The sequence below is a fragment of the Chiloscyllium plagiosum genome, unplaced genomic scaffold (genome assembly GCF_037043375.1).
Source record: "Chiloscyllium plagiosum isolate Xiang-an unplaced genomic scaffold, Cpla_swu_hap1 HiC_scaffold_8, whole genome shotgun sequence".
Taxonomy (NCBI): domain Eukaryota; kingdom Metazoa; phylum Chordata; class Chondrichthyes; order Orectolobiformes; family Hemiscylliidae; genus Chiloscyllium; species Chiloscyllium plagiosum.
In genome coordinates, this window is record NW_028270146.1 from 42,977,606 (window position 1) to 43,049,694 (window position 72,089).

The 72,089-nt window shown below is 41.2% G+C and overlaps 1 long non-coding RNA gene across 1 annotated transcript; it reads right to left on the reverse strand.

Annotated features, from left to right (window-relative positions):
* Nucleotides 1-18,298: 18,298 nt before the first annotated feature.
* Nucleotides 18,299-46,512, reverse strand: LOC148149382 (uncharacterized). Its single transcript, XR_015757755.1, has 4 exons — nucleotides 46,400-46,512; nucleotides 31,940-32,156; nucleotides 20,068-20,200; nucleotides 18,299-19,547 (listed from the first exon to the last, which is right to left on the reverse strand). It is a non-coding gene; the product is annotated as an uncharacterized LOC148149382 (long non-coding RNA).
* Between the last annotated feature and the right edge of the window lie 25,577 nt (nucleotides 46,513-72,089).

Consider the following 72,089-nt stretch of genomic DNA (forward strand, 5'->3'; position numbering starts at 1 on the left):
TCTCAGCCGAATCCCTCCAGCCCGGCACCGCCTTCCTGACCTGCAGTCTTCTTCTTGACCTCTCCGCCTCCACCCTACTCTGACCTATCACCCTCACCTTGACCTCTTTCCACCTATCACATTTCCAACGCCCCTCCTCCAAGTCCCTCCTCCCTACCTTTTATCTTCTCCTGCTGAACACTCTCTGCTCATTCCTGAAGAAGGGCATGTGCCCGAAACGTCGAATCTTCTGTTCCCTAGATGCTGCCTGACCTGCTGTGCTGTTCCAGCAATACAGTTTCAGCTGTGCTGATGGTTAATCCAGTCTCAATAGTACAAGCTCCTACATGGTGATGGTTCATTGGTGATGGTGTCAAAACACAGCTCATTTGTCACACCACTAGCTTTCATGTGTTATGCTGATGACACCCAGGTCTACCACACCCTCAACTCTTCTGACTTCTCCACACTTGCTAAATTATCATTTGGCTTATTTGACATCCAGTACAGGGTGAGCGTAAATTTCCTCCAATTTTATTTTAGGAGGACAAAAATCACTGTTTTTGGCCCAGTTCTACATTTAGTTCATCTCTCACCCCAACAACAATATTAGAGTAAATCAAACTTGTTTGTAATGTCCTGATCACAATTGACGATTTGAAGACAGTTTTCTGACCACAGATTCACAGTTTCACAAAGAATATTTTTATCCACCTCTGTAAGATTATTCAATTGGACCTTATCACTGTTGCCGAAACTTTCATTCGTGTCTTTGTTACCTCAAGATTTGACTATTGCAAAGCAGTGCCACACCCAACACAAACACAACAGCTCAACCCCTGACCTAACCACTGTAAACTCGTAGAGCCCTGGACCTCAGTTACTGGGCACTGACGGAATTCCTGTCCCAGTCCCTGTTGCACTGACCTGCATTGACTCCTGTTCAATCAGTATTTGGTTTTAAATTTCTCCGAATCGATAGCGAATGATGCTGGAATGAGGCAGCATCTGATGAACAATAGAGTTGACATTTCGGACAGGACCCTTCATCAGTCCTGCTCCTCAGATGCTGCCTAACCTGCTGTGCTTTTTCCAGCGTCACACTTTATCTAGTCTGAATCTCCAGCATCTGCAGTCCTCATTATCTCCCTTCTAAATTTCTCATCCTTGTTTCTAAATTCATCCATGACCTTGCTTCCTCACCATCTCTGTCATCTCAACCCTCTGAGATATCATTACTGAATTCTGAACTTCTCAGTATCTCAGACTTTAATCATTCCACAGTGGCTGTTCTTTTAGTTATGTCTCAGTTCAATTTCCTTCCTCAAAATATGCCTTAAGTTCTCTCGCCCTTTCACTAAGCATTTGGACAACTGAGTAAATGCCTCCTTGTGTATTTTGGTATCATACATGGTGTCATAAGGTTCCTTTGTGGCTAATTGTGACATGTTAAGTCTAAATTTACCTGGAAGGGTTTTCCCTAGCCCCCAGCTGAAGAGCTGGGGACAAACTAGCCTCCACTTGGCTGAATCATCCCGATCCCTAATCATGCCCGTTCAGCTATTAGTTAGTTCTGAGGAAAGCATTCAGCCCGTATAGGAGGAAGATCTATGCACAATATTTGCAAAGCCATCAGGGATGCCAAGAGACAATATCAAACTAAACTAGAGTCCCACACTAACCATACATACACATGTCAACTGTGCAAGGCTCTTAACAGACTTATGAACGGACCTTGCATATACTGGAGTTGATTTTTTTCTGCACCTTCTCTGTAGTTATAACACTATATTCTGCATTCTGTTCTATTACCTTGATGTACTTATGTAAGGCATGATTTGTCTGATTATCATGCAAAACAATATTGTTTCACTGTATCTCAGTACATGCGACAATAATAAATCAAATCAAATCAAATCACCTCTGAGACTTCACAACAATGATGATCAATGTAGCTGTTATGTTTGTCTCAGTTATTATGCAATATAACATTGTGATTTGCTCATGATATCATTACTGCATCATATTAAGTGACGTGAAGATAAAAAGATCTCAAGATCCATCTTAACTGGAGCCATTTGAAACATGACTCAGTGGTGGTAGCGTGCTACTCTTTGTAACTGATCAGTTTAATTTTAGCCTAGAGACTGAAATGTCTATGACTACACTATAGAGTCTATTGAATCTTACAACATCAATGTACCCACAGTTAGTTCTTACACTACATGCACTAACACAAGCATTGCTGCATCAAGTACAAATATCCTGCCAGTTGCAAAGCCCAAACTACAGTGGCGTTTGGAAAAAACATAAGCCATAACATTTTTTTTTGTTTTTCATTATGGACTAAAATAGAGAAGAACTATTTTTAAAACCAAGGATCGAGGAAGGAATTGCTACACATTTGAAAACAAGTTGCTAGAACTCATTATGAGTGGTGTTTACACTGTTGCTTTGTTCAATCAGTGGGGGAAGTGGCATTATGAAGATACAGCATTGTGGTGTGTGTGTGTGTATATGCAGAGTGTGATTTGGCCGGTAACAAAGAGCTAATTGTTTTGTCCAATTGTGACCAATCATAGATGCAAAAGGCAATTAGCCTGATAACAATTGTCTGTCTCTGATTGGTTTCTGGTCAGCAGACTAGCTTGTGTGTATGAATGATACAGAGGTAGAAAGTCACAAGACTGGACGAAACAAGCTGTCTCTATATCAGCGCAGTAAAACTTCCCAAAGTTATTTTCTTCTGTCAGCTGCTGTAAGCTGTTGCCTTTAACCAGTAAGAGACTTTATTATTAGTTTACCAATTAATGCCCTTTGCTTCCTGAAAGAACCTGGAGAAGATGATCAGACAAAGAAGATCTTTGGAAGTAAAAGGAACATTTCATCGTGTCTTGCAGGACTAGTGCTAATGAATCATGTTTCCATCCATAATACCATTTGTTTTTGTTTTTTAGGTTTAAAAGTGAAGTGGAGAGATGGAAAGTTTGTGATTCAACTAATTGGATTATATATTGTTAGCTCATAGTTCTGTTTATGTGTGGCTAGAAACTAATTATTTGTAATAAACAGTAGTTCTTGTTAAGTACAGGAACTTGGTCAGTGTTTTCTGTTAACCTGATATCACCAAGCAGGTGAACTGGGGACTTTCCATTCTCTGCTCATTCCTGAAGAAGGGCCTGTGCCCGAAACGTCGAATCTCCTGTTCCCTGGATGCTGCCTGACCTGCTGTGCTGTTCCAGCAATAAAGTTTCAACTTTGATTAGATCATTAACTTGGGAACTCTGGGAATAGTGGGTCTGGAGTATCAAGACATTTTCCCAATTGGTATTGAACTGTTACTTTAAGATCTTCAAAAAGTAACCAGACAGGCATGAGGGATGCCCCCCCACCCCCCCCAACCTTCAAAATTCTGCCAGATGACATGTAAAGCAGCATAGGCAAAATACTAGTGATGTTGGCACGAGACTTCCAACTAGTCATTCATTGGCAAATGGGTGAATGGGCTGTCTGATGTCTCTTTGTTGCTGGTAAGATGTGAGGAGATGGGTATTGTGCAGGCATGGCACTACTGTCATAGCTCCCTATTATACACCTTGCTAGCCAGCCCCTACCACAATGGGGAGGTTGGGAGAGTGCTGTAGATCTTGATCCTTTACTACATAAATCACAACATTATAAAAATATCAATTAGTGATGCTTCACTTGTTGGAGAAGCAATTCCACAGTTACATTGATGAATGGGAATTTTTGCTGCCTATATGCTCTTGCAAGTAGAAAGGATTATGTTTTAATACACAGCAACAGTCCCTTTAGGAGCTGCAGCAAGCAGAATCTCAAAACAGAGAGATCATGAACACCATCTTTCACTAAATATATAATTTAAAGTCCAATAGTTGTTGATCCCAACTGCACAAGTACAAATTAATATAAGCAGTCTTGCAGCCCAAATGTGGAACAAGAAAATTCATCCCTATAAGAAACTTCAGTACCATATGGAGGCTGCCGATGTATGATCAAACATATCACTTCAGTTGAATATATTCAAGCAGCTGAGGACGGGCAGGAAAAGCCAGCCTTGTCAAAGATGTCCAGAGTGTTTTTCTTAGATTTCCTGCCTAATCCGCATTCTGATTTTAAACTACTCACTTATGAGGACCGAATAAGTAAAATTAAGTGGGCTAACTGTCAGAAATTTAGTCAATCAAACGCAGTTAATTGGCATTGAACTGTTACTTCAAATCTTCCAGAGGTGGCCAGACATGCATGAGGGACGTCCCCTCAACCTTCAAAATTCTGTCAGATGACATGTAAAACAGATGAGTGGTTTGTTATCAGATCAAAAGGAAAGTCCCATGATCAATTCAGACCTAACTAAATGAAACAGGCTTGTGTAGCATCTGTTTAATAATGTCTGCTTGGCCTATTTAAGACTACTCCAGACTCAGAATCTCTATCATATTATTTAAAATGTAAATTCTTAATGAGCTTTCTGTACAATCACTATTTTGCTGTATAGACATGAGTAGAACACATGGGTCACATCACAAGACATGGAAAAATAAGTGGAAGCAGGCATAGGCCATCCGGCCCATCACGGGTGATCTGCTATCTCAACCCATACTCACCCCATTATCCCTTGAAGCATTAAGTATCTAGAAATCTCTTTTTCTTTCTGAAAGATATTTGTTGCCTTGACCTCCACAGCCTTATATGGTAGACAATTCTACAGGTTAATCACCCTCTGAATGGAGGAATTTCTCCCATCTCAGCTTTAATGGACTACTGTATATCCTGAGGGTGTGGACCCTTGCACTAAAGTGTCCCTCCCTTGCTAATTCTCCACGATGCCAGCATCAGAAACATCAAACTCTACATCCAATCTGACCATTCCTGACCATCTGACCAGAACTTTATATGTTTCAGTGAAATTTCCTCTCTGTTCTGAAATCAAGTGGATACAGGTCGGACCCTCGGATACATCCTCAGATGCTACCTGACCGGCTGTGCTTTTCTAGCACCACACCTTTTGACTCTGATCTCCATATCTGCAGTCCTCACTTTCTCCTAGTTGTATACATGTCCAGATGACCAAATCACTCTTCATATAACCAGCCTGCCATCTCTGGCATGTCTGGTGAACTTTTGTTATGCTCCCTTTATGACACATATATCATTTCATTATAAAGGAAACCAAAGCCTCACACAACACTCCAGGTGCGGTCTCAGCAAAGCCTCTACAACTGCAGTATGACACCTGGATCCTGTACTTAAATCCTCTTGCAATAAAGGCCAATATACCATTTGCTTCATAACTACTCACTGTACCTGCATGCTTGCTTTCAGTGATTGGTGTACAAGGACACTCAGGTCTCTTTGTGCACCAACATTTCCCAGTCAAATATGATTTAAAGCATACTCTGCCATTCTGTTTTTCCTATCAAAGTGGATAACATCATACATAATCATGTTACACAGCATCTGTCATGTACTTGTCCACTCACTCAACTTCTCTACATTACCTTGAAGCCTCTTTGCAACATCCTCATCATGCACAGTCTTCCCTAATTTTATGTCATCAGAAAATCTGGAAATATTATACCAGATTCCCTCATCCAACTTGTTGATGTATGTTGTGAATAGCTGGGTCCCAAACAATCCCTGCAGTACCTAACGAGTCACTGTCTTCCTCAGAAAAACAGACTTTCTGATTCCTAACTTGTTTCCGGTCGCTAACCAATTCTCAATCCATGCCAGTATATTACTTCCAATGCCATGTTCTTTAAAATTGATCACTAACCTGCAATCAAAAGATTTCTGAAAATCCAAATACACTAAATTGACTCATTCTCCTTTTTCTATTCTGTCTGCTTGAGCATCCTAGTTTAGTTTGTTAGCTATGGTTGGACCACTTTTCCTCGTGTGAATTTGCACCTGATAGGAATATACAACAGTTCCCGTGCTTCTTAAATATTCACCACTACCTGACCACCATCACACCTTTTAATGAACCTGCCAAATCTATATCATGTGGATTTTAAGAGACTACAGTTGGAGACACTTTATGTATACTTGGTCACACTACAAGTTGCTCTGACTTCCCACACATACAGGAGAATCATTCCACCTGGTCAAACTGTCCAACAGTGACTCACATTTAAATTAATCCCAAATGTTTATTTCCTTAATTTAAAAATATCAAGTACTGTATACATTTATTATTCCTTACCTGACTTCTCAAACTTTTGTTTAGATGAAGTAATGTTTAAGGACCAACAGCTGCCCAACAGCTAATCAATTCAGAACTTTTCTGTGATGCCTGTCTTGGATTGTGGTTTTCAAACTTTGCTCAGTTGCCAAGTGGTGTCCCATTTTGCTCAGTTATCCTTCTGCCCTGAGAAGGCCCTGAGCTCTAGGGTAAATTTATTGTCTCTCTCCAGTCAGGTTAGACCATAGTCTCATTCTTCTCAGTTGTAACTCTTCCTGTCTCTGCCAAGTCTCCAATTGCTGAAACTTTATTGCTGGAACAGCACAGCAGGTCAGGCAGCATCTAGGGAACAGAAGATTCGACGTTTCGGGCACATGCCCTTCTTCAGGAATGAGCAGAGAGTGTTCAGCAGGAGAAGATAAAAGGTAGGGAGGAGGGACTTGGAGGAGGGGCGTTGGAAATGTGATAGGTGGAAAGAGGTCAAGGTGAGGGTGATAGGTCGGAGTAGGGTGGAGGCGGAGAGGTCAAGACAAGTCTCCAATTACCTTGGTAACCATCCTTAGTTACATCTCTTGTTCATAATGCCAGTACATTTCAATTTAATTTTACACAGTTTTTGGCTCAATAAATGTATGTTTTGAATCATTGAAGTGGGTCTTTTATTGCATCATTTTTCACTGTTAATGCTGCAAATGTGATATTTGGTGTATGAAACACATAAAATGGTCTCTGTTTATCTTGATTCAGGGTTAATCTTGAATTCTCCTTTTAATCTAGTGATCTAATGTGCTGTGTCGCTGAGCCACGAAAGGACATTTAAGAAAAAGTATGGTAATGTATGAAATTACTGATCTGAGTGTGAGGGATAGACATCACAATCACTTGAGATTTAAAAAGCCAGTGGGTATGAAGGCAAGCGCAACAGAAAATGCAGTGCTTTCTGATCTTATTATCTTTGAGGATTGACTAAAACCCTTCCAGTACAATTTCACAATCCTCTAGGAGTCACTAGTAATCAGAATGGAAAGCTCAATGGTTGCAAAAACATTAAGCTTTTAATTCTGCTCATTTGAAATTTAAATGTTATACAATGCCCATTTACAGAGAATAAAAACACATTGAAGAAGATTCATGCTTTGCTCTACCAGAATTATTCAGATAATTTACTGAATGCTCAATGTTATGCACTTAACAGGCTTTGCAAACAACGCTGTGGAGTTACAATAAAAAAGGAGAATGTTGGCAAGCTGCTCTGGCAGCATCTGTTCCAACTGATGTATGCTTAATGACTGCTATGGATTAAACACAAAAGCATTATAACAAAGGTGTAGATCACATGTCTCTGACAAGTCACTGTAGGTAAGACACTTTTAATCAACATGTTCAGATATTTTATAATATGCTACTAGAGTAAGTGGGTCTTGAAGCCAGGCCTTCTGGACCAGAGGCAACAACAATACCACTGTGCCATAAGAGGACCAGTTGCTAAGTAAATGTACAGTTGCATTTTTTAAAACAGCCCCTTTTTCATTAAAACAATTGCATGCACTACTATTTGCAGTTACAATTTATATAAGTTACCCTATATATGTGATCACTAAAAGCATCATTAATTAAAGAAACGATGTGTTAACTCAAGAACATTTCACTACTGCCATACAAGTCTCCTAGTGAAGCATGTGCATGTATCCCTTCACTATTCATCTGGTATCTGCTCACCCCTAAAGTGGAGACCTTCATTTCTTCTTGGACATCACAGTAAGCACTTGCTGATTTGCCCTTTAAATAATGCTTGAATTAAGTTGCTTTGCATTGTCTCCAACTGCAGTTCAAGCACCAAGTGGGTGGAGGGTAGTTTTACCCATGAGGCAGGTTAAAGCAGAAGAGACACTGAGGGTGGGCAAGGCTTGGACTCTGTCTGTCCAGGAGTGTGCCACTGTCAGCAGGGAGGTGGGGGTTGGGGGAGGGGGGTTGCATTATCTCTCTCATGATGGAAGGATGAGTTTTACATTCCTGTCCTGCGACACTCAGGGCTGGAAAGGTTCACCAGGGAGCTGGCTGTCCAAACATGGTGTCCCATCCCAATGAGATCCCATGAGATCATGGGAACGTAGCATATTGTGAGCTGATCATCATCTCATGATGTCTGAGTGATGGACACAGCTGTGGAGAAAGGGAGATACATTCAATCCATAAATGTCCTGTTAACCCAGACCAATCATCACAAGGTCTGCAAGCTCTGGAATGCCAGCAGGAAGCTCCTGACTAACAGGGAAGGTTTGGAGAGAGGTGTGTTGGTGGCCAGGGGTGAAATTTTATAATATTATATCAGCTGTAAGGATCTGAAAGGGTTAATGCTGAGGACTGCATTAAGCACTGCCCAGTATAATTACAGTTATAAATCAGGCCAGACCCCCTCAAAATATTTCAAGAAGATAACCTAGACCCTACATTTTTCATATTTTAAAGACAGATGTGAAGTGGATATTCCAGATGTGATGTAAATGGTCAAACCACTCAGCTTTAAGCAAAACAGAATTTGTTTAAATGCTCCAGACATTTCGACACCTCTGCCTTTACGATGTCTCTGTAAAGAATTCCAATGACAAAATAATCATCTTATAGTGACAGCATTGCCCAATTAGGAAATTTACAGATTACACAAAAATTGGAGTGTTATTGATAATGAGAAGGACTGTCTCTAGCTATCGTCTAGTATTGATGTGCTCATAAATTGGGCAGAGCAATAACAAATGGAATTTAATACTGATAAATGTGAGGTGATGCTTGTGGGGAGGTCTAATAGGAAAGGATTTAATCATGAATAGTAAGTCCCCAGAGAGTAGGAGATTGTGAGGACTGCAGGTGCTGGAGACTCAGAGTTGATAAAATGTGGCGCTGGAAAGATCACAGCAGGTCAGCCAGCATTTGAGAAGCAAGAGAATCAACATTTCAGGTAGGACACTTCATCATGACTGGGGCGTGGAAAGGGGGCTGAGAAATAAATCGGAGGATGGGGATTGGGACTGGGACAAAGGTGAGTGGGATGGTGATAGATAGATGCAGGTAGGAGCTGGTTTTGATAGGTTGGTGGGAAGGATGGACCAGATAGGTGGGAAGGAAGATGGACAGTTGGGTCAGATCAAGAGTGCGGTACCAAGTTAGAGGGTTGTTGTCTCGGATGGGGTGGGGGGATTTGGAAACTAGTGAATTCAATATAGATGCTGTTGATGCTGTGTGGTTGTAGATTCCCAAAGCGGAAGATGAGGTGTTCTTCCTCCAGTTTAAGGGTGGCCTTGTTTAAGCAGAGGAGACCCAGAATGGACATGTCATCAGGGAGTGAGAGGATGAGTTGAAATGGATGGCCACTGGAAGTTGGAGTTAGTTGATGCCAGAGATATTCCCTTAGCTGTTCTGTGAGTTTAGCCTTGGTCTCTCTGATGCAGAGGAGACCACAACGAGTACCATGGATGCAATAAATGAAGTTCAAGGATATGCAAGTAAAGGGGGGGAAGGGTGGCCAGGTTTGGAGAGGGGATTGGTGGGCAACAGAATCTAACAAGGGGGTCGCATAGCGAACGGTCACTATGGAATGCAGATAGGTGTGGGGAGGGAAATATATTTTTGGTGATGGAGTCTGACTGTAGATAGTGAAAATGACAGAGGGTGAAGTGCTGGATTTGGAGATTGGTGAGCTGGAATGTGAGGACTGGGGGAAGTCTATCCTTGTTGTGGTTAGTGGATGTGAGTTCGAGGGCTGAGGTGCAGGAAATGGAGGAGACACGATTGAGGCCATTGTAGATCATAGGGGAGGGGGAATTACATTCCTTGAAGTAGGAGGACATCTGAGATGTCCTGGAGTGGAATCGTTCATCCTGAGAGCAGATATGGTGAAGGCGGAGGAATTGAGAACAAGGGATTGTGTTTTTCCAGGAGGCCAAGTGGGAGGAGGTACAGTCCCCAGGACCCTAGGGAATACTGAGGAACAAAGGGACCTTGGTGTACAAATCCATCGATCGGCACAGGTAGGCAGATGGTTTAGCCATTGGGAATGCAGGGTTACAGGGTAGGGGGCCGGGAGGTTTAGTGTGAATCCAATGAGCCAAATAGCCTGTTTCCACACTGTAGGGAAATATCAGCAAGATGAGGGGACTTAAAAACAATAAAAATTCAAACAAAGCTTTCTGTCTCAGGGACTGATCAAGACCATTTTTATTTATTTCACCATCTGAGTAGATCAGTCAGAAAATGGTATAACTGGAGTCCGAACCATGGGGAAATGGAAGAAGAAACAGAAGGCATACAGCTCTACAAAACCAGTTCATCTCTCTCTGTCTTTCCAACCACGACCAAACCAAGTTTCCTACCCCAAGGAACAGATACAACCCCAAGGACATTGACAAGAGACAGGGTGAACAGTTCATCCAGAGCCTGCAGAATACTCTAACCAACACCACGTGGAGCGTTGCTCCACATCTCCTGACCAGGACTTAGGTAACTTTGAGAGTTTAATAATCATGAGTAAGGGAATCTGGAAGGGTTTCATTCAATGAAGTCCATGGGAAAGAAATTTGTTTTGTTATTATTCGTATAAAGAATCTTCAGCATCGATTGTACCATATTGAGATTCATTGTACATATTAATCATACTCTTGTTATTCAAATTCTGAAACAATGTCCATTGAATTATTCACCATCCTTTTGAGTGATTTATAAAAGTAAACCCACATTTTTGACTCTAAATAAGGGAGTTCAGTTATGACCAGCAAGATGGCTGAATGACCCACACAGGATCAAAAGCTACAGATCTGATGAGTCACATAAGAGATTTGGTCTATGAATATGTCTTCAGGAGAATTTTGAATATCAAGGAAAGAACTTCCTCATAATGTACATGAAGATTAATGTGGCCTAGTCATAGATTGTGGACATAATCCATTCTGGCTGCCCTCAGCAGAAAGCAGCAGAATGGATAGAGAGCAAAAGGCACAAAAAGACCAGGAAAAGACTGTGGAATTGTTATGTCTGCGAAAGAAAATTTAGAGAAAGGCTCAATATAGAGTTGGAAGCCTTTGAGGAAGAGTCTGAGGTTAGAGGGATGACAGGGAGTAAACTACTGCAGGATCTCCACTCCACAAGGAAGGAGTATAGGCTTGTTGGGTACCTGAAGATCAAATGCAAGTTCAGAGACTTCAAGAGGATATCCAAAGGTTACAAACCATGGCTGGCACATCTTTAATGACATGAGGGTAGTTTGCAAGAGAGAGGGTGGTGGCTTACGAGTAGGAGATCCACCAGCTTACCAAAACCTTGTAAAATGCCAGAGGGGTGGTTAGTCTGACAGCTCTGGAGGCAGTCAAACTAGCCAGGAATGGGAATGGTCAGAATGAGCCTGTCAGTAGGTCTCAGGTATGCAATCCCAGGAAGAGCAACAGATGTTGGGAAATCCCATGTGTCCTCTGTGACAGCAAAGTGAATCATCAGTGAACAGGTTTGGTCCACCATCAGTGAACAGGGACCAAGGGCCATTGCAGAGCAACTATGGGGTGCTTTGCGCCAACTCTGAGCTGCAAATCGTTCTTGCAGGACCTCCATGTTAAGACAGAGTCCTCGATTCACTTCATTGAACAGATTGGGAGAATGGACAGGAGTAAGCGAGGTGGGTGGGGGTGAAATAGAATCTTTCTTCGACCAGCACGGATTTGCTTGCAACAACAAAAAAAAAACCTGCAGGAATTAAGAGAAGCTTCCATTCTTTTCTGATCTTTCCCTAACACCAGTCCCCAATCTCCCCCAGCTCGGTCACCCCAAATGAACAGGATGTTGCTGTTGTCCCTAGACAGGAAGCTTGTATCAAAGTCTCCCCACAGCCACCAAGGTCACGGTGGAGGGTTTGTGGCATCACAGATGCCCTGAAGGATAAGATCTTGGCAGCCGGGGGGCATAACCAGAGGAGACTATTCTTATAGGTTGAAAAAAAAGGCATTTGCTCAGAGGGTCTCCAAATGTATTTGCAGATCAGCTGTAGCCAATCTATGCAAAGGTATCGCAGGGGGTGGTTATCTGGGCATTGCTGATTGGTCCCAATGACTTAGGACACTTGTGGCAAACAGCTCACTCAGGATCAGGAGTAGGGCTGAGAACTGGTTTGACTCTGAAGATCTTGCAAATACAGAAGTAGGTGTAATATGGAAGCTGAGCCTAACTTTTAAAACTGAGGCTGGAGGGGAGATCAAACCGAAGGGAAAGCTCCATGAATTTCAGGCCAATAAGCCTCAGAAAGAATGGTATCAGGAAGGAGGTGATGCCAACAAGTATGGATGTAGGAAGTTGGGCTACTGGACTAAGAACTGCCTCAAAAGGGGAAACACCAATTCAGATTAGAGGTCCTGCATGAAGGAAACTGATGGTCCTGAATATGTTAAAAGAAGTTTTTTTTCAGAAACAGGAAAAATCTGGATGCTGCAATGTACAGTTCCCACAGCCCCCATATGCTCCCCAACTACCCTGACTCAAGAGCACTGGGAAGAGGTTTCAGAGCAGGTTAGCAGGAAATGGGGAAGTGTCTGAATTAGTATTTTGTTTAGGCCCCAACCCTCCATGGCATGCATGCTTTAATTTTGAAAATACAGACTGAAAGAATACAGAAAAAGGCACAGTACAGGAGCGGGGTGGTTTTTGAGGATAATAACCATGATGGTGGGTGGACTGGTGGTCAACTCCATGTAAAGTCAGGGAGATATCAGATGAAAGTCAGATTTGGGGTGACAGAGCTGGGGGAGATTGGGGACTGGTGTTAGGGAAAGATCAGAAAAGAATGGAAGCTTCTCTTAATTCCTGCAGGTTTTTTTTGTTGTTGCAAGCAAATCCGTGCTGGTCGAAGAAAGATTCTATTTCATCAATAAAGTTTTTGTTCATATTTGCTGGCTGTTCAATTGGAATCCTTGACAACTCCTTGGCAATATATCTGCTGTGGTTTGATACTTTCCCTAAATGTATTCCATTATAGCTATTACAGCATTCTATCCAATCAGTCTTAGATGAAATCTACGCAATCTTCTTGGCATTTATGTAATTTCCTTGGTGTTCAATAAAGTTGTCAAACATTGTGAATTTTAACAGTAGGACAGAATCAATTTTTTTTCTTACTTTTCCATGTAGCTGCTAGTGCTCCTTTCTCAACCACAGCATACCTTTTCTCCATTTTTGTCAATGTCCTTGATGCTTTGTAGACGAGTCTCTATTTTCCACCTTCCTGGATTTGGAATAGTACAGTTTCTAGTCCAGTCAAAGATGCATCTGCTGCAACTATTTATGGTAATTCTGGGTCACACTGACCTCAGATTTCTAGTGAGATAACTGTTGCCTTAATTTTCTGAAAGGACTTAGAACATAGAAAAATATAACACGGAATGGGCCCTTCGGCCCTCAATGTGGGGCTGACCTGTGAACTATCCTCAGCTCATCCCCCTACACTATCCCAAAATCATCCATGTGCTTATTCAAGGATTGTTTAAATCTCCCTAATGTGGCTGAGTTAATTACATTGACAGGTAGGGCATTCCATACCCTTTCTACTCTCTGGGTAAAGAACCTGTCTCTGACATCTGTCTTAAATCTAATCCTCTGATCATCTTGTATGTCTCTATCAAATCCCCCGTTAGCCTTCTTCTTTCCAATGAGAACAGACCCAAGTCTCACAGCCTTTCCTCATAAGACCTTCCCTCCAGACCAGGCAACAGCCTGGTAAATCTCCTCTGCACCTTTTCCAATGCTTCCACATCCTTCCTGCAATGGGGGCGACCAGAACTGTACACAATATTCCAAGCGTGGCCACACCAGCGTTTTGTATAGTTGCAGCATGGTATTGCGGCTCCGGAATTCAATCCCACTACCAATGAAACCTAACACACTGTATGCCTTCTTAACAGCACTATCCACCTGGGTGGCAACTTTTAGGGACTTCTGCTGACTTTTACTGCAATGCCATACATAATCCTGTCAGGTTGGTTGTCACAGTGATGGTAAGGCACTTTAAGTCCTAGAAAGAGCAATCGTCATGTCATCGTGGAAAACCTCAAACTCAAAGCAGACAAGCTTCTTGAAAGGTTTCAACTAGCCTCTAAGAGTGGATTGATCACCAGTCCCCTATTGCACTCCCACTAGAATGAGAAGTGAGCAAACTTAAAGCAGTGAACCTGTTTCAGACTTTGAACATTTTAACTTTCAGCCTAAGCCAATCCCACTTGTTTGGAAGAATTACATGAATCCTTCATGTCTCTGAGACTATTTTCCATTATTTATGCTATTTTGTCACAGATCAGCAATTGGCATGTTGAAAATATAATCTATGCAAACCACAATGGGGTTACGGCAAATCCAGGGGTCTGGCTCTAAATGGATAGCTCTTGCAAAGAGCCATGATGAGCCAAATGATCTATATTAATACTATACAATTCTATGAATCGAACTATGTTTTGTTTCTGTTCCAGGACATATTTCAATAATTGTAAATGAAAATTTAGGATATTAAGAAACGTTTAAAATGAAGCACAGGAAGAAGTAAAACAATGAATGGTATTTAGTGAGTTTTATGACTAAACAGCATTATCATGAATTACTTTTTCCAGTTCAATGTCTGCCATGTTTTCCATGAGTGCCACCATTTTGAATTTGCCTGTGGATGCACAAAACTCCATTGAACTCCATTTTGAAATCATGAAATACAGAACTAAAATAATTTGTATTCTTTGTGCAGTTGAGTATTCTGCACAGACTGAAACTACATTCAGAGAAACAGAGAATTTCTGAATATGTGGACATTCTTTATTATTCATTTTTCTATTTGTTTAGTTTTTGTCAGACAATGTAGTGTATTTTTTAATAAATATTTTAAAATCACCAACTTATCAAATCCTCAAGTGTTTAAATGTAGATTTCAGTCAGAGTTGCCTTAGGGTAAAGCATGGTTTCGGTGTAACATAGAACTGGAATACAACAAGACTTTTTAAAATGTATTCTGCCAATGATCCAATTATAAAATGATGATTTATGATTAAAGTAGTCTCCACCTGTCTTAGTTACAACCTCAGTGCTGTGGACCATGCAGCAGTTTTGGCAAAAGGTAACAACATGGAACTATGCAGCAATCACACAACCCTCATGTCCTTCTGCAACTCTGATCATGCAGTGGCCTTAATCTTGTTGATAGTGGGTGTTGAATGTTGGTCGTAGTGATCAGATCTTCTTGTGCCAGGTGACACAAAAACTGTTATTGTAGAGTAATGAGTGAAATGGTTTCTCTTTATGTCCTATTCCTTGTTTCACTGCAACAGGTTTTGGATACACTTGCCAATTCAATTACAGTTTAACTGCTTATGTGCTATGCCAGTAAACAACACACAAACAATCTTTCTTGAGCATTTTGAAAATAAAATGGCATTTATTGTACTTATTTATTGCTCTTGTTGATGTTAACAAATTTGACAAGCTGAAAATTATTTTCTACCTGCTATTGTAGTGGTGAGTCTTGGAATAGATTTTGAATTCTATTTTAGTTAAAAGTGTTTGCTGGAATCAAAGTGAACTTATTTCAGATTTTGAACTTTTTAGCTTTCAGCACAAGCCAATCCTACTTGTTTGAAGGAGGTGGGGGAAGGTCGCTGATAATGTGATACGTAGATGAAGGTGAGGGAGAAAGTTGGAGAGGAGGTGGAGTGGATAGATGGGAAAGGTGATGTACAGGTGAGAAGGGCGATGTCGAAATGGGGGCTTGGGACTGGGATAATGTGGGGAAGGGGAAACGAGGAAACTGCTGAAATCCACATTGAGACCCTGTGGTTGCAGGGTCCCAAGGTGGAATATGAGGCGTTCTTCCTCTAGGCATCAGGTGGTAAGGTTTTGGTGATGGAGGACCAATGTCCTTGATGGAGTGGGAGCGGGTGTTGAAGTGTTCAGCCACGGGGCAGTGGGGTTAGTTGGTGCGGGTGCCCCAGAGGTAGGCAAATAGGTGTCCTGTCTCCCTGATGTAGAGGATACAGTAGATGACATAGGTGGAGATACAGGTAAATTTCCATCGGATGTGGAAGGATTAAGATTAGATTCCCTACAGTGTGGAAACAGGCCCTTCGGTCCAACCAGTCCACACCGACCCTCCGAAGAGTAACCCACTCAGACCCATTTCCCTCTGAGCAATGCACCTAACACTATGGGCAATTTAGCATGGCCAATTCACCTAGCCTGCACATCTTTGGACTGTGGGAGGAAACCGAAGCACCCAGAGGAAACCCACGCAGACACGGGGAGAATGTGCAAACTCCACACAGACAGTCCACACAGACAGAGGCTAGAATCGAACCTGGGACCCTGATGCTGTGAGGCAGCAGTACTAACCACTGAGCCACCATGCCACCCATAAACTCAATTTTTTTTTTAGATCCTTGGGGAACTTGGACAAAGGTGAGGGGAGTGGTGTGAGCACAGGTTTGGCACTTCCTGCAGTGGCAGCGAAGGTGCCAGGAGTGGGGTGTGGGCTGATGGGGAGCGTGGACCTGATGAAGGAAGGAATGGTCTCTATGGAATGGTGATAAGGGTGGGCAAGAAAAGATATCTCTGGTGGTGGGGTCTGTTTGTAGGTGGCAGAAATGGCAGAGGATGATGCAATGTATGCGGAGATTGGTGGGGTGGAAGGTGAAGACCGGGGGGATTCCGTCCTTGTTGCATTGGGAGGGATGGGGTTCAAGGGCAGTGGTGTTGGAAGTGGAGGAGACACACTGGAGGGCATCATCGACCACATGGCTAGGGAAATTGTGATCTTGGAAGAAGGAGGCCATCTGGGATTTTCTAAGGTGGAGTCGGTCATCTGGAAACAGATGCTGCAGAGGCAGAGAAATTGGGAATAAGGGATGGCGTTTTTACAGGAGGTAGGGTGGGAGGAGATGTACTCTAGGTAGCTGTGGGAGTCGGTGGGCTTGTAATAGATGTTGGTGGTTAGTCGGTCACCAAAGGTGGTGATGGAAAGGAAGGGAGGTGTCTGAGATGGTCCGGGTGAATTTGAGGTTGGGGTGAAGGTGTTGGTGAAGTCGATAAACTGTTCAACCTCCTCATGGGAGCATGATGTAGCGCTGATACAGTCATCGATGTAGTGGAGGAACAGGTGTGGGGGTGGTGCCGGTGTAACTGTGGAAAATGGACTGTTCCATATACCCCACAAACAGGCAGGCATAGCGGGGTCCCATTCAGGTGCCCATGGCTACCCTTTTGGTTTGGAGGAAGTGGGAGGACTGGAAGGAGAGGTTGTTGAGGTTGAGGATCAATTCAGCCAGGTGGATGATGGTGCTGGTGGAAGGGTACTGGTTGGGATGGTGTGAGAGGACAAAATGGAGGGCTTGGAGGCCTTTGTCATGGTGGATGGATGTGTACATAGACTGGATGTCCATGGTGAAGATGAAGCGTTTGGGGGCCAAGGAAACAAAAATCTTGGAGGAGGTAAAGGGCGTGGGTGGTATCTCAAACATAGGTGGGGAGTTCCTGGACTAAGGGGGAGAGGACACTGTCAAGGTATGCAAACATGAGTTCAATGGGACAGGAGCAGGCCAAGACAATGGGTCAACCAGGGAAATCAGGTTTGTGAATCTTTGGTAGCAAGTAGAATTGGGCGGTGCAGGATTCACAGACAATGAGGTTGGAGGCTGTGTATGGGAGATCCCCAGAGGTTGTGGATAGTCTGGGAGCTGATGATTTGGTGATGGAAGGTGAGGTCCTGGGTGGGGTGCAGTAGGAGGAGGTGTCTGCAAGTTGGCGCCTTGCTTCAGCAGTGTAGAGATCAGTGCATCAAACTACCACAGAGACCCCCCCCCTTCTCTGCAGGTTTATTGTCCCATCTCCCATCTTCAGCCTCCATCCTCATTGACCTCATCTTCTTCCTCACCTTCCTCTACGTATTGCATTCTCAGCTCCTTCCCCCCAACCCAACCCCCTCTCCCATTTATCCCTCAGCCCCCTGATCCACAAGCCTCATTCCTAATGATGGGCTTATGCCTGAAACATTGAATCCTCTGCTTTTCGGACGCTGCCTGACCTGCTGTGCTTTTCCAGCACCACACTCTCGACTCTGATCTCCAGCATCTGTAGTCCTCATTTTCTCGTAACCAATCTCTCCAGGTTGTGGTGTCTTTATGAGACACTTGGAGTAAGCTCAATGTCTCTCTTCCTGCTCTTGTCTTGCCATGCATACCAAGAACTTACAGCTGGAATGATGGATCATGTGTCCTCACTAATATCCAGCAGATTTTGAACATGCTGGATCTGAATCGTCATAGCCATCAACAACCCAACTGTAGACGCATTATCGCGGCACTAATAATGTTGAACTCATTCATTCTTCAGTTGAGATTACGAAATCCCTCTGGAAAGCCTCCCTGCTATTCCTGTGCCTGTTTGTGCATTTTGACAGCGTGATGCTGCTGTCACTTCAACAAGGTTATTTTGTCCTTGGATTTTTCTAACAAAAGTTGAAAAGGCAAAGGTGCCAAGGGATCTAGGAAGAGCCTAGTTTAACGAGAGCGGGAAGTGACCAGTTTTTCCAGTTCAGGTTTCTTTCTAGTTTAGTTTAGCTATGGCTGTCACAAGATGCTGGAATCCAGGAAGGGTGCAAGCTTCAGCAAATGATTCCTGACTGAAATCTTTTCCCTCCTGCCTGTAAGAATCTGTGTTTCAATTTACCTTTTTGCTAAGGGGTGTGTGTATGGAATGTTACTGGATTGGAAGAGTTTCTCAGTTAAGTTGCTGTATCGGGTCAATTCATTTTTCCAAAAGTTAAGTGATTCTAAATTCCGCTTTCTTTTGTTTGTGTTTCAACCGTAGTGTTTAAATAAATTCTGTTTTACTTAAACCCGAATGGTTTGACCAGCTGCATCACACCTGGGATATCCACTTTACACCTGCCCTTAAAATACGAGACACGTAGGGTCCAGTCTACCTTCTTAAAATAATTTGAGTGGGTCTGGCCTGGTCCATAACAAAAGTCATTGATGACTGAAGGAATAAAACCATTCTCTACCTATGACTGAACAGGAGTCTGTTCTTCAGGAAGCCTCTGAGTTCCAAGTCCTGGGTTTTTTTCTTCTCCGATCAGCTGTGGAGATGCGTCGGTGGTGTGCTCACCAGTTTGTGCTCCCAAGTCTAACCTAGATGGAGAACATGGGGAGGTGAAAGTCCCTGAGCTGTCGGAGGGTGCAGGTGAAAGCTTTGCCACAGTATCCTGTGAGGCCTCCCTGGCTTCCTGCTCAGATGTAAAGATTGAAGCTAAGGGTTTCCGGTCCTGAGCTCTTTGTGGAGGTCATTCGGAATTTCAAGTCCTCTAGAAGGAAAGAAAGGGCATTATTTATAAAAGAATAATAAAAGCATGTGCAGATTGAGTCAGCATTGGGAGTAATGTTATTGGCTCATTGAGATTTTCCCATTCCCACACATGCAGTCATGTTCCCCTCCGTCTAATTCAAGTGTTCTCCTGAAATGCAGTGAGTCATCTGATTTCTGCCACTCCCCCTTAGATCTCTTGGTTTATTTATGGGTCAGGCTTTCCTGCAATGAGACAAAGGAAGGGATTGAGTAAGATAGAAATGGATGGATGAGCAGTTCGTGTTGATGCAGGAGCAGGGGAGGTGTTGAGGTAACCCCAGTGATTTTGGTAAGAAGCACAAAAAGCAGCAAGGGTGAGTGATTTGTGAGGTGAAAGTGAATGAAAATAATTGAGATGACATGATGAACAAAGAGTGAGAATTGTAGATATGAGATTTGGTGAGAGACATTTGCAATGGCAGAACAACAGTGTGTAATGGCCCTGGGAGTGTATGGTAACGATGGATTATGGCACTTACCTTACAGAGCTCACGAGATCGTGGACCTTTTCTCTTGCACTGCTGGATGTCTTTTGTGATTCAGACAGAGCCCTGACCCAGGAGCTATCAGTGTTAGGCTGATTCAATCTTGCACCTTGGCATCTGTGGCAATCTGCAAGCAACAAGACTGTTACTATCCAGTGTACAATTCAGTCCTCGACCGCAAAGTGGGATCTGAGCTTTCCTTCCTTTGTGCCATAGAAATCAAGCACAGTCAAGAGGGCCAGTTCCTGCCTTGCAACATCTGAAATGGTGTGTAATCAGGGTTTAAAATGATGCCAGAGATATGAACGCCTGAAAGCCTGACATTGACAAGATTCGACATGAAGGGCAACAACAGCCTGATTGGATAATTCATGAAGCGTAGTGTGGAAGATTGCATGAGAAATGTTGGACCATGATAGACTGGGTTCATAAATCTCACTAAGCAAACCACTTAAATTGCGAATGGAAACTACTATCCAATATTTCATTTTTGCTTCAATTCTAGGCCTTTTTAATCTGTTCAAAAGTGTTGATTTCTAACCACTTGTAAACCAAGTATGATTAGGTTTATATTCCTATAGAAGTCCTTCTGTGAATGGTCAAAACAGATGTGATAGACACACAAGTGAGACAATGAATCAGGGAAGGTTTTTGTTATGCATGGATGAAAATTCAAAGAATGTAACTGTTTTGTTGTGGGTTGCTTATCGAAAGGAAACAGGACCTTTTTTAAGGTTGTCATTTTCTTTATGATGGGTTTGAGACATAAATAGCTCAAATTTTTTATCAATGCCCCGCGTTGCATAAGAAAGTACTGTGAATCCAGGCTTTTGTGGCAAAATAATTTACTGTCTTTGTAAACATTGCATTGATCTTCAAGTGATCTGAATTATTCACAAGGAAAGCAAATATGTGGGAGGGCAGGGGAAGTAAAATTAAATTCAAACACATTTGTTTAACTGGAAGTTATTGATTGTATTCACTTCAGTGAAATCCGATCAGTGCAGTGACGTGCCATTGAAATTCTGAAGGGGAGGTGGAGGATTGCGTTAAAGGCATTGTCTCATTCGCCCTTGGAACAATTATTCAGAATCAACCTTCATGTAGAATATTAGTAAGTAGTAGAATCTTTCGACAATAGACTTAATGTAAAGTCTGGTAGTGATATAATTGGTTTTGTTCAGTAATTTATGCTGGCAATACAGAAATTTATTTCTAATTAATCCCCGTTTTCAGTAACCAGAAGATAAACATGCCAAATTCAGCAACATACAATTAGCTACCAAATGACATTCATTAAAATTTGCTCCATTTAAATGGGGCACAAAATAAATTTCAGGCCTATCAATATTCCTTTGCACAGACAATCAAATAAACCATATAAAAATTAAATGATTTTCAGAGCAGATGAACAGTAGGGAAAGGTTAAGTATATAACAGCACAGAGGTGGAACGATTGGAGAGGGTCAAGCTCCTAGGAGTGGTCATCCACAACAAGCTTTCTTGGACTCTTCATGTGGATGCACTGCTTACATAGGCCCAACAACATCTCTTCTTCTTCAGGCAGCTGAGGAAATTTAGCATGATGGCAAATACCCTTGCCAACTTTTACAGGTGCGCCATCGAAAGCATTCTCTCTGGCATGGCAACTGTACCATCCAAGATCGGAGACTGTTACAGAGAGTGGTGAATTCGGCCTGGACAATCAAAAAGGCCAACTTTCCATTTATCAAATCTATCTACCAGTCCCATTGAATGGACTCTCAGACTCTTAACATTCGCTTGTACCTGTGTTTTTGTTTTTGCCTCTGTTTACCGACTATTTACTATCTATGCTACCTAACTCTGTGATCTGCCTATATTGCTCGCAAGACAAAGCTTTTCACTGTGCCTCAGTACACATGACAATAAATTCAATTCAATTCAATTCATTGTCTTTTTGACTTTTTTCATGCTTTTACCATTCTTCTAAGCTCAGAAATAATGTGTCTGAGACCAGTATCACTGCAAAGCTCTGCATCTAAGCTGATGGATTTCATTTTCCTCGAATCAAGAAGACCCAGTGGAAATGTGAAAATGGTGACTGGGATCAAATTCCTGTATTTCTGATGTCATTCACAGGATCTCAGCCAACTGTGCATAATGAGCTTTTGCTAAACATTCACTGGAGTGTTGAAACTGTTGCACCCCTGGGAAAATATTGCTTTATTTTCAGCTCTCTAATTATCCTGTTCATTTCACAAATATTTATTTACACATGATGAAGAGGCTGTGTCCAACTAAGCAAAATACACATCGACTTCGAGAGGCAGATTTTAAACAGTTCTGCTTTCTCAATGGTTTTTACAGTCAGCCTGCTCTTCAATATCTTACTTCAGTTACATCAGCAGCCCATCCAAATCACCACCTTTGTGAGGAACACAGAGACAGCATTCTTGCAAATGGCAGCAGAGCTCTGGCAGAGACTGTGTGTTGGTCCTTTGATCTGTGAACTTTTCTTGCACTCTTCATAGTGAAAGTAGTTTCTACCCAATAGAACTGGGACCATTGCTTCCAAACAGAAGGTGCTGGAAAATAAAGCAATTGCATGGCTGATTGAGCTAATAGGTTAATTGTTGAAAAAAGTATCTGGGATTTATTATGATCACTTGTTTAGTCTGAAATTCCTGAGAAACTATAGGTGAAAGGAAATGAAGCTCAGAGACTCCACCACACCATCAGCTGTTATTGTACTTTAAGGGAGGTGTAACCTTACTCTGGGTCTAGCTACTGAGCATGTATGATTGGAACGATGTGACATAAGATCACACAGATCCAGAACTTCACCTTGTATAGTTCCAAGTAAGATGACCTCTCACGTTATCCATTTATATACAACAAAGCCTATTGCTGTTCACTCACAAGCGCACAGATCTCAAATTACTACATAGTGGCACTATGACCCAACCCATGGCACTGAAAGCAAGCAATAAGAGCCTGAAGTGAAGTCCAATAATGAAAAACCATGGGGTCAGCCCAGCGATCCAACTAAATACTTCTTAAATATTATGAGGGTTACTGCCTCTACCACCCTAACAGGCAATGAATTCTAGATTCCCATCACCCCTCTGAATAAAAAAAAATTCCTCCATACATTCCTTCCAAACTTCCTGCACCTTCCCTTAAATCAATGGTCCCTAGTCATTGGATTCCTTCATCAAATGGGAAAATGTTGCTTCCAGTCTCCCCTATCAATGCCCTTCAATTTTATCCATCTTAATCATGTCCACCTTCAGGCTCCTCTGCTCCAAAGAAAGCCACCCCAGTCAACTCAATCTCTCTTCATCATTAAAACGCTCCAGCCGAGGCAACATTCAGTGCAACCACATCCATCATATAATGTGGATTCCAGAACTGCACACAATACGTTAGCTGTGGCCCAACCAACATTTTATGCAGCTCCAGTGTCCTATTAAAATTGGTCTTCCCCCAGTTTAGAACTGTGATTATAGCTCCTTCCTTGCCCTCTTCCATAACAATCTTGAATCTAATGGGTTTATGATTGATATCTGCAAATATTCCTTCATTGATACTTCAACTACTTGCTTGGTTTCATTGCCAAAAATTAAATCACAGGACAGCCCCTTCTCTTGTCGGGCCTATTACCTACTGGCTTAAAAAAAGACTTCCGGGATGCATTTTAGAAATTCCATTCTCTGGAAATCTTCCACACTTTGACTATTCCAGTTACTATCATGGCCCTATTAGTTTTACGCTTCTCTGAAATTTGACTATGTACCTGCTCTTTTATTTCTTTCAGACTGTTAGTACAATCCCAGCAATGTGATTATCATTTTATTTGAGGAGTTTTCTAAGATGTCAACAATCCTTACTGCTGGAGTTGACTCCAAGATCAATACTGCAATATCCCCCCTCTTTTATCTTATTCTTTGTCACACCTGAAGACCCGATATCTTGGAATATGGAGCTACCAATCCTGCCCCTCTCTCTATCATATATCAGTGGCTGCAATGACAATATTGCTTTATGTTTTATTCTGAGCCCACAACTTTTTTGCCTTGTTCATTAAACTAAATTCCATTTAACTTTGCCAAACTCCCTTGTGCTTTTACTGACCTATAATTTCTATGCCTTCTTGACTCACTTGCTGTCTCTTTTAATTTTGGCTGTTCATCTCCTCCTGCTGAACCTTTGCTCAGGATTCAAATAGCCTGCCAGGTTAGTTTAAATTCTCCCCAAAAATATGAGTCAGGTGTACCCTAGACCTCTGTGGGAAGCCAGAGAAGTGATTGCTGGGCCTCTTGCTGAGATATTTGTATCATTGATAGTCACAGGTGAGGTGCTGGAAGATTGGAGGTTGGCTAACATGATGCCACTGTTTGAGAAGAGGGGTAAGGACAAGCCAGGGAACTATAGAGCAGTGAGCCGGACATCGGAGTTGTCGGAGGGAATCCTGAGGGACAGGATGTACATGGATTTGGCAAGGCAAGGACTTATAGTCAACATGGCTTTGTGCATGGGAAATCATGTCTCACAAACATGATTGAGTTTTTTGAAGAAGTAACAAAGAGGATTGATGAGGACAGAGCAGTAGATGTGATCTATATGGACTTCAGTAAGTCGTTCGACAAGGTTCCCCATGGGAGTCTGGTTAGCAAGGTTAGATCTCATGGATTACAGAAAGAAGTAGCGATTTGGATACAGAACTGGCTCAAAGGTAGAAGACAGAGGGTGGTGGTGGAGGGTTGTTTTCCAGATTAGAGGCCTGTGAACAGTGGAGTGCCACAAGGATCTGTGCTGGGTCCTCTACTTTTTGTCATTTACATAAATAATTTGGATGCGAGCATAAGAGGTACAGTTAGTAAGTTTGCAGATGACACCAAAATTGGAGGTGTAGTGGACAGCGAAGAGGGTTACCTCAGATTACAACAGGATCTTGACCAAATGGGCCAATGGGCTGAGAAGTGGCAGATAGAGTTTGATTCAGATAAATGCAAGGTGCTGCATTTTGAGAAAGCAAATCTTAGCAGGACTTATACACTTAATGGTGTGTTGCTGAACAAAGAGACCTTGGAGTGCAGGTTCATAGCTCCTTGAAAGTGGAGTCACAGGTAGATAGGATAGTGAAGAAGGCATTTGGTATGCTTTCTTTTATTGGTCAGAGTATCAAGTACATGAGTTGGGAAGTCATGTTGCGGCTGTACAGGACATTGGGTAGGCCTCTGTTGGAATATTGCATGCAATTCTGGTCTCCTTCCTATCAGAAAGATGTTGTGAAACTTGAAAGGGTTCAGAAAAGATTTACAAGGATGTTGCCAGGGTTGGAGAATTTGAGCGATAGGGAGAGGCTGAACAGGCTGGGGCTTTTTTCCCTGGAATGTCGGAGGCTGGGAGGTGACCTTTTCGAGGTTTATAAAATTATGAGGGGAATGGATAGGATAAATAGGCAAAGTCTTTTCCCTGGGGTTGGGGAGTCCAGAACTAGAGGGCATAGGTTTTGGGTGAGAGGGGAAAGATCTAAAAGAGACCTAAGGGGCAACGCTTTCACACAGAGGGTGGTACGTGTATGGAATGAGCTGCCAGAGGAAGTGGGTGGTATAATTGCAACATTTAAAAGGCATTTGGATGGGTATATGAATAGGAAGGGTTTGGAAGGATATGGGCCAGGTGTTGGCAGGCGAGACTAGATTGGGTTGGGATATCTGGTCAGCATGGACAGGATGGACCAAAGAGTCTGTTTCCATACTGTACATGTCTAGGACTCTATGAGTGAGCCTCACGTTATACATATTGGCCCCATTCTGGTTCAGGTGCAACCTCCCACAGACTTGCCTACCAATGGACTTCAAGGTGTATATAGCCACTGAGCCTCAGAGTGGGAAGTCCCACACAGAAGCTGAAGAACACATGGGTAAAGGTGCATGGTAGAATAAATGGTCAGCAAAAGGAAGAAATTCATCAGTCTCAGTAAGTAAATTATTAAAGAAACAAATGTACTTACATAGTTGGAGGATTAATGAGCATTCAGAAAATAAATTGACAGCAAGTTTATGAAGAAACAAAGCACGGTGTAGGCTACAAAGGAACTCCACTGGCAGAAGTCCATCACAGCCAAACCAAAGACAGAGTTTGGGGTAAGGCTGCAGAAGCAGCTGACAAACTTAAACACCGACCACAGCAAACTGGGAGAGTTCCACCTGTAGTGAATCTTGAAAAGGAACAAATATTATTTGTGAGATTGAGGAGGAGAGTTAAAGTGGGAAGGAAGTAGGTTACAGGCAAAATGTGCTGCCTGAAAATAAAAGAAGCATAATGATTCCTCTCCCAGATATCTGAGGATGGAATGGAACAAACCTTGAAAACGTAACTAAAACCAAAAATTCCAAAACATGACACTGCACTGAAGGTTGCTTGATGGGCTTGAACAAACACACTCACTCTGTCAGGATCCACAAAAATATTTCAACAGCTACCTTTAGCTTCTTTGGCTTCATCCCTGTTAATTGGTCAGGGCCTGCACCAGGTAGGACCTGAAATGTCCCAGCTAAGCATTGCAGTCAGAACTCTTGCCCCATCACGAGGTCCCACTTTCTAAATTATAAGGCGTTTATTTTAGAAAAGGCAGGTACTTCAGGATCCCAGCAGAGGCTCCCTCTCTAAATGTAGTGGGATATAATACCAGTGTTACCGGCCCATTGGATCACTCATCCTATTCTGAGGCTGTTACTTTCCTGTTAACAGCAGGCTATGATATTGAGCCATGACTGGGACTGAAGTTAATTGGTCTTAGTGGGCAGATGGTCTGTATGTCTATCCAAGATATTGCTGTTAACAGCAAGATTAATGCTTAATTTTGAAAGGATTTTACTTAGGCATCATTTGAACCATTTATTTGGCACTTGATGTGAAGGGGTGAGCACTGATGCATAGGTAGATAATTGGAGCAGGGTAACACTATTACACATCTACATCCTCACTCGAATTGTAAAATGCTGCTGGAATGTGTCCTTGACTTGGCAGCACTTACATAATATTTTCAAGTCTCTTCCTGAAGGCAGCTTTTCAGTCAGGCGTGGCTCACATATCAGTCAAATGGCATTTTAAGAAACTGAGTGAGAGCAATATAACAGTATTTTTTTGCCCAAGTGCCACTCATTTCTAAAACAAAAGCAATAAATATGGGTAACTCACTTCTCGACTTTATGTTGTCTCATTTAAAAAAAAGTCTGACTATGATTGTGAATTGACTGTTGCTGTGCAATTAGGAGGAAGTGAGGACTGCAGATGCTGGAGATCAGATTCGAGAATGTGGTGCTGGAAAAGCCCAGCAGGTCATTCAGCATCCGACGAGCAGGGAAATCGATGAAGTGCTTATGCCCAAAACATCGATTCTCCTGCTCCTCCAATGCTGCATGAGCTGCTGTGCTTTTCCAGCACCACCCTTTTGACTCTTATGTGCAATTAACAGGTCAGATTCTGCAAGTAACAGGTCAGATTCTGCCATTAGCTGTCTGTATAAAAAAATGATCAAAACATTAAGGTGAATTTACTGTCACACAATGATAAAATGGACAGTTTTGAATTTGCACAGGGCCATACGTTCCATTGGTGTTGGGGCTACAAAGCTCTCCAACTCTGTAGGAGCCTACGTTCCAAGCTATTATGGACAATCTTGAGTATATGCAGCCCACATAAGCCATTGAAACTTGATCTAGGAGAATGAGTCACTTGCAGAAGTGCTGGCAGAAATTCTGTCCTGCTGCAACAACATGGATACTGAGGAGATTCAACCTTATATTCACTACAAACATCAATTATTGATTTTTGAAATTAATTTAGATTCTGCAGTAATGTGGGAATATCAGTATCAGGAAATGAAATGCTTCCACCTTGGCAGTTAGCTTCAGCATCACATTTTCTTATGTTTTTATGTAGAATAGGTGCAGAGCAATTACCTCACTGCAACACTTTAACGTGCTGTAATTAAAATCTTGGGAACATTTACTTTTGGACTAATGATGCAATTTTACACATTTGTAAAATTTCTTAGACTGAGAATGTTGAATTCATGCAAACTCTTGGGATAAGGTATTTTCTTATGAGTGACATTAACAAAATGTACACCAACGTGACCAGTTCATATGAGTGTTTATGACATAATTGAATCATTGCATAATTTGCTTGCCCTGATATCTGATCATGTTAATGTAATACATCTAATACTTCAACTGTTTGAGAAAATATTTTGGCATGTTTTTCTTTGATACATATTCAGAAGACTGAGTTATGTACATCAGAGGTTCTTTATTGTTTGAGAGCATACATCTTAAATATGATATTTTGTCATCTTAATCGGAATGTGTGCTTTGCTTTTTTTAACCCTATTTTTAAATGTCTTTACAAATCAAGTTTAGAAACTGGTTTATGCAACATTCAGTGCAGTGTCATGTTTTGGACTGTTTAGTTTTAGTTAAGTTTTCAAAGTATGTTCCTAAGATATCTGGGAGAGGAATCATTATGCTTCTTTTATTTTCAGGCAGCACATTTTGCCTGTAACCTACTTCCTTCCCACTTTAACTCTCCTCCTCAATCTCACAAATAATATTTGTTCCTTTTCAAGATTCACTACAGGTGGAACTCTCCCAGTTTGCTGTGGTCTGTGTTTAAGTTTGTCAGCTGCTTCTGCAGCCTTACCCCAAACTCTGTCTTTGCTTTGGCTGTGATGGACTTCTGCCAGTGGAGTTCCTTTGTAGCCTGCACCATACTTTGTTTCTTCATAAACTTGCTGTCAATTTATTTTCTGAATGCTCATTAATCCTCCAACAATGTAAGTACATTTGTTTCTTTAATAATTTACTTACTGAGACTGATGAATTTCTTCCTTTTGCTGACCATATATTCTACCATGCACCTTTACCCATGTGTTCTTCAGCTTCTGTGTGGGACTTCCCACTCTGAGGCTCTGTGGCTGTATACACCTTGAAGTCCATTCGTAGGCAAGTCTGTGGGAGGTTGCACCTGAACCAGAATGGGGCCAATATGTATAACTTGAGGCTCACTCATAGACATGTACAGTATGGAAACAGATTCTTTGGTCCATCCTGTCCATGCCAACCAGATATCCCAACCCAACCTAGTCTCGTCTGCCAACACCTGGCCCACATCCCTCCAAATCCTTCCTATTCATATACCCATCCAAATGCCTTTTAAATGTTGCAATTATACCACCCACTTCCTCTGGCAGCTCATTCCATACACGTACCACCCTCTGTGTGAAAACGTTGCCCTTTAGGTCTCTTTTAGATCTTTCCCCTCTCACCCAAAACCTATGCCCTCTAGTTCTGGACTCCCCGACCCCAGGGAAAAGACTTTGTCTATTTATCTTATCCATGCCCCTCATAATTTTATAAACTTCTATAAGGTCACCCCCCAGCATCCGACATTCCAGGGAAAATGGCCCCAGCCTGTTCAGCTTCTCCCTATAGCTCAAATCCTCCAACCCTGGCAACATCCTTGTAAATCTTTTCTGAACCCTTTCAAGTTTCACAACACCTTTCTGATAGGAAGGAGACCAGAATTGCAAGCAATATTCCAACAGAGGCCTAACCAATGTCCTGTACAGCTGCAATATGACCTCCCTACTCCTGTACTCGATACTCTGACCAATAAAAAAAAAAGCATACCAAACACCTACTTCACTATCCTATCTACCAGTGACTCCACTTTCAAGGAGCTATGAACCTGCACTCTAAGGTCTCTTTGTTCAGCAACACTCCTTAGGACCTTACCATTAAGTGTATAAGTCCTGCTAAGATTTGCTTTCCCAAAATGCAGCACCTTGCATTTATCTGAATCAAACTCCATCTGCCACTTCTCAGCCCATTGGCCCATCTGGTCAAGATCCTCTTGTAATCTGAGGTAACCTTCTTCGCTGTCCACGACACCTCCAATTTTGGTGTCATCTGCAAACTTACTAACTGTACCTCTTATGCTCACATCCAGATCATTTATGTAAATGACAAAAAGTAGAGGGCTCAGCACCGATCCTTGTGGCACTCCACTGGTCACAGGCCTCCAGTGTGAAAAACAACCCTCCACCACCACCCTCTGTCGTCTACATTTGAGCCAGTTCTGTATCCAAATGGTAGTTCTCCCTGTATTCCATGAGATCTAACCTTGCTAATCAGTCTCCCATGGGGAACCTTCTCGAACGACTTACTGAAGTCCATATAGATCACATCTACCGCTCTGCCCTCATCAATCTTCTTTGTTGGATGGAAGCAATGCAACATGAACACTAACCCCTTCAGGACCATAACCTTAAACAATATAAATGATACCGAAATAAGAAACAAAGTCAATTTGTCTAAAATGGAAATGCAGGAAATACTCAGGAGGTCAGGCAGCATTCATGGAGAGACAAACAGAGTTATTGGGGGATTTGGGGAATAAGCTTATTTGGGCTTATTTGCAGAAGAGGGGCATGTTAAATAAAATGAGTGGCTAGTTCACTTCACTCTCAACCAGCTACAAGCTGTTGGCTATAAAACAGGGGATGATAATATGAAATCCACACAGCTTTAAGCCTTTTAATAAGATCTTTAAATGGCCAATTAATGGCTAGATAAGGGTTTCATTCCGTCTCCACTGAAAAAAAATGTGTGGTTAGGGAATGTGGAATAGAATCCTTTTGTAACTTGAGGTAAAAGGTGGAGGGGATACCTCCTTTGAAGAGGTTCTCTGTGTCCATCAGGGCATGTGCAAACCCTCTCCAAAGCTATCACAACCATGTGCTTCCCTGCTCTACCCACCAAACATCTGCTTCCACCACCTTCACTGGATTGCTTTCCTACAGGGTTGGGGAGGATAGGAGGTGATCAAACATAAAAGGTAAATTCATCCCAACTTTTCAAGTCAATATCCTCTCATGAGAACATTGATAAATGATCTTTCAAGTGAAACTCTCTCACCCAACATAGGTGTATGTATATGCCGCTTTTAGGCATCTATCCCAGAATCCTGGACACTAGCACCACCTTTGATCACAGCACGGTGGCTCAGTGGTCAACACTGCTGCCTCACAGCGCCAGGGTCCCAGGTTCAATTCCAGCCTTGAGGGCGACTGTCTGTGTGGAGTTTGCACATTCTCCCTGTGTCTGCATGGGATTTCTCCCACATTTAAAGATGTGCAGGTCAGGTGAATTGGCCATGCTAAATTTTCCATAGTGTTAGGTGCATTAGTCAGAGGGTGGTGTGTTATACTTCAGAGGGTTAGTGTAGGCTTGTTGGGCGGAAGGGCCTGTTTCCACACTGTAGGGAATCTAATCACACCAACTCTGCACTCAGTCAAACATTGGCAGTCTGGAGTTACCTTTCACTGTGCAGGTAATAGAGCAGCATCCATAATCCAATGCTTCTCATGGCTGTTACAACATGGAGATAGCAAGCCAAATCAAATCAACCTCTCAATGCAGTGAATTTACAAAACAGTGAAACAGTGAAACTAAAACATTCAATGATCCTTGAAAATGGCCCAATCATTCCTAACCAGATCTTAGACACCGAGTTTATAACAAACAAAAATAAACAATTTATCGCTAATAATGTAAATTTAGCACAGCACAGATAACAATAAGATAATCTAATTCAAAATCAGAAATTGCTGAAAAATCTCAGTAGGTCTGGAAGCATCCATGGAGAGAAAGACAGTTAATGTTTTGGGTTCAGTGACCGTTCTTCAGATAACCTAATTAATATCTACTTTCTAACGTGAAATCTCCTTTAATCATAACCTTCACACTCACACAGACAGACAAACACAGTTAAGGAATAATTTTTTTAAAAAACTAAAAGAATCAAAACTTACCAGTTGAATAGATAGTTCCAATGATTGTTACTAGGTCTTCATGTAATCCTTGGACAATGAGTTACTCACAGGCCAGTAGAACTGCATATTTTGATTGAATTCTGAAGTCACTCATTAATGTAAACAGTTTCAGCGGACATCTAGAAGTATTTACTTATTTTTGCAAGTTAGGATTTTTTTTCTCAGAACCTTCAACAATTCAATAATGGGAGAGAATCTAGAGAAGGCAAACAAAAACAGCACGTCACCAGAAAATGATAAAAATCATACTGCCTCCTGCCAACCCAGTCAGAACCATTTCTCTATTGATTGTCCCTCTTTTCAATCACCATTCTCTATGATTGGCTGGCTAGCACCATCATTGGGGGAGGGGCATTGGGAATGCAATAGGTGGAAGGAGGTTAAGGTGAGGGTGATAGGCCGGAGAGGGGGTGGGGGCGGAGAGGTCGGGAAGAAGATTGCAGGTCAAGAAGGCGGTGCTGAGTCCGAGGGTTGGGACTGAGATAAGGTGGGGGGAGGGGAAATGAGGAAGCTGGAGAAATCTGCATTCATCCGTTGTGGTTGGAGTGTTCCTAGGTGGAAGATGAGGCGCTCTTCCTCCAAGTGTTGTGTTGCCATGGTCTGGCGATGGAGGAGGCCAAGGACCTGCATGTCCTTGGCGGAGTGGGAGGGGGAGTTAAAGTGTTCAGCCACGGGGCGGTTGGGTTGGTTGATGCGGGTGTCCCAGAGGTGTTCTCTGAAACGTTCCGCAAGTAGGCAGCCTGTCTCCCAAATGTAGAGGAGGCCACATCGAGTGCAGCGGATGCATTAAATGATGTGTGTGGAGGTGCAGGTGAATTTGTGATGGATATGGAAGGATCCCTTGGGGCCTTGGAGGGAAGTGAGGGGTGGAGGTTTGGGGCGCAAGTTTTGCATTTCTTGCGGTTGTAGGGGAAGGTGCCAGGAGTGGAGGTTGGGTTGGTGGGGGGTGTGGACCTGACGAGGGAGATCCTGAGGGAGTGGTCTTTCCAGAACACCGAAATGGGAAGGGAGGGAAATATATCCTTGGTGGTGGGGTCTGTTTGGAGGTGGCGGAAATGACGAGGGATGATACGATGTATCTGGAGGTTGGTGGGGGAGTAGGTGGGGACCAGTGGGGTTCTGTTCGGGTGGCGATTGGAGGGGCGGGGTTCCAGGGCAGAGGAGCGAGAAGTGGAGGAGATGCAGTGGAGAGCATCATCAACCACATCTGAGGAGAAATTGCGATCTTTGAAGAAGGAGGCCATCTGGGTTGTTCGGTCTTGGAATTGGTCCTCCTGGGAGCAGATGCGGCGGAGGCAAAGGAATTGGGAATATGGGATGGCATTTTTACAGGGGGCAGGGTGGGAGGAGGTGTAATCTAGGTAGCTGTGGGAGTCGGTCGGTTTATAGTAAATGTCTGTGTTGAGTTAGACACCAGAGATAGAAATGGAGAAGTCTAGGTAGGGGAGGGAGGAGTCTGAGATGGTCCAGGCAAATTTGAGATCGGGGTGGAAGGTGTTAGTAAAGTGGATGAACTGTTCAACCTCCTCGTGGGAGCACGGGTTAGTGCCGATACAAACCAACCCAACCGCCCCGTGGCTGAACACTTTAACTCCCCCTCCCACTCTGCCAAGGACATGCAAGTCCTTGGCCTCCTCCGTCGCCGACCATGGCAACATCACACCTGGAGGAAGAGCGCCTCATCTTCCGCCTAGGAACACTCCAACCACAAGGGATGAATGCAGATTTCTCCAGCTTCCTCATTTCCCCTCCCCCCACCTTATCTCAGTCCCAACCCTCGGACTCAGCACCGCCTTCTTGACCTGCAATCTTCTTCCCGACCTCTCCGCCCCCACCCCCTCTCCTATCACTCTCACCTTAACCTCCTTCCACCTATCGCATTCCCAATGCCCCTCCCCCAAGTCCCTCCTCCCTACCTTTTATCTTAGCCTGCTTGGCACACCTTCCTCATTGCTGAAGAAGGGCTTATGCCTGAAACATCGATTCTCCTGTTCCTTGGATGCTGCCTGACCTGCTGCGCTTTTCCAGCAACACATTTTCAGCTCTATTCTCCAGCATCTGCAGCCCTCACCTTCTCCTAGCACCATCATTCCCTTGGTTGATGAATTCAACATCCAAGCAGCTGCCAACCTTGAGCATAGTAACAGTTTGGTAATGATTTACCAACACTGTCCTTAGGTCAGTATTTAAGTTGAATTATCTTTCAAAGTCAGTTCCCAAGAGAAAACATCTATCTTTGTTATATTCTCTTTTAAAACATGTTAGTGTTCAGAGTTCAAAGTTCAATTCTTAATTTCAACCCACAATTCAAAACTTAAAAGTAAAAGAAAAATAGTGATGGTCTCTACATAATACAGAGATGGCATGGCTGGCATTTGCTTGCATATGCAGCTACACATTTCACAACCTCTCACTAATTACATACCAGACCACACAGCTTATATGTCCTTAGCCACATCCCAGGTTACAACCTCTCTAAGTCATTACCACAACATAAGCCATACTTGTAATTACAGTTCAGTGAGGATTTCCAGAAGTATGCTACAATTAATACCAATAAGTGTTTGTATGAATGTACAAGACTGCCATTTGGAGTATCACTAGCCTGTGCAATTTTTCAGCAGACTATGGAGAACATTTTACAAGACCTACTCCGAATCTCCATTTATCTGGATGATGTGCTAATAACAGGGAAGACCAATAAGAAGCATTTAGAGAACTTGGACATAGTGCTTAGGTGTTTCTCTGGGGCAGGCAAACACTTTAGAAGGGAAAAATGAGTGTTCCAGACACCCTAAGTGACCTACTTGAACTACAGAGTCAACAAAACCAGGTTACATCTATTGAAAGGTAAAATGAGGGCAATCAAAGGTGCCACATCCCCCACCATAGGTCTTTCCATGGTTGGTGAGCTATTACAGAAGGTTTATACATAACCTGGCCACCGTCAAGGCACCTTTGCACTCTTAAAAATGGGTCAGGTTGAAAATGGTCACATAGCCAAGCTATAGCTTTCAGGGAAGTGAAGAAACAGCTATCATTCTCTTAGGTGTTGGCACACTATGATACCAAGTGAGATCTGGTATTGGATGCTATGTCTCCCCATAGGCATTGGGGTAGGAAGCTCATATGTGGCCCAATGGAGAGGAACACCCCATAACATATGCATCCAGGACTTTGACAAATGCAGCGTGTAGAGAAGGAAGATTTGGTGGTCGTATCTGGAATCTAAAAGTTCCACCAATATCTTTAAGGACGTAAATTTGTAGCAATAACAGACCACAAACGGCTGCTAGGACTTAAAGAGGACAAGGTAGTGCTGTCCAGGACTTCAGGCTGAATTCAGCCCTGGGCTCGAATACTAAATGTGTATAATTACAAGTTGGAACACTGTCCGGGAGGCCAAGTTGCAAATGCAGATGCACTGAGCTGCTTCTCGCTGGCAGATACACCACCAGTGGTACCACTACTGAAAGAGTCTGTAATGGTTTTTAAAAAAATTTCTGGACACATTTCCAGTCACAGCTGACAATATCAGACTTTGGATGCAGAAAGATCCAATCCTGGCCAAAGTGAACCAGCTAGTGGGGATGGGGGAAACTGAAGTGCCATCACAACCAGAAATGAAACCTTTTTGGACCTGGACTGACCAGGTCACAGTACAGGACAGCACATTATCATGGGGAGCAAGAACGATTGACCAGAGCAAAGATACTGGCTGGGTTTCATCAGGGTCATGCAAGTTGGTCACAGATAATGGACCATTGTTTACTAGCAGGGAATTTGAGTATTTCCTAAAGTTGAGGATTCTCTCTCTCTATCAAGCATGAAGATACATTGAAATCTGAGATGGACATGACAGGTGTTGTCCTCTCAATGTCTTTGCCACTTGAAGAGGAGAATGAACTTCTTCCAAGACATTTTGGATGCAAGAGGTGAGCTACTGTGTATTATATGCTGCCTGTATCAGAGGCAGAGTTGGAGGAACCTGACCCGGTGCTAAAATATCCCAAGATGTGTTACTGAGTCACCCTCAAACTTAGCGGGGGACAGACATTGTGATTGTAATAAGTTCATAGAATGTGAGTTCCCTGATTGCGGCTCTGAATCTGGTCCAATCGGGGAGTCCTGGCTGAAAGATATAAACAGGAGTGTCAGAGGTTCTGTTCACTCTGAGACCTGGCTCTAGGGGATTGGATCAGTGTCAAGAGCTCTCCATGAGTAAATAAAGGGTGACTTAGTGTTGGGATTCAAGCCTCTGTGGAGTTACTTCAAATTAGTATCAGAAATAAAATTGAAAGGAGTAAAATTATTTTACACAGTGAGTGATTAGGTTCTGGAATGGACTGCCTGAGAGTGTGGTGGAGGTAGGTACAACTGAGGCATTCAACATGGAATTAAATGATTATTTCGAAAGGAAGAATGTGCAGGGTAACCCAGAGAACGCAGAAGGATGGCACTACATGAGACTTTCATTTGGTGAGCCAACAAAAAATAGTAGGTCAATTGGCCTTTCTCTGCACTGTTACAATTCTTTGATTCTCTGAAATGGCATCTTGGGCAGTCAGAGCATTTCTGAGCTGAAATAGTATTGAAAATACAAGCATTACACAACTGAATTTTGCAATTCTTTACTCTTACACTCCAAACTTTTCAGAATAAAGATTTCATAATAAACAATTATTTGTTTTCCTCTTTCTTTTTTGCACCTGCATGTCTTCACCTGACAAAGGAGCAGTGCTCCAAAAGCTTGTGATTTAAAATAAATCTGTTGGACTAGTATCCGGTGTCATGTGACTTCTGACTGAAAACATGGCAACATGTTAGTGACGTGATAGTTAAGATATTTCAGGTCCCAAAATTTCCCCAATAAAAGGCATACATCATGCACACTGCATCACACCCAGCCTTCCCAACTGCCTCCTGCAAAACACCTTCTCGACATCCACCTGAAACCTGTTAAAAGTGACCCTATGGCTTTAGAACAGAACTTTCTGATTTTTCTATTCCCTTTTGCAGTTTTAATTACCGATTTTCTTCCAAGCTTCTTTCATTAATTAAAGAAAAGACAGTGTAATTACTTTTTTGGCATAATTAAAAGCTCATTTTTGAAAAATTGACAGCAGCAACAAAATGTGCAAATTAAATTTCAATAATGGTATGGCATTCACATTATGTCAAGCACAAATCTCTTAATCAGCTGACAAATAATCCCTTTGCTTTGTACTTTAGGGAATCACAGAGAATTTCATGTTAATTATTTCACCCTGTGGGGTGTTTGTTGAAAAGGAAATACACAGGGTGCATTCTTTAAACTAGATTTTTATAATGAGCTATGCAGTGTGCTAGGCGATACAAGCCTAAAAGGACTATTAATCCCCATTTTCTTCTATATTTCAAAAACTGAGCTAGCACAATTATATGCAACTAATTTTATGGATCTAAAACCTTTCTAATGATCTTTGCCACAAGTACAGATGAAATTTGACTTAATATATGCTGTTGAATACCTTATTTTAGCATCATTTAAAAAAGGATTTTACTTCACTAATGAAATAATAATATGATAAACCCTACTCTTTATTCTGCTCCCATAATTGTTATCACTTTGATGACTTGCTCAGAACAGCTAAACTGTGCAGTGCAGTGAATTATCCTTTCCTACCACCAATAAAGCATGCATGCTACCTTCCATTATATAAATTCATTGTCGGCCTCTAATCATAAAACTCAGAAACATCAATGATATCTTTACAATGTTTGCTTGAATCAAAATTTGCCAAAGTTTATATCTGACAATTGTTTGTTTACGAAGACAAAGCTGTATTGGAATGTGCAAGAAACATCTCTTGCTATCATATCTGACTCAACCACAATGCTCACTACTAGGCATTTTTAATCAACCTATTCAGTGATGTTACTAAACACCTTTGGAGCAGGTGGAACTTGAACCCAGGTCTCCTAACTCAGAGCTAGGGTCACAAGAATCCACACTAGGCTTAAGAAAAGCTATCCTGTAAACTGAAGTCCTCTGCCAGTCCTCTGCCAACCACTTCTCTTAATTGCGCTTCTATTTTACATTTGATCACCAACTAATGCTTATCTTTGTTATATTCTTCAATCTACCTTGATGGTCAAGTGCTCACTCTCCATGCACATAACGGCTGATCATTAATGATGTCTCATCGCAAAATACAAGCACATGATTGTCTTCAATTTTTTAAGCTTCGGAAATAAAATTATTCTCAATGAATCAAGCTGAGGTTAAATTAGTCTCAGATCTGCTCTCCATAAGAATAAATTTATGATCACATTTTACAGTTCAAATGTGCTTTTAATTAACTTTTATACTTCGCAGCGTGAAGGACGTCCCTGACGGTTATGCAGTGTTGTTGGGTAGGAGTGACATCTAGAAGAATAGCATGATCAGCTCTAGAACACAGCCTGTCTACTCTCCCCACAAAACTATGCCTTCTGTTTAATTCTGTAGAACAGCTCCAGCTACACAACTATGAATCCTTTTTCCTTTCCCAAAAGAAGTGATTTTGTTGAGATCTGTGATTGAGTTGATCAGTTTAGTGTCATATAAATTATACTTGTTTTCCTTTCAGGGTCATAAAGGAATTCCTCTGGTTATAGCTCAAGTACTAGAACGTGCCCTGTTTGAATACATAAATTCCAATTACTCTGTAGCTATTACTCTTGTGAAGTGTGAGGCACAGTTAATCTGTTCAAGTTATACTGCAGAAGGAGCCCTATTAAGGAAAATTGACAAAAGAGCTCTGCAGGTGTGTTGGTTTCAACAAATGACTAACTTAAACATTTGGAGCACGTTGGGCAGAAACGTTTGCTTTGTTATCAACATAAAAATATTGGAAAATAAATGATTAAAAGGCCAAAGGAATATCACTGCTCACTTGGAACACAGATTCACACCAGACTCATGTTGCATTGCACTCTAATAAAAGCAAAGTATTGCAGATGCAGGAAATCTGAAATTAAAACAGAAAATACTGGAGAAACTCAGCAGGTCTGGCAGTAATTATGGAGAGAGAAAAACAGAGTTGATGTTCTAATCGGATTTTGGACGTGAAACTTTAACTTTGTATCTGTCTTCATTGATGCTGCCAGACGTGTTGACTTTTTCTAGCCCTTCCTTTTGATATTGCATTGTACTCTCTTAGTTTTGCAGTCTTCATAAATACTGAAAAACTGTGGATGTACCAGCTTTCACCTTTAAATAGCTAACTCCCACTTTCTACTCCCAACAACCATTGGGTTGTACCAGACTTACACTTAGGTCCTAATTAAGTTCCAGCGCTTCCAATGGATGTACTCATTCAGCATTGTATGATTTCTAACGGGTCAGGGCCAGATTTCAATTTATTCAGTCATTTTCACATTAATGTGCACTTTGAAACCAATATGAGTTAGTGTGTAATAAACAACATAGCTTCACCCTGAAACTATAAGCAGGCACAGCAACAGACATTTATAAATATTGTATATTAATATAATTTTAATTTCATGCAAACCTTACTTTACGTTGTTTTTACTTTAATTGCAACTTTTAAAACAAGTGATTGTTGATAATTTCGGAGATGGTTGTCACCAACTCCAAACATGGTTTCAGTTTTAGCTCTCATATGGAACACCATAATTGTGGCCATCTGTTTCTCTTATTGTCTGATGAACATTAAATCATTTATTAGTATGCAACAGAGAATAAACCAACATTTGGCATTGTTGTAGCCCAAATGTTCCAACAGAAATAAACATTTCATATGACAGTTTCACACATAGAAACTATTTTCAAGGTGCAGGCATCACATTCCACCCATGTGCCTCCTCAGACTCTACTTAACCCATTCAACAACCAGCAACATAATCTAACTTCCAAACTAAATGAAAATGCTATATAAGTCTGGAACAATAACATCACAAAATGCTGGATGAGTACATCCATTTGAAGCCATGAAACTTAATTAGGACCTAAGGGTAAGTCTGGTATATCCCAATGGCTGTTGGGAGAAAGAAAGCAGTAGTTAGCTATTTAAAGGTGAAAGCTAATATATCCACATTACTCACATTGAATCCTACACAGCTGCAAGTCTTAATTTTTCTCCTCTTTTGCATTGAAACCTCCTGGGTCATCTTTTCCAGATAGCTCTCTCTCTCTTTCTCTCTCCAATAGGTCCAGCAAAACTAGAATTGATTTGACACTGATGTTGCTATGCTCACTGGGAGCATTTTCCTGAATATACTCATGCTCTCTTTGCTCTTTGAAATCTGCTGGATCTTTTATAGCTAGAATGATGTCTCCAACATTCAGCTGACAGTTTTAAGAGAAAAAGAAACTGCTTCCAAGTTAGCACCAATCGGTCAATAAACTTAGTTTTCTTCCTGGCACTTCATATGTGATCAATAAGTTCCCAATACTCCAAATGTTGTTGCCACATCCAGGATGGATCTTATGTCTGATGTTCAAGAGAATGAACATTCATATGATCAAAAACAACTGTTACATAAATCAGCTCAAGTCAGAATGGGAAATACCAGCTTTTGAAATATTAGCACCAAACCATCATTATGTTTATTTTGGAAGTGTGCACTCCTTACGCACAGAAGAACTTTGCACCATTTTTTCAAATTTTCAATGTTTCTTCCTGTCATAACTAAAAATCACACAACACCAGGCTATAGTCCAACAGGTTTATTTGGAAGTACAAGTTTTCAGAGTATTGCTCGTTCATCAGGTAGCAAGTGAGGCAGGATCACAGGACACAGAATTTATTACAAAAGATCATAGTGTCATACAACTGATGTGATACATTGAATAAATCTATATTGCTGTTAAGTCTTTTATCTTTTAGAACAGGTTGCAAGATTCGATTCATTAATATGTAAATCCCAGAACTTCTTTAAAGTCACATTCCTGAGATAACGTAAGATTTCATAAAAGAAATGACATCTCAGCTCAGACAACACATTAAAAGTATGAGGTTAGCATCTGTCTGTATCCCAATCTTGAGTTAGACTGGTTTTATTTTCAAAGTAGGAATTTATAAAATGTCACATGGAAAATAAAAAATATTGACTGCCAACAAATTGTGTGCTTTTTGAACAAAATTGAATGTTTCTGCAAATGCAAATTCACCCCATAGAAATATCACTGTGTGTGCGTACATGAGAGTGAGAGTGAGAGTGAGAGAGTGAGTGAGTGAGTGTGAGAGAGAGAGAGAGAAAAAAAATGAGTGTAGAAAGCGTAGTGGAGTCACCTGTAGAATGACATAAACCCAAGGTCCAGTTTGAGGCCATCCTGATGGGTTTCAAACTTGGCTATCAGTCTCTGCTCGGCCGTTCTGCGTTGCTGTGAATCCTGAAGTTCACCTTGGAGGATGGTCACCTGAAGATCCAAGGCCAATTGTGACTTGAAAAAAGTTCTGGGATTTACATATCAATGAATTGAAACCTGCAACCCATTCTAAAAGATGAAAGACTTAACAGCAATCTAGGTTTGTTCAATATATTGCATCGGTTGTATGATATCTTTTGCTATAAATTCTGCCTCACGAGCTATCTGATGAAGGAGCAGAACTCTGAAAACTTGCACTTCCAAATAAACCTGTTGGACTATAATCTGGTGTTGTGTGATTTTAACTTTGTCCATCCCAGTCCAACACCCACACCTCCACATCATGTCTTCCTGTCATGTCATTGCACAGTTCTCCAAACACTTCCATTATCTCTCCAAATTGCATGTGTTCACATCTGAGTGAAGAAAGTACTTTCTGTTAGATGTTTTCATTCACTTGTGGGACTTGAGCATCACTGGCTGGGCTAGCATTTGTTTCCCTTGTGAAGCTGATGGTAAGCCTTTCCTGAAGGCCCGAAACATCGATTCTCCTGTTCCCTGGATGCTGCCTGACCTGCTGCGCTTTTCCAGCAACACATTTTCAGCTCAAGCTGATGGTAAGCTGCCTTATTGAAGTCCTGCAGTCCATGCGCTGTAGGTAGATGCACAATGCCCTTAGGGATGGAATTCCAGGATTTTGAACCAGAATCAATGAAGGAATTATGCTGTATTTCTAAGTCAGGATGGTGAGTGGCTTGGAAGGGAACCTGCAGGTGGTGGTGTTCCCAAGTATCCTGGAATTCTGATGAAGAGTCATACCAGACTTGAAACACTAACTCTGCTTTCTTCCCATAGATGCTGTCAGAAATGTTGAAGTTTCTGTTTTTGTTTCAGATCTCCAGCTTCTACAGTTCTTTGTTTTATTTTACTATTACAGTTATCATATTCATTAAGACTCTTAACATGGTAAAGCCATAAGGATATCAGTACCGGATTGCTTTGAGAAATCCTTAGCACTGTATACATTGTGTGTTCATGAAGTATGGGATGAAAGTACATTTTCAGACCCATCATTTCAGATATACCAATAGATCAATACCACTCCCTCGGAGTACAGGGGGTGAATGTATATGGGGACAAATAAAACCAACAGCAGACAATTGTATCATTATCACTGTTTCAAAACACAGTGACAAGACATTTGTTGTATCAGCAATAGTAGTATACTTGTATATAAAACCCGAACTGAGAAGTACGATAAACTGTGACAAATTAGCAGACCCAGTGTTTAAGCTGACTTCATTTTACCTGCCCCAAAAATCATATTTTTCCAACGTTTGACTAATAAAGCAACCCCACTCCCCTTCAGCTATGCCATAATATAATCACATTAGAAGTCAGCACCAAAGTCTCACCCAAAAAAAGATATTTTACTTACTGATACCTTTTAATGGACATGAGGAATAAATGAGGTGATATAAACTATTTTGAGAAGACGCATAGGAGTTTAAGACATGTCTCTCTGCATTGGATCTTGATTTCAAAATAGTGACACCCTAAACCACATCAGTAGTTAATTTTTACACAAGGCTTATAAATCGGTACAATTTTCTGTAAATTTTCAAAGGTCCACTTAGATGTCATTATCAACAGTTTCCTATGTTTAGCAGAAGGATTTGGGTGGCACTGTGCCAGAGAGGATGATGGTTGAGCACCTCACCATCTTCCCACCTCCATCCTGCTTTCGTCCATGACATGGAGGCCTCTGGACAGTCTTTTAAATCAGTTGAAACTGCTTGAAAAGTGCATCTGCTTGTAACCTGCCTCTAAGCAGAAGAAGATATGATGTGAGAAACCAGGAAAACTGAGAAATCCAACCAAAGGTAATTTCACTACCAACTAACTTTCACTATGACTGGGTTGTGATTTCCTGGGAAGGTACCCTGTGAACTGGGGGACCGACTGGCTGGAGTTGCATGAAGGTTTTTGCAACTGCTGTGCTTTGGTTCTGGCACTGGTGTTGAATATCAGTTAATTTTGCTAGAACAAGGTGCTTGGCAGGCTTATAGCCATGGCATTGGTGTTTAACCTGCAGCATTTAAAGTACATCTTTCACAGGCTAGAAATTACCCATCTGCAAAATGAAAAGCACTCCAGGCTGCATGATTGTTCATTGCTCCATTTCTCATCTTTCTTTTTGCAGCAAACAAAATTACACAGATTACACGTTGAACTGCACGTAAAGACACAAGAAATATGGAGGGATGTGGCAGAGACCACGGCCACATGGAACCCAACACTGGTACACACTTGATGCAAGATATCTTGTTTCCAGCCCTACAATCTGTCTGCCTTTTTCACACTGACATGGGCTTATCAAGGCTTTGGCATAATTACAAAAGCAGCCAGCCAGCAATATATAGTTCTGCCTGATAACAGTCAGTGTTGCTGAAGACGGATGAATATGAGAAATCAGGATAGTATCAATGGAGAACAAGAGGAAGAGATGGAAGCATCTTCAACTTAGCTATGGACAATAGGCAGCACAACACCACCAGGTTAAACATTGCCTGAGCCAGCTGTACACAAATACCCTTGTTCTGACCCACTCACCCTATTATGTCAGTCATTGAAGGTCACTCCATTTCACCCTAACTCACTCAGTCACCCTCATTCATCGACAGCCTCAATCATGGGAGAAATAATAGGCTTCCCTCTTTAAACCATATTAATTCTTCTGTACTCTTGTGCCTTGTTCACAACATACTCCTGGAGTTGAGGAAAGAGGAAGCTAGGGAAGATGAGAATTGACTCTTGGGCCTTAAAGATCAGACATTTTGCTGAACATTAATATGGACATTTTAAAATGATCGTGACTCTTTGACTAATATACACCACAAAAAATCCCAATCTGCAAGATGCATATTAGCCAATTTGTGTTCAGATGATCTTATTCTACAATTTTAACTCCTACTATGAAACTGGAATAGCCTACTATCGATAAGATGATTAAAAGTTTTTTTTAACAATTATAATGTGAAGCTGCAAGGCTGAAACAAAGAAACTTTCATTCTGTATTGTGTATGTATCAATATATTGAAAAGAGATTTCCGTGATATATTCCCGAGAGAGGAGAAAGGCAATAGGAAGAGACACCATAAAGAGACTGAAGTGTAGGAGGAATCATATTCATATATATTTTAAATGCATCTCTTCCAAAACAAAATGGTTTGGTCAACTGTATTCTGAATTGTCTTTTATTTCTAGGAATTGTCTAGAATTATGGTTGATTGTTGCCACTGAGTGAAGTAATTACCGACAGTGGTGTGGCTGCATATCTCTACACCTGGGACAGAAAACGTGAGTTTATGTTCCACCTGCTCGAGAGGGGTATTGCAGCAAATACAAATGTATTGATTAAAATTATCTACAACTAGTATTGGGCTATATCCCAAAACATATGAACAAATAAAAAGAACAATCCTCCAACATTTGAAGAGTCCATGGTATTTCAGTTAGGAGAATAGTTAAGTGATGAAGCTCTTCGATGCGATTGGCAAGTCGAAATACAGGGACTTCAAGTATTTGGATATGAAACCCTTAAAGATATCCTGAGGAAGTGAAGGACATATGTGAAAGTCAAGTCATTCTTTCTGTCAATTAACACTGACCCAACAAAAAAAGTGTTCTGTCTGGTGTCTAGTAACCATATCTGTCTGGCGACCCTCGATTCTAAAATTGGAAATAGAATACGAAAACGTGATCTTTTGTCAAAACACACTGTTTGTTTAGAATACATCTAATACTTACATTCAGGCATCAAGTCAGCTTCTAATTCAATACCAGGAATAGCCTAGCATTTGAAAGAATATTATTCCTGGGTTTTTAAATAGAGCTTTTTAAATAGTTGACAACAATTGTTATCGAGTTTAATATTCAAATTCCACTTGTTTATCAAACTCCCACCAATCATGACTGTAATTAACTGATTATTATTCTTGTCAGTTTTTATCACCACATTTTAAAAAGCGGATGTCCGAATGCTGTGTGTAACTTTACCTTTCCAGTTCACATGGATGCATTTTAGGAAAATGCTTTATCAGCTCAATATTTCAATCAATCTTCCAAGCATATTGCCAAATTTTCTATCACGGACAAAATAATCCACTCTACCACCATTATATATAACCAACGTATCTCTATGAAAAATCCCATGATAGTTGGTGACATCACATGCAGATTATTTAATATTCTACAATCACATTTTTATATTTCTCATTCATCTGGTTTTGACTTTCGATAGTCTTTTCAATGGAATTGTTTTAACCTCAGTTATGTTATTTAGTGTCATATGCGCTGCCTTCAATTAGAAAGTACTAGTAATACCTTAACAGAATCACAGAGCTGTACAACACGGAAACAGACCCTTCAGTCCAACTCACCCATGCCAACCAGATATCTTTGATTTATCTAAACTCCTATTTGTCACCATTTGGCCCATATACCTCTAAACTCTTCCTATTCTTTTACCCATCCAGAAGCCTTTCAAATGTTGTAATTGTACCAGCCTCCACCACTTTCCCTGGCAGTTCATTTATATACACGCACCACCCTCTGCATGAAAAAGTTAACACTTAGGTCCCTTTTAAATCTTTCCCCTCTCACCTTGAACTTATAGTATTGGCAATCTGCACATAAGCAGAAAAGCCTGTATTCTGAGAATTTCAGCTGGTCGGAGCAGTTTTACATTTCTAAGCTCGATAAAAATGCAGCAATAAAGTAAGACATCTATTTTTCATACTTAATAATATAACTTTACTGTTTGCAAGAAATGAAAAAAATGTACCACATGTCATGCTTAAATTGTCAAACCAATTTGGTTAGAGTCAAGGAACAAAAAGGGTGCAATTATATTGCTAGATGTAGTCTATTGACCACGAGCTAGTGAGAAAGATGTAGAGGAATGAATCTGCAGGGAAATTACAGAGAGATGCTAAAATTATTGAGTAATTACAATGAGGGATTTTAATTGCCCAGTAGTAGATTTGAGTACAGATCATGTAAGCAGCAGGGAGTGATCTTACCTTGCATTCAGGAGAGCTTCCCACAGCAGCATGTGTCCTGTGCAACACGAAAAGATGCATTCTTCAATTCGGTTGTTGGAAATGATGTGGATCAAGTGTTAGTGAGGGAATATCTAGGAGACATGGATCATTATATCATAAGGTTCAACATCATGCATGCTAACTTTATTTTATTGCTGGAAACAATATTTCTCTCATGTGGTACCCTGGAAAACTATCAAAATAATCTTTTACACTGGTCAATAGATCAATAGAAATGATGCCTTACCAATAAAAGAAAATTTTCAAGACTTTTGTTTCAATGTGATTTAGTTTTTGTGATTTTTCAAGAGCCTAGATTTATGCAACATTTCTGCAATGTTTTAACCAAAATCTACTCACGATAATGATGAAAAATAATGTATTGCTAATGGTTTTAAACTATATTGGAAGAGATTAACAAAATGCTGTTACATATAAAAATCGGTCATTAATTCCATTTGAAAGCTTGAGGGACACATTAACTCCAAAGAAAGGATTATTCGCTGAGGGCATTTAAGCATTTTCTGTGAAGTATATTGAGACTTGTTTATAGAAAGCAAGTGAAAGACAATTTAGCTTTAAACTCATGCAGCTACATAATGATCTATATCAGGATGAATTCCATGAATATTCCGCTAATATTCTAACTCTAGGCTGAAATAACATGCTTCCATTTGGTAACTTTTCAGAAGTAGTTTGTCAATTAGGGAGTATGTGGCCATAGAATTTGGCAGCACATCCACCATAGGTAAATTAATTATTGAGGATGAATTGAACTTATTAAGACACAATTGGCCCTGATATTTCACTGCCCATGCCAAAATATAGCTGGTGTGAGCAGTCATAAAGTAGAGGGCAGCCATTTCGAAATGCCGACCTGGAGAAAGGGGGGGACAGGGATGTATGGGGCATCTAATTCAGGGGGTGCCATGCATGATTTGGGGGTAACCTGCTAAGATGCCAAACCATCCTTCCCATCCAAAAGAATCAATCAGACCCCCATCCCCTCAACATGTGATCAAATCCCATCTTGTTGTCAAGAGCAGTGTCTTTCACAGTTGTTTGTGCCAAAGAAAGCAATAAGTTGAAAAATCATAATATACTATGCTAAACTGTACAGGTATTTGGAATTGTGTGCTTTTTACTTATGTTCCAGAGGCAAGAAGATAGAATAGGTTATCTAAAGTTGATGAATAGATTATTCATGAATTTTTAGATGAGCAGATTTGGCACATTGAATGGGTTTTTCTTATCCATGCTATTAAGATTGTAACTGGAGCTACTAAGTTATGGAACGATGAGCAAGTCTATGCAAGAGTGCATGTCTGTCACTTTATTCACTAACTCTTGCACTTCAATAAATTACAAATTTGAACTTCTCTCTGGTCTACCATAATCCAGTCATTTTCTATTGCTGATAGCACTAACAAAGAGTAAGCTTGTCAGCAACTCCCAGCAGCCACACACATGTAGCTAAATATGATTGTTATGAATTTGCTGTCTGAGGTATGTTGTCCTCTTGAATCTTCCCCATGCCGATAATGAGGGATTTTGCATTGAATCACATTGAACGGTGTAAATTCATTAACTTATGTGATAGATAGTTATAAGACTGCATTCACTGCAGTTATTCAACAGAAGAATAATTGAATTATAATTACTGAAGTGAATATTCATTAGAGGGTGAAATCTTGTTTCTTCCCTCATGGCACATTTGGTGACAGGGACATTTAGTCATGCAGGTGTGGAGACCACAAATCCTACCAACTTCCTAACTCCTCCCCCATCCTAATTTGGATCAGGGCAGGAAGCCTCATGGTCAACTTTCCCATCTGCCAACAATTGAGGTCTTACATGAGCAATTATTGCCAATTTAAGGGCCTCATCTTATCATTACTGGTGTTAACCCAAAGGTGGGGTGGGGTTCACACTGTAGTGAATATAACAAATGAATCTGTGTGGTGTTGTTTGCAGACTCCCAGTGTGTGGTGTTTGACCATGTCCCTTCATTAAAGGATTCAAGTGCTGAATGGAGGGAGCCAGTACTGGTTGGTAGGTGCCTAGAACGTGCAGCCTGAGGAGGTAGTTGGAGCAGATAGAAGCATAAAGTTTAAGAGGCATTTTGACAGATGCATGAACAGGCAGGAATGGAAGAATATAGTCCAAGTGCAAGCAGATGGGATTAATTCAGTGTAAGATCACAATCGGCACAGGCATGCTGAAATGAAGGGCCTGTTCCTGTGTTGTACTGCTCAAATTGCATCAGTCTCACTGCATCAAATATATCTATCCCTTTCTGAAAAATACTTTGACCTCAATTATTCTTTGTGGCAATGAATTTCACAGGCTCGGCAATCTGTGGATGAACAAATTTCTCCTCATCTCAGTCCTAAATGGCTTAACCAGGTTCCTTAAACTGTGACCCCTGGTTCTGGGCTCCCTGTCTAGTCATGGCGTGAACCATGTCCAATTTTCACCCCAGCTTACTGCATGCCATTCCCAGAACAATGTGCCACTCACTGCTTATCCCAAAATTGACCGTTATCCCTGGTGCTATGCCATATTTCAAAGACCATTGTGCACCTGGACAGGTACTGTCAGGCTGGAGCCACCCTGTACAGTTGCTAATATTTTCTCCAGACATAGCAAACAGGGGGAAATTGGTGTCCTTCTATTTGGGTAGGATCTTGGAGCTCCTGTTGGATGGGGACGTATACGGGCAGGGCTTCTTCCCTGGAAGCCACAACACCAGACCTTGTCAGCCTGGTCCAAGGTTGCCACCAATAAGTACAATCTTAGCCATCTGGAAGAATGCCTAGCACCACAGGAAGAAGATCAACAACTTCCTGCACTCCAACAGCATAATCGCCACTATCTTCTCTCCAATACCTCACATGCATTCTAGCTGCGTTGCTGCACCCAACATCTTGCCCTCATCCTGTCCAACCTGTGAAACCACTCACCCTAAATGTCCTCTGTGTGGCTTATTCATATGCTCCAAAACCTCCCCACCTGTCCCAACAATAATAGCTGTGTCACCCATGTTCTTCTTCCTTTAATCTGCCCTCTCTCATTCCAGTAGCTGCACAATCCACAGTAGGGCAGAAAGAGTCAGGACAGGTCTGGGCTCCTCACCCCTGACCACCACAGGGTCCCAACTCTGAGCACCCTGATTCAGGCCTGGATAAGTAGCCAGGGCAACTGTTGACTTATTGTAGTGGGACTGCTTGAGCAAAGACTATCCCTCTTGACACGATTGAGGTCTGCTGATAAACACGGCAAGCATCGCAGCTTTGCTACTGCACTACCTGGCAAGACAAAACAGTAGTAATATGAGCTGATACCTCTGGCTGAGGAGGCAATGTGCAATAAGGAAAGGCAAGTCAATCTAAGTCAGGGCAGTTGCAAACTTCCAGGAAGTTTCAGAGTGAGTGAGCACTATGGCAGCAACTGAAGAGCCCAAAGATGCAGCCTGCCCAGTCCATGAGCTCAGTGTGTGTACCTGAGTCCATCGTGTCCTTGCTGCAGCATCACAATGGTGGCTGCTGGTGCAGCCGAATTGCATGTCTGGATTGGAGATATCCCATGTGGGTTCGTAGAAGCTGGGCAATATCGAATGTCAATGATTGTGGATGTGGGATGTGTGTAGTGAGTTCCCATGGACCTCCTCCAAGATCAACTAGCAGAAAGTGAGGACTGCAGATGCTGGAGATCAGAGCTGAAAAATGTGTTGCTGGAAAAGTGCAGCAGGTCAGGCAGCATCAAAGGAGCAAGAGAATCAGGAATGCTGAAGAAGGGCTTATGTCCGAAACGTCGATTCTCCTGCTCCTTTGATGCTGCCTCACCTGCTGCGCTTTTCCAGCAACACATTTTTCAGCACCTTCTCCAAGATGTTGATGTAACATGGAGGCTTTTGGGACCAGGGAGTGAGTTGAATCTGCCAAGAGGCCTCTCTGGTTTCCATGTCGATATTTCTCAATGGCAAGGTTGTGCGATGAGTTTAGTAAGATCAGAACGCATGGTGAGTTGGGCAGTTAACAGGCGTTTACCAAGTAACAACAAACATCAACTAGGAATTTATTGCTACCTGATGAGAATCTCACCATGCTGCTTGAGATAAACATACAAAATACAGTGAGGTGATCTTAATATCAAGATGGACCTCACAGAACACCTTACTCAATTCTATCAGTCATCTCACCATATCCCTCATTGATCAGAGCCTGGTAAGATTCCAACCATCTTTACCAAAATTATTGTGAGATCTAGGGTCACAAATTTGACCCTTTCAAGATCCTAAAGTGTTCTGCCTTTCCCAAACCAAGTCCTTACAACCATCATCAGATTTGGTAGAAATTAATGTGCAATCCAAAATTAACCCTCTTAGAACTATTAATTTATGCAACATCCGTTAACTTTAAACTTTGCATGTTGGATATTGCAAAGAGTAAAACAATGTTATGACAATTTGTGATTACACAAAATGGTTTTATTTTAAAGTGCTGAGTGACCATCATTTTGTCCTTTATTACCAGCAAATGTGAACACAATGACTGATACAAAGACAGAGTTTCTTAAAAAACTTCCGTTCAAAACTACCATGAAGTCTTCTTAAGTAATGCTCATGGCATAGGAATAATCTATATTTTAAAAAACAATTTTGAATACGTATGAATACACTGTGAATGTGTTGAATGTCAATTTGCTTTACTTCATTGTCATTTTAGCTGAAGATCAAAAGTTGTCAAAGATGTGTTCATTAAAATATAAAGAATATAAAAAATGTACATGCTCATGTTTAAAATATTTTCCAGTGTGAATTTACATATGATTTTACTCTTCACAATGTCTAACATGCAAATCTGAAGCTTATGTTTGGAGACTGGGGATTTCTGCCAGCCATCATTGCATTTCATGAATTCCACTTTTGACCCATCTGTTCATGCTAACAATGTGAGCAAGCCAGCTCATTTTAGGTTGTCAGGCATGCACATCATATCCAGCCTATGTTTCTGGTGAAACAAGATAGATGGCCTGCACAGAATCTTAAGCTAGCACACATTTCTGGAGGATCACCCTTTTTGCTGAACCTCATCATATTCATTGTCCCTTTCAGCCAACTGACAGCCCTGGACATCTTCAGTATGACTCTACACTAAATCATGAGGAACTCTACAAGTTAGGGAGTTTTCTTTTCTCAGATAGAACTGCAGATTTTTAGAAAAGGGAGAAAAAATAAAAATGCAACATCAATGCATTAAGTAAATACTATTGTTAAGTAAATAACAGCTGATTTAAAAATGCTAAACATGCAACACATGCAGTATTTGTTGGAATTTTGTTCCATTACAGACCCTAAATTGATCAGTAGCTCCAACAATACTTTGTTCCTAATCTAAAGACACTCATCAGTGCCAACTTTGCTGGAAATTGAACTTACTCTGCTTTGTTGGATAGGTTTTGTTGAATTTGCCTGAACCATTAGACTAAGGTCTTCGTATTTGTACATGTGCAGCATCACAAAGCAAAGAAAGACTTATTAATTTTTAGTAGTTCCCCAGTTTTTGTTTTGACAGAAGCTGCACTGTCACTCTAGTTCCATTACTCCACAGTCACAACATAAAAGTACTTTTTCTAGTTATCAGGATGATTAATTAAACACCTTATCTATATTAGGTTTTAATCAAAAGATATATCAGCAAAGTTTCTTAATTAACACAGTTAGGGGTTTATTATCAATCAAAGACACATACTCACAGCTCAACAGTACTATCATCAGGAGTGGCTGCAACAGACACTGCTGGATGAAACAGCAAATATCTTAATGCCGAGTGCCTTGAACAGGAAATTTGTTTCTGCCAGTGCCAGGCACACAGACTCCATTGTCTTTTTTATCTGGGGGATTGGCGGGGGGGGGGGGGGGGGGGAGGGGTGGCTCTTTCCACCAGCAGCACCATCTTGTGGGGAATCTAGGACATGAAGCTCAATTGCAGGCTGAGAGATGAATCTTGTAAGGCTAAGATGAGCAGGACATCTATCATTCAGAGGGTTGTGAATCGTTGAAATTCTGCGAATGTTCCACCATTGAGTATTTTCAAGACTGTTGTGAATAGAGTATTGCTCTCTCAAGGAATCAAACAGCATGAGGAGCAGGTGGAAAAGTCCAACTGAAGTAGATGATCGCATGGAACATCAGAGCATGCTCAAAGGGCAATATGGTCTACTCTTACTATGATTTCTTACATTGATCGTTGTGGTTCCTTGCCATGGCAAGCTGTTCAATAGCAGGAGGAAGAGGAGAGGGAAAAGAAGAAAGAGGAGTAGGAAGAAGAGAGAAGGTAACTAACTCATCTTCTTTCTTGTTGGACTGTCCTCGATTACCCTCGTTCAATTACAATGCTAATGAACAGAGCAACAATCCCCGATCACCAGCACTCATACCTCCGACCAAGCCTCTAATGAAATATCACAGGGTCCACTTGATGAAACAGAAACCACCATCAAACAATTACTTCAAACCAATTTTACCAATCAAACCATCTAATATTCCATCCATAACTCAGCTAATCTGTTTTAAGCATTATGTATTATGGAAACCTTTTCCAGTCCAGGTGTTAATGTGCAGTGTTACTTCACTGGTGACATTTTGGAAGTCTACTGATTTTCATGGGAGGAGAATACAGCTGTAAGAGGCCCTCATGTAGCTCTGTGTCTTGAAAACTTGGCTTCAGACTTCACCATCTCTATATGGGTGTCAGCAATCAGCTCTGGATTCTGGATTAGTGGTGCTGGAAGAGCACAGCAGTTCAGGCAGCATCCAAGAAGCAGCGAAATCGACGTTTCGGGCAAAAGCCCTTCATCCCGAAACGTTGATTTCGCTGCTCCTTGGATGCTGCCCGAACTGCTGTGCTCTTCCAGCACCACTGATCCAGAATCTGGTTTCCAGCATCTGCAGTCATTGTTTTTACCTAATCAGTTCTGGATGGCAGGCACATCACAGCCAGAGTACCATTAAGATCCCAGATTATCATCACTGGACCAGTCAGATCTCAGACTGAAACATGGCATGGTAGATCACATTTAATCTCGGTTTGGATGTAACAAAGTGATCTGTCACTGAAACCTAAGCACAAAATGCTACAGATTTTGCTTTAACACTGAAACAGAATTTTATTAAGAAAATAAATGAAGTTCTAATCAAACAAATCAAATTATCTACTTAAAGTAGAAGTTCAAAGATTTGTAAACACCTTTAAAGAATAATTTTATTAATTCCTAGACACTCCTTTGTAAATATAACAGAAAAACATTAGCTCTTGTATGGAACTCAAAACACACCCCACAACAATACCCAAACACATATCTGTACAGTACATTAAAACACCACACACAGTCTCCAACATCTTGTAATGTTAACGTCACTTGTCACTTTCACTTATTAACTAAACCTGCTGATTGTTTTTTTCCTGGAGCTATCATATACTTGAGCTTAAATAGATTCTGCTTTAAGTCACCACTTCACTGTTTCTTAATCCACAACTCTTCTGGTTTGGAACTAATACTAACTCTTTACTCAAAGATAATCAGCTTCACTCTATCCTTCCTGCCTCAGGACTACTGAATCACGGTACCCCTGTAGTGCAGAAAGAGGCCATTTGGCCCATTGAGTCTGCACCAACATGAAGAGTATTCCACCCAGACCCACCTCCAGCTCATTCCCACAACCTCGATGGGTTTTTAACCTTGGCTATCCCACATAACTTGTGTGTGTTAAGATGTGTTTGTGTGATCTGACTATCATAATTAAATAGCTGGCAATGGGTGTAGTTGTGAGCTGTGGGTGTGAGGATTTTATCAGTGTTAAGTGATATGAGGCTACTAATGTTATGTTTGTGCATGCTTGATAGAGATTCTTGGTGAGTGGAGTAGATGCAGTGAATGAAACAGTCGTCAACCTGCAGGGAAATGGCTTACAATCTTGACAAGTTACATAGGATTATTGAACTTTTTGTAGCATTGCACAAAGATTCTCAGGACTAGACCACTGTCATGGTTGCAATGACTATCTACTCCCATTGCCTTCATGTTGCCTGTCTAAAGGAATTCCTAGTTCATGGAAGGAAGGTCAATGGTGTGGCATTGGATAATGTTGCAATACTCTTTGTGGCATGTTCTTCTATTTCTGGTCCTCTTTCCACTCAGGGATTCCTCAACCAGTTTCAGCAACTGGTACAGTCAGAATGTATTGTGCCCAAGATGGTTTAAAACCAGTCTAGCTTTAAGTGGTGTCTCACTTCACACAAGCCTAGGCACTTTACTCCTGCGTATCATTGCTCCATGGCATCCTTTGCACTAGGCTACACATTATTGCCATTTAGATTAGTGGACAACACAAGATTTGTTTGCAGCTGCATCAGGAGGAAAGGACACAGATTTATCACATGATTTATTACATATTTTGCAACCTAATCCAATTTTTCTCTGATTATTTTCTCTGGTCAAAGAATCATAAACAAGGGGATATAGTCTTAAAATTTGATCTGGGTCACTTCGATGGGAAATCAGGAAGTCATTATTTTCATGGTAAAGCTAGTAACAATCTTTAGCTTTGTTCCTTCAAATCCTGTGGATGCAGGAACAGTTGGAATTTTTCAGACAAAGATCAATGCTATTTTTGTTTGGTACAAGTGTCATGGTTTATGGAGGTAAATGAATGGAGGTAGAAACTATCTATGATCTGATTGAATAGTTGAGTAGGTTTGATGGACTGAATGCCCTACCCATGCAACTACACTCTATAATCTCATCTCTCATAGAATCCCTATCTTCTGGAAGCAGGCCATTTAGCCCATTGATTCCACACTGACTCTCCAAAGAACATCCCACCCATATCCACCCCATCATTCTGCATTTACCACGGCTTACCCAAAAGGCCGACACATCCCAGGGCACTATGGGAAATTCAGCATGGCCAATCCGCCTAAACTGCACATTTTGGACTACGGGAGGAATTCAGAGCACCCCCAGAGGGGCCCATGCAGACACAAGAAGAATGTACGAACTCCACACAGTCACAAAGGTGGAATCTAACCACAAGCCACCATGCTGCTCATTTCTGTAATAGCTGCTATCATAGCCTTTAATTTTTGCAGTTGCCTTACATTCATGCTTACCTCTTCATAAAACCATTGACAAACACCAAACAATCAAAATTTGACTTGTTCTATTATTACATTTGGATTAATTTGTTTCCCATTACATTTTCCAGTGACTAGTGGAAACGTTAGCATAAAAAGATTGTCTTTGCATATCCTTTCTTAGTTTCTTAGCATCTGTATATCCATTTCTCTATCCACTAATAATTGTTTTGTGAATATAGACTAATTCCTGAAAACAAATATTTAAGAATGGAAGAATCAGAAAGGAAGTGATAGTTAGCTGGAAGAAGTAGCTTTCTTAGTGTTTCACTTTCATTTAGAATGGTTTTCTACCATTCCTTGTTACTCTTCTCATTTTTCATTTAAACTGCTCCTGACTGTTAAAATTCAGATTTATTAAGCCCAAAAGTGGGCATTTTAAATTGTTTCCACAAATCCCAACTCGACTTTGCCTTCTTAGGCTTCTTTGGTAGGTTGGTCATGAATCAGTAAAAATCCAGAATAAATATGGCAGCTCCAGACCGTAATTAATCCTTTGCCTTCTAAATTAGAATTTTTCTGCCTTCATAAATTTTCCTTAAATTCTTAAGAAATCTAAAGCAAATTAAGTATATGAAGATCTCTTGTGTTTTAAAATCAATAGAATTGATATTAACCTATCCATCGCTGTGCTTATAAAGTGTAGATATGTAGTTCTAGCAGCAAGATACCCATCCGTGCTTCCAAGTGTTGGAATTAATGCTGAGTTTCACACTTTACTCCAATAATTTCATGGCCCAAATGTCAATTCTCTAAAGCATTTACTAACTACAACATTGAAAATTTATAATTTGAAAAATATAGGAATGGTCAAGTAAGGCTCAATTAGAACTCTCACTGGCTGATGAAGTCAGGCATTCTGATCAGAACATTAACTATATAACTTAGGGGCCACTGATCTATAAAATAGTGACTGTTTTCTTCAACTAGTTTGCAAATTACTTATTGGCTGAGAAGGAGTAGAAAGACAGAATGGAAAGGAAACAAAAGCAACCTTCTTATAGCAAACGATACATGAAAGTGAAATCACTCATAGAATCAAGCCATGCAGCCCATCAAGTCTACACTGACCCTCTGAAGAGCATCCCACCCAGAACCCCCCTTCCCTTGTAATCCTGCAATTTTCCCATGGCTAATCCACCTAGCCTGCACACTGGAGAATTTAGCATGGCCAATCCACCCACCCTCCAAACTTCAGACTGTGGGAGGAAACCCACACAGACACAGGGAGAATGTGCAATCTCCACAAGGACAGTCACCCAAAGCTGGAATCAAACCCAGGTTCCTGGCACTGTGAAACAGCCGTGCTAACCACTGAGCCATCTACTCAGCCAATCCAAATAACAAAACTTCATGAGTAACTTAAGTTCTTTTTGACCGTGTAAAGAAAGACAGAATGTGGGAAATGAAATGAAAAGAAGTGTCTCTAGTTTTTAGTCTTATAAAATTCTTCAGCCAGAGGAGGAATAGATGAATTGAGCACAAGTCACCTCCTTTACCAAATTATTCTAATTGTTAAAGTGTAAGGTATTATTACAAAATAAAAAAAAGTTAAAGATGGAAAAGATTGGTATAAATACAATTTACAGAATTGACAGCCCAGTATCTGGCAGGGACAATGTGGTAAAATGAGATTCATGTGAATCATGAAGTTGTCAGTGATCATATGATTGTGACATCAGTAAGTGAGAAGACACCAGTCTAGAATTAGCGTGTTAAGAGAGAGGTCTTAGACATGGCACTACAGAGCAATTTTTGATTACTTATTGTGTAAAGATGTAAGTAAAGAAGTTTTTACAGTAAGTAAGAAGCTGAGAAGTGTTACTAAGGGATAGAGAGTAAGCAGCCACAGTGACAGTATGTGCAGTCACCCACAGTACAAGATGCTCCTGGTTGCTTTCTCAAAGTGCTGGCAGCAGGATTAGCTTAAAGCACAATGTAAAGCACACACCATAAAGACTGAGTGTACTGATCTGCTCATTGACAAACTTTCCAGATATCATTTGTATTCATAAGGATAGAAACATCGTCTTTAGGCAATAGCACAAGCTGGCCAATGAAGGATTTGAATTATCGATTGACTGTTGATACATTATCATTCTTTTTATATCACTACCCAAGACTACTTTATAATATGACTGTGTAAATAAATTATTCTGAAAAGTTTTACCAATGACTTCTCAATAAAAAGCTCTATATTTTTTCAGGATTTTATCTTGATAAAATAGAATGACTGTTGCAAAGAAGAGCCAATATTCTTGAAATGTTTCTCCTTCCACAGGTTTTACCCAAATCTGGATTTCTTCAGCACTTTTGTTTTTATTTCAGATCTCTGGTATCCACGGTATCTTAATTTTATATAAAAAATGTGGGGGCTTATTTTTGTCTTCACCTGTTGGAAATTAACACGGTGGGACCAATCAAACCCCACCCTCCAATCTCTGACCACACTGTGGAACACACACAATTTTCTTTCCATTAAAAGTGATAGAATTAAAAATCGACAAGTGTTACAATGTGTGCACTCAGGTCTGCCCTGCCTGATTAGGCATTCAGGATTGTAAAGACATATATACAAATATCCAGGGTGTTAGCTGCCAGTTTCCCAATCTCCCACTGAAAATGACAACAGATGTTTAATGCAGCCTTTTTGAATTAAATTTATTATTAGATTTCTGAATGTGGATAACTCTGGAAACTCTGTTTTTACTGCTTATCCTGCATTGCACTTTGCTGTTGAGTAAAGTACTACAATTTATTGGCTCACTATCCTACTGCAAGAGACATTTAAGTACGATCCATATTGTGGGTAAGCCAGACTGGATGGTAGCTTAATTTCTCTAAAAGCATTAACAAACTAGTTATGCTTCTATTCAAACATGTTCTAGGGGAATGAAAAAATACCAAAAGTTTAATATATTCTGAAAGCAGCTGACCAATCATAGGTTTTAGTGGTGGTGCTGCGTAGGACGGGATTACTCTTTCTGACAGAGATTTAGGTTTATATGTTTATCTCTTCCAAACAATATCAACACTTGACAGTATAAAAAGCAACATGTAATAGACAGAGCTAAGAAGTGACACAACCATCAGATAAGATCCAAGCTCTACGGTCCTGCCATATTAGGTCATCAATACTTGTGGACAATTTGACATCTCACTATAGGGAAGACTCCAAAAATATCCTATTCTTAACAATGCCCAGCAAGTCAGTATTAAAGACATGGTTGAAGTATTTACAACCATCTATTACCAGACTTGTTGAGTGAATAATCCATTTCAGCTACTTCCTGGGGTCCCCAGCATCCCAAATGCCAATCCATTGCCGATTTGGTCCACTGCATCTGATATCAAGAAATAACAAAAGGGACTGGTGGCTGAAAATGTTATGTGCCTTAACATCCCAGCAACAACACGGAAGACATGTGCCCTAGCTACATTGTGATGTATAGCTGCAGCATTGTCATCTTCACAGCAATGTGAAAAATTGCCCAGGAATATCCTGTACTCAAACAACAGGACAAATCTAGCCAAATCAAATGCCACCCATCAGCATTCTCTCAATCATCTGCAAAGTGATAGAGCTTGTTGTCAGCAATGTAGTCATGTGGCATTTGTTCAGCGAAACCTGCTCACTGATGTTCAGTTTGATTCTGCCAGATCTGCTCAGCTCCTGACCTCATTACAGTCCTGGTCTTAAAAAAAACATCACAGAGCTGAACTTACTGAGCATCCTTGACAACAAGGCAACGTTCGACCGGAGTACAGAATCATGGAGCCCAGACAAAATTAAATCAAAGGGAATCAGGGAGAAAACTTGCTGCTGGTTGGAATTATATCTAGCACAGGGAAAATGTATTTGTGGTTGCTCGAGGCCAGTTATCTCAGGCCCAGGACATTGTGCAGCAGTTCCTCAGGCTGGGACCCTCTAGCCTAAAGCATCTATAACTGCTAATAAGTAGCAAATAACATTCACCCCATATAAATACCAGATAATAACCATTTCCAATAAGAGAGAGAGAACATAACCATCTCCATGTTACACTTAGGTGACATTATCATCACTGAATACCTCACTCTGAACATGCTGAGTGACACTATTAACAGAAATAGAACTGAACCAACCATATAAATATGGATTTATAGATAAGAGAGCTGTGAATTCAGCAGTAAGTAACTGACCTTCTGATTTTCCAAAGTCAGTCCTCCATCTAGACAAATGTTGGTACGTGATGGAATACTCTCCACTTATTTATTGGAAGCAGTCGAGAATTTTGACACCATCCAAGACCAAGCATCCAACTTGATCAGCATCCCATTCACCAGTTTAAAAACATTCACTCATCCCACCACTGACATGCTGTGATAGCAGTAAGTATCATCGACATCATGCCCTGCAGTAACGTATTTGGGTTTCTTCAACATTACATAGAACATAGAACATTACAGCGCAGTACAGGCCCTTCGGCCCTCGATGTTGCGCTGAAGAGATTAGATTCCCTACAGTGTGGAAACAGGCCCTTCGGCCCAACAAGTCCACACTGACCCTCCCAAGAGAAACCCACCCAGACCCATTCCCCTACATTCACCCCTGACTAATGCACCCAACACTACGGGCAATTTAGCATAGCCAATTCACCTAAACTGCACATCTTTGGCCTGTGAGAGGAAACCGGAGCACCCGGAGGAAACCCACGCAGACACGGGGAGAATGTGCAAACTCAACACAGACAGTCACCCGAGGCTGGAATCGAACCTGGGTTCCTGGTGCTGTGAGGCAGCAGTGCTAACCACTGTATCATTTGTACATAAACTAATGTACATGTACATTACCTTCCAAACTAGGGAGTTTTACAGCCTAGAAGTATAGGGGCAGCTGAGGAATGGAAAGACAACATGTTCTCCACCAAGCCGTGCACATCCTGATTTGGAACTGTATCACTGTTCTTCACTCTCATGTCATTAAAATCCTGAAACACTCTTCCCAGCAGCATTGTGGCTGTCCTGCACCAGCTGGAGTATTTCAGTGTCAAAAAGATGACTCAGAACCAACTTATGTTAAGGATGGGCAGTAAAACTGGCTTTTTCAGCAACATTCACATCCCGTGAAAAAAGTAAAAATGGAGTAATACTTTGGAGGAATTTTTTTTCAATAATTCTAACATGAAAGTAGTTGGTAACATTGTACCAATTTGCAGAAATATTATTGGGTGCTCCTGTACTTTTTTTAATGTTCTGGATCTTTCTGCTGACTTTTATTTGTAACAACCTTGCCTTTGAGACATGTGCACTGTACATATTCAAGTGCTGCCCTGCTGCACTTATAATGATTCTTTAACAATTCATGTGTACCCATCTGCTCCCCACACCACCTCCCAACTTGTATCGTCCATAAATCCAAGTTTTTTTCAAAACACTATAACTTACAGGGTCCATTCATTGACCTATATTGGATTCTGTCCAGCAATCCATCAATTTTAGGTTTCCCATCTTTGTTTTTCACCTCTTCATGGTCTCATCCATCCATATCATTTCAAAATCCTTCAGCATAATAGCCCTCTGAGATTCTAAGGCCACTTTAATTCTGGCTTCTTGCCTGTCTCCAGGTTTCAACACTGCATCATTGGCAGCCTTGAGCTTCTTAGGCCTTAAATTTTGAAATTTTGTCCTTAAACCTCTCCACCTCACTTTCGTCCTTCTTAACGTTCCTAAAAATATATATCTCTTTGAATGAGAATAAGATCCTAAGTCCGACTTCCAGCTATTTCTCTCCCTTGTAAAGTTTTTTTGATGACACTCCTGTGAAGCACCTTTGAACATTTTAATACGTTAAGGGTACTATAAAAAAATAAGTAATTTTTTTTCTATGTTGTTGAAATCTATTTCAAAGAATATCAGGCACTGCAAAAGCAGCCCAATATATTTTTTTCACTATTTCTCACAGTTTGTGTCTTAAGGATCATCACTGTGGGTGTGTTGTGATTCGCTCATTTCCTTTTCATTGCCTGTGATCATATTATCACAAATCTCATTTCAATTGTGCATGCTCCAATGATTCCATTAGCAGTTCTTTAATTTGAATTCAATGTAGTCATTAGTGCCTTTTTTACAGGAAGGAAACTGAGATATTGGGAGCGATTGCATTTGCCAACAGGTTTACCACATGAAATTGTTAGTTTTTTTCTCATTTTCTTTCCCTTCATGACAGAATAAATTCATGTGGGACTTTACTAACCAGATCTCGTTAGCTCGTTAGTGGCTGTGAAGTGGGCACAATAGCCACGCCATTTAAACTAATGGTAACCGATTGCATTCCAGCCAATACAGGTTAGGAAAGTTCACGTTCTATAAATAATGACCTAAATTCTTCAATCACATTAAAGCCAATTAGCGTTGAAGCATACATTATATCAGAAACGCATGTACTTTTGAAAGTAATTAATTCTATATGAGCTGAGTTCTGAGTCATAAAAGATTTCATATCAATACGGCTCTCCCTCTCTTTCAGCTTCCCGTGTGGAGCCCAGTAGTGCACTGCCGTCCCAAGAAGGAAATTAATACATTTACTTTGGGGACATCTTCAGCCTCCCAAAACTCTTCCCAATCATCACGTTCAAAGATGATATTGCACACCGTAGCATAGGTGGGACATGAACCAAAAGCTCTTTTCTCAAGAGATAGAGACACTGCCACTGCACCACAATAACAGCCCCTCCCCAAAACTCTTAATCTGACAAAAAAAAGGAACACATCTCTTCCCCTTTTCAAGTCAAAGTACAAAACAATGTCATTGGATCCAGATTAGCTTTTGTGAATAGAAGCTCTGTAGTATTTGAGAGGTTAAATTTCATTAAAATTGGAAACTTGGGTAGTGTTCCAGACATGTTAATGATTCGTTCTTACTATTTCCACCAGGTAAGTAAAGTTAAAATCATGCTGACATTGTTCATATTCAGCAATTTGCATATGTTGCAACATAACAATATCGCAATTAGGCTGGTTATAGTCTTTCCACACTTTATAAAACATTAGAAACTTATTATGGTGGTTTGTTTTATTGTTACTAATACTAGTAATTACAAACACTGATTTTATTAGAAGTTTATGACCGCACAGTCAGACTAACAGAGGTTTGATCAATTTGATGTTGAGGAGCCTTCCACATTTTTAGGTTAAAATCATTTTGTGCATGACTGCACATCTTCCACTGAATTTGATACCGCAACTCTGCCTAACTTTTAATTCCTTTTAAAATGGATAAAAGCAAATTACTGCGGATGCTGGAATCTGAAACCAAAAGAGAAAATGCTGGAAAATCTCAGCAGGTCTGGCAGCATCTGTAAGGAGAGGAACGAGCTGACGTTTCGAGTCTAACTGACCCTTTGTCAAAGCTGAAATTTTCCAGCATTTTCTCTTTTGGTTTTAATTCCTTTTTGCCAGGTAACAGGCAATCTCAGAGGAAATGTTCAAAATCTTGGTTCACTCCCTGTGTACTGTTATAATCCAAGCTGATATTATTACTGAATAAATCAGATCCCAGATTAAAATCTGGTTTGATAGATTACATTTTGCTTCTTTTTGTTGGTTTTAACGAAATGGTCTTTCACTGAAACACAAACTTTCAATGCTTTAGATTTGGGTTTAAAAATAAAACTGAAGGTCATTGCAAGAAAAGCCATAGAATTATATTTATATATAATACATACTAAAAGATGTCAAAACATGTGGAAAAATATGATCCCATTAATTCCAACAGCAATCTGTTTCTCCACTGACATCAGAGAGAATTCCCATCTCTCTTACCTCAAAATGGCTTAATTTAATGGTGGCTTCAGTTTCCAATCTTGATAATCTGATAGTCTCACGAATAAAAACCATTTCCCCTTCACCATTCTTTCAACTCTCTTGATCTTATTTACCCCAGGTGAATTAGTTCATAGCTCAGGTAGTAATCCAGAGATAATTATACTTGTAGTTCTGTCTCCATGCATTCATGTTCCTCAGCACAATCTCTTTCTTAGCCTTTTCTATGTTATTCTGAACCTTGCCCACATCGCCATGTCTTCTCCAACACGGAAGAACTGCAGTTTCGGGCAGATTAGGACTCAGCAGATACTATCGGCTGCAGAAATGTGAAATTTATAAGATAGTTACATAATGGACCATCTCCTAATTTAAGGTAAAATATAAAAGGATACTGTTGCAATTGGACAGTTGGGAGAGGCTAAATAGGCTGGCACTTTTTTCTTTACCGCGTCAGATGCTGTGGGTGACCTTACAGAGTTTTATAAAATCATGAGGAGCATGGTTAGGGTGAATAACCAAGGCCTTCATCTCCAGGGAAGGGGAGTCCAAAGGTTGAGGGAAAAGGTTTAAGGTAAGAGGGGAAGGATTAGAATGGTCTGAAGGGTTACTTTTTCATGCAGAGGGTGGTGCATGTATGGAACAAGCTGCCAGAGGAAGTGTTGGAGGCTTGTACGATTACAACATTTAAAAGGCTTATATCCTTCTCTCTTTTTAGCATAATACAAAGCTAAGCAACTTGTCATGATTATCATCAATGATCAGCTAAGGGGATGCAATGTTGCTGTACTACCGTGTTACTTCAATGTCACACTCGGAGACTGTGTTTGTCACGTGTGCTATTGGCACATGGTTTAAGTTTGTTTTATCCAAATGTCAAAGGGGAGAAGCCTTTACAAAGGTCATGGGTACTGTCATCTACTGAGAGCTTCATCATAGTCAGTCAAGTGCAATGTCCAACATTAGTTCAGGGGCTTGGTACAGTGAGCCAGCCACAGGGCCAAGGGTTTCATACCATTACTGCTCAGGGAGTGGGCAGCAGTCACTCCTCGAGATCCAGTTCAACAAATGCATGAACCAGTGATAAGTCAGTCAAAGATCAGTCACACACAGTCATGGCTGTCCATCTAAGTCACTCGGGGGATGGGCCATGACCAGTTCTGGGAAGATGCACAATGAAAGTCAGGAACATTATTCAGGACCACTGGTAAGGAAGCTCAGGAAGTCAATTGTGGGGATTGGAGGCAGCATGCTAGGATAGAAGAGACAATAATTGTAAAAGAGGGCAGCTCAACATATATGATTTAGAGATAACGACACAATAGAAGACATAGGTTATAATGGAGGTGGAGGTGGGTGAGGATGGTGGTTTCCACCAATACTCACAACCACCATAGCTTTGCCAAAGGTCAGTGCAACACAATGCTTGTACAGCTGTTCAGTCAGGGCTCAAGGCCTAATGTTGCGAGATGAAGACATAAATGAACCAGTTGGGTGGGAACTTGTGCAACCTCATAGGTGATGGGTTAATTAGGACGTGCACGGAACATGGATGTTTGGGGAGAGGGCCTTGATTACCAGACTGAGCCTATGACTCACTCTGCCAAGGGAGACCTGCCCTCCTTGAAACTACACGTGAATCGTAAATGCACAATGGAAATGGAAAATATCTGTGACCACACCTGGTGTTTTATCCTCACTTTTGCTTTGTTGAATCAAAGTTAATGTTTTCAACCATTTAAAGGTTTTCCAATATGTAATGCTCCTACATTTAACATTAAATGATGTTTTGCAATTCCAGGCATTAGGGAAACAATATCACACTATTAGGCAGGGATCCAGTAAGTATGGCACTAAAAAGCAGATATCTATGTGCTCGATTCTTACAGCTGCCATTACAATGAGTATCAATTAGACAGGTGATGATATATAATAATAATACATTTACAAATTTGGACTTGTATCTACAATGAAGTGTCACCATGCTACCTATGTATACTCTAAAACACCTCTTTTTTTGTTCCCTCCCAATACTGATCCCAAAATTGGAGGTGTATTGGATAGCGAAGAAGGTTACCTCAGAGTACAACAGGATCTTGATCAGATGGACCAATGGGCAGAGAAGTGGCAGATGGACTTTAATTTAGATTAATGCAAAGTGCTGCATTTTGGAAAGACAAATCAGGGCAGGATTTATGCACTTAATGGTAAGGTCCTGGGGAGGTCCTGAGCTGATATCTACGACTCTATGTCATGCATTGAGAAGGGCAGCTCCTGGTTGGCAGTGATAACTTGGGTGCAAGGTGCAACATAAATACAGTACCAGTGCCATGAATCCCCAGACGTTGTGGTAGTGGTGAGTACTGGTACTGTTGCTGAGAGCATGATAGAATGAGTAGGGTACCATAGAGGCATGTGCATGCATAATGAGGTGTGCTGTGGAGAATTGTGTTAGCCATCTAGAGCTCACAGAGAGAAATCTTCCATGAAACTCCCCCAAATTGAAACAGTCAATTTATTGGACAGAGAGAAAGAGGGAAAGAGTAAGAGACAGGAACATCAGCCACTATGACCTGCAAAGGGAAAGTCATAGAATCATATAATCCCTACAATGTGAAAGCAGGCCATTCAGTCCATCAAGTATACACCAATGCTCCGAAGAGCATTCTATCCAGACCCACCCCTCCCCATACCTTATCGCTGTAATCATACACTTCCCATGGTTAATCCACCTACCCTGCACAGCCCTGGACACTATGGACAATTTAGCAAGGCCAATCCATCCTCCATGCACATCCTTGGATGCACATTTTTCTGTTTGTTAGGGTAGGCATTGCAAATATATTTCCTCTTGTGGGTAAATACAAAAGAAAGGGGGACTGTTTGAAATTAAGGGTCATCCTTTTAGGACAGAGGGAGAAAGAGAGGGCTGGAGATCAGAGTCAAAACGTGTGTTGCTGGAAAAACACAGCCAGTCAAGCAGCATCCAAGGAGCAGGAGAGTCAATGTTTAATCGTCCAAACTCTAGCCACCTGACACCTGCAGGAAGAACGCCTCATCTTCTGCCTTGGGACCATCCAACCACATGGGATCAACATTGATTTCACCAGTTTCCTCATTGCCCCTTCCCTACCTTATCCCTGATCCAACTCTCCAACTCAGTACTGACCTCTTAAACTGTCCGACTTAGCCATCTTCCTTCCCACCTATCCGGTCCATCCTCCACTCTGACCTATTACAATTAACTCCCATGTCCATCTACCTATCACAGTCCCATCTACCTTCCCCAAAGCCCCCCCCTCCCATTTATCTCACAGCCCGTTTGGACACACCTCCTCTCCACCACCCCCCACCCCGCCCACATTCCTGATGAAAGCCTTATGCATGAAATGTCAATTCTCCTGCTCTTCGGATGCTGCCTGACCATCTGTGCTTTTCTAGCACCACACTTCTTGACTCTTTTAGGACAGAGATGAGCAGATTTTGTTTTTTCTCATACAATTGAGCAATTTTGGAACATTCTGCCTCAAAGGTCATTGATCTTTTTCAGGTGGAGGTAGACTAAACTATTGTCGAAGAGTGTGGTGCTGGAAAAGCACAGCAGGTCGGGCAGCATCCGAGGACCAGGAGAATCGACATTTCGGGCATAAACCCTTTAATCCTGATGAACAGCTTATGCCCAAAATGTCAATTCGCCTGCTCCTGGGATGCTGCCTGACTGGCTGTGCTTTTCCAGCACCACAGTCTTCGACTCTGATCTCCAGCATCTGCAGTCCTCATTTTCTCCTAGTGGATAGACTACTGTTCGGGATGGGAATCAAACATTCTTGGGGGTAAATGGGATTGTGGAATTCACAAAACAAACAGATTAGCCATAATCTTATTGAATGGCAGAGCAGATTCAAGAGAATATTCATCCCGGTGTGGCCAGAGGAAGAAAAGAGTAAAACAAACGTTACTGAGGGAGGCCAGTTCAGATTACATACAGTGTGGAAACAGGCCCTTCCACACCGACCCGCCAAAGCGCAACCCACCCCTTCATCTAACACTATGGGCAATTTAGCATGGCCAATTCACCTGACCTGCACATCTTTGGACTGGGAGGAAACCCATGCAGACACGGGGAGAATGTGCAAACTCCACACAGTCAGTCGCCTGAGGTGGGAATTGGACCCAGGTCTCTGCACTGTGAGGCAGCAGTGCTAACCACTGTGCCACCCACGAACCCTAACCCTAACCCTAACCCTAACCCTAACCCTAACCCTAACCCTAACCCTAACCCTAACCCTAACCCTAACCCTAACCAGGATTACTTGGAAGACTGAGGGATACAGTTTCTGATGGTCAAACAATAATGTCACTCAGAAAAAAACAAGAAGTGAACCTTTTGTAAACTGGGTGTGACTTTGGATGTCTCCTGTAAAGATTACAATTCTCCAGAAATCATGCAGCAAGGTCTTATCAGTCCTGTTAGAGACTATTAAGGGTTTTTTTTCTGTAGTTTAGTGTATTATAGTCCGACAAAATCAAGTTTAGTTGATTTTATTTTGTTACAGTGAGAATCTTAAAACTTGAAATCTTGTAACTTGATTTATTTAGGTTGGTCACTGGGGAATGATTTCAATTTCACAGTAGTCATAAACATCTATCTGCTTAGTTATACTGTCCCCTACTAAATCCACATTGTTTTGTAACTCCCCTGTGCAATGTTCACCTGTACCTTAGGACAGTATATTCGCTTGCTTATACTACTACACTTTGAATGGTGCTGGTAAAGCACAGCAGGTCAGGCAGCATCCGAGGAGCAGGAAAATTGATGTTTTGGGCAAAAACCGTTCATCAGGAATGGAGTCCTCACTTTTGCCATACTACTACACTCCCTTCTCTTGCTCACACATTAAGATTGAACCTATTGAGCACAAGCAAGGCCTGAGGCCATCATTGCTACCTAATGGATCTTCATATCTTGCAGTCACACCCTCCTGTCTTTGACCTCAGATCAAATCTGAAGGACTTAAGAGGTGTGACTGCCTGGAACAAAGTGTCCAGGTATCAATCCAACTTTCCGATGTTCACCAGGATCCAGATCCCTAACTGAATAAAAATTCCTTCAGGGCAAACACTTACTAGAACTCTGGTTGCTGTAGATCATAGTGGCAGCTGGAGAGGTGACGGCTTAGTGGTATTATCACTGAACTGCTAATCCAGAAAACAGCCTAATGTTCTGGAGACTCTGGTTCAAATCCCACCACAGCAGATGGAATTAAGACTAATGATGACTCCTTTGTCAATTGTTGGTAAACCTATCTGGTTCACAAATGTCCTTTAGGGAAGGAAATGGCTATCTTTACCTGGTCTGCCCTGCATGTGACTCCAGACCCATAGCAATGTGGTTGACTCTTAACTGTCCTCTGGGCAATTAGGGATGGGCAATAAACACTGGCCTGGGAAGCAATACCCTCCTCTGACGAATGAATTAAAAAACAAGTTCCCAAATGCTACAGCTGCAACACATTGCCTGTCCTGTCATTTTTAATGCATTTTATCTCGCTAATCAGGTTTTAGCTGGGACCAGCACGGTGGCTCAGTGGTTAGCACGGCTGCCTCACAGTTTCACGGACCCAGTTCGATTCACATCTCAGGTGGCTGTCTGTTTGGAGTTTGTACATTCTCCCCATGTCTGCGTGGGTTTCCTCCAGGTGCTCCGGGTTCCTCGCACAGTCCAAAGATGTGCAGGTTAGGTGAATTAGCCATGCTAAATTGCCCGTAGTGTTAGGTAAGGGGTAAATGTAGGGGTATGGGTGGGTTGCGCTTCGGCGGGTCAGTGTGGACTTGTTGGGCCGAAGGGCCTGTTTCCATACTGTAGGGAATCTAATCTGAAGTTTAGAAATTATTATTTATAATTACATTAATTGGTTTCACTAATTAAGCTATGAATCAGATACAAAGTGTCTTTTGCCCGAAACGTCAATTTTCCTGCTCCTCGGATGCTGCCTGACCTGCTGTGCTTTTCCAGCACCACTCTGATCTAAACTCTGGTTTCCAACATCTGCTGTCCTCGCTTTTGCCTACAAAGTGTACATCATCCTGGTAAGCTTAGAGAGAAAACATATCCTTAAAACTTATCAACCAATCACCTACCTGCACAACTAATTAAAGCATCCAGACTTCAGCACTGAGCTCTTTGTGTTTGGCTATTTTACATTAAATTGAAAATATACCAGAAACCTGACCTCAAATGACCCTTTCTCTGATAATGACCACTCTTTCTGTTATGATAACCTCAGAGTGGGGTCAGAAGAAAGAGGGAGAAGGATGCTCTCAGCAAGAGCCACTTCCCAATGCCAGATCACTCAATCAGACAATGAGTGCCTTTCAATAAGGAACCCACATCACCCGCTTTCCCCCCACAAATACTATCGACTGTTTTGGTTTTCAAACATCCCAAACGGAAAGTTAAATCCCAGCAGTGGCAGGATGAGGCCATTAAGTGAAAAGTAATTATATTGGAGAATTTAGGAAGGGTGTTTCTCACTTCAGACTTAATCAGGGCAAAGGCAGCAGGCCAGTGAGGTACCTATTCTACATCGTCTAACAAAATGAAAAGCCCAACTCCAATCTGTCTCATTCCATTCAAATTAACCTGAAATAGGGGTTTTTAGTCACTGTTTTGCTTTCTCCCTCTCAAACATTAGAGTTGAAACTGATCAGATTATGATCACGATGATATACATTTTCACACATAATTAGTTTGTTAATTGAAGTGAGTTCATTCCTGATTATTGAATCTAACGCAGCGTACTGCTTTGTTGGTTCCAAAACATTTTTCAACGGAGAACTATTCCAGACATTCATCCTTTTATTTCAGATTTTCTACATTTTCAGTTCTTTCTCCTTAGTTTCATTTTTCTTAGACCTCTGACCTTTTCTATTCACTTGCTTTCTCATTCCTTAGAGTTGTTCATTTACATTGTGCTCCCATTAGTTAAATTGGATGTCCTATTGCGGAATTATTCTTTGAGTTTTCTTGCCTGTTTGCTTTATATATCACCCTCTTTTTTTCTGATTTCTTCAATTATTTTCTTCAATTTAAATAAAGGTTTTATACACAAAATTCTGACTGTCTGATTTACCCAGACATGTTGATTGACTGTGGCTTCCAGCTTTTTAGAATTTGTTTCACTAGAGTCATAGAGTCACAGAGAAATACAGCACAGACACAGGCCCTTCAATCCAACTCGTCCATGCTGACCAGATAACCTAACCTAATCTAGTTCCACTTGTCAGCACTTGACCCATATCCCTCTAAACCATTCCTGTTCATATACCCATCCAGATGCCTTTTAAATGTTGCAATTGTACCAGCCTCCACCACTTCCTCTGGCCGCTCATTCCATACATGCTCCACCCTCTGCGTGAAAAAGATGTCCCTTTTATATCTTTTCCCTCTCACCCTAAACCTATGCCCTCCAGTTCTGGACCCCTCACGCCAAGGAAATGACTTTGCCTATTTATCTTATCCACGTGCCTCCTGATTTTAAATAACCTCTATAAGGTCACTCCCCTCAATCTCCAATGCTGCAGGATAAACAGCCCCGGCCTGTTCAGTCTCTCCCTGTAGCTCAAATCCTCCAACTCTGGCAACATCCTTGTAAACCTTTTCTGAACCCTTTCAAGTTTCACAACATCCTTCCGACAGGAAGGAGACCAGAACTGCACAAAATATTGCAAAAGTGGCCTAACCAATGTCTTGTATGCCCTCAACATGACCTCCCAACTCCTGTACTCAATACTCTGACCAATAAAGGAAAGCATACCAAGCGCCTTCTTCACTATCCTATCGACCTGCGACTCTACTTTCAAGGAACTACGATCCTGCACACCAAGGTCTCTTTGTTCAGCAACATTCCCTAGGACCTTACTATTAAGGGTATACGTCCTGCTAAGATTGGCTTTTCCAAAATGCAGCACCTTCGCATTTATCTAAATTAAACTCCATCTGCCACTTCTCAGCTCATTGGCTCATCTGCTCAAGATCCCGTTGTAATCTGAGGTAACCTTCTTTGCAGTCCACTACATCTCAATTATGGTGTCATCTGCAAACTTGCGAACCAGACCTCCTATATTCACATCCAAATCATTTGTTTTTGTTATTTCATTTTTTTTCTATTATTAGAGTACCATAAAAGAAAGCCCCACTAACATCACAAATGCCACATCAGCCCTTTTTACTGGTCCTTGCATTTTTGGCACTTCTGCTTACTTTGTTCTTAACCATTTTTCAAACTTGGCAATGAATATCAAGGCATTTACTATGCTTTGTGGTGAAAAAAATGTTGTTTGTTTCGTAATGAAAGAAAAGATTGTATCAACTAATAATAGTTACCTTCCTTGTTTAAAGAAACTGATCATCAATTACACAACTGCATAATGCTTACAGACAGAAAAGTTATTGACACATTGTCATAGATATAGCTGTAATGATCCATTGCATGATCATAAAATTCCTTGCTCTTAAGCAATATCCATAACCTCACCCGTGTCTTAGTGTAAAAGTCTCCCTGACTAATGTAAAAGTGCTTTGGGAACAATTAACAGTATTTATACATCAATATACTGAAGACAAAAACTGTGCAAGGAATACATTTATCTTGTATGTAGAAGTACCG